The sequence below is a fragment of the Odocoileus virginianus genome, chromosome 6, assembly GCF_023699985.2.
Source record: "Odocoileus virginianus isolate 20LAN1187 ecotype Illinois chromosome 6, Ovbor_1.2, whole genome shotgun sequence".
Lineage (NCBI taxonomy): Eukaryota > Metazoa > Chordata > Mammalia > Artiodactyla > Cervidae > Odocoileus > Odocoileus virginianus.
Genome location: NC_069679.1, coordinates 80,772,702 through 80,844,790, shown reverse-complemented (window position 1 = coordinate 80,844,790; position 72,089 = coordinate 80,772,702).

Genomic DNA, 72,089 nt, shown 5'->3' with positions numbered 1-72,089 from the left:
ATGGGCAAATATTCAGTCTGGCATGTGTGTGTTAGTCCCCAGGTAGTGTGTGGCTCTCTGTAACACCATAGCCTGTTGCCCAGCAGGATCCTCTGTCCATGGATTCTCCAGGCAAGAATTCTGACATGGGTAGCCGTTCCCATCTCCAGGGGATCTTCCAAAACCCAGGGATCAAACCTGGATCTTTTGCATTGCAGGTGGACTCCTTACTGTCTGAGCTAACATATTCACCCAACAGATCATAAGATCATATGATCTTAATCACAACCTGTTAAGATCATAAAGTTCATCACTACAGTACAAAGACAGCAGGAATCATGTGAACAAACAACCAGCATAGGCAATAGAAGAGTACTGGTACTAAGTAACTAGGCGTATTATCTAACTCGTTAGTTGCTCAGTCGTGCCTGACTCTTCGTAACCCCAGGGACTATAGCCTGCCAGGCTCCTCTGTCCATGGGATTCCTTGGGCAAGAATACTAGAGCGGGTGGCCATCTTCTCCAGGGGATCTTTCTGACCCAGAAATTAAACCCAGGTCTCCTACATTTTAGGCAGATTCTTTACTGTCTGAGCTGTGGGAGAAGCCAAATGGGCATATTATTAGGCTCTTAGTCTAACTCAAATCTCGGCATAGCAAATACACTATGATCATTTTCTAATTCTCATGCAAATTAAATACTAATGCTATTTAATAACACTATTGACAAAGATAACACTAATAATGCCACTTTGATTATCTTAGTCATACAACTTTACTCATAAAGTTAATTATTTTCTTAGGACAAATTCTTAGATATAGGCTTGCAAGATCAAAAGAAAAGCATTGTGTATCCTGAGCAATGTTGATACATATTTTAGATGGATTCCTATTTACCCCAATGTCTTGTAATAATAATTTCCTTTATTGCTTAACTCATTTTCCCACATTGTTGTTTAAAGTTGAAAATAACTTGACCCTTACTTTAACTTTTAGCTTCAAGTTTTAGGCATTAATGGCCAACTTGGATGCAGATATTCTTGATGTGCACTGTAAAGTTCTGATATCCATATCATTCTCATATTTATCCAGGTGAAATATCAATAATACAGGGTAGGATATAGTAGGTGTCTTGAGGGAGACATGATGATTTAAAGTGTCCACGTGCCTTTTCACATTTTTATGGAGATGTGGGAATGTAGGAAAGACTACAGTGTGGAATGAGAAAAGCTTAAATCCCATGGTAAATCTTGTCCCTTCCAGATGTTACCCACAGCCCCTCGCTGTGCTGAAACAGGGTTCATGAAATTCATTTGCTTTTCTTCCCCTTGCTTACCTCATCCTCTACAGGAGAAAACATATGAAGTCCAGATCATACAGCCTCCAGTGAAATATAACACACATTGGTGGTTTAAGAAAGTAGTGTGAGGTGGGCTTGGGCTGCTTTTAGTCTACTTATTTTAATGACAGATGCCTCAGTTACAGATTAGGGGATGGAGGGAGAAACATAAAATTTCTGAATAGACATACAGGTTTACTACTAATTACTGACAAAGGTATGAATATTGTATGTGGTTTTAATATCAGCAGTTAAAACAATTTTACCACACTAATTCTGGTTTTAAAATATTATTATAATTACCATTATTAGGTATCTACAATGGGAATAGAAAAAATGTTCCTAACTTAGGTCTATTTCATTAGATAGGCTTTTTCCCATAAGGTTTATGATTTGTTTGAAATTTTACATGGTTTAGTCTGAGTCTTGTTCATTTTCTCTGATAATTAACTACTGAACAGAGTGGCATCTCTTTATGATATTAGGAATCTTGTGGTTTAAAAGTTGCTAAGTAATTCTTGTTCATGGTACTTCAACAGAATGTCATGATCTTGGTTATGACTTGATTCCTCAGAGTTTGCTTGAGTTTGTCTGGAGCCTGTCTGAATTTTAGCAGCAAGGTAATTCAGTGGAAGACCAGTTATCAGCTACATAATATATGCACTGACTGCAGTCATAAAAAAATTAAAAGATGCTTGCTCCTTGTAAGAAAAGCTATGACAAAACCCAGAGAGTGTACGGAAAAGCAGACATCACCTTGCCAACAAAGGTCCATCTAGTCTAAGCTACGGCTTTTTCAGTGGTCATGTATGGGCGTGAGAGTTGGACCATATGAAGGCTGAGTGCTGAAGAATGGATGTTTTCAAACTGTGGTGCTGGAGAAGACTCTTGACAGTCCTTTGGACTGCAAGGAGGCCAAACCAGTCAATCCAGAAGACAGTCAACCCTGAATATTCATCGGAAAGACTGATACTGAAGCTCTAGTACTTTGGCCACCTGGTGTGAAGAACTGACTCACTGGAAAAGACCCTGATGCTGGGAAAGATTGAGGGCAGGAGGAGAAAGGGATGACAGAGGATGAGATGGTTGGATGGCCTCACCAACTCAATGGACATGATTTTGAGCAAACTCCAGGAGATGGTGAAAGACAGGAAAGCTGGGTGTGCTGCAGTCCATGGAGTCGCAAAGAGTTGGACACAACTGAGTTAACAAGAAGAGTGTTTATTGAATCTTTAAGAGAGAGAACTAGAGGCTTTGCTTAGATTTTTCTACTTCATGTAGTCTGTATGAAAGTTGAGTGTAAGTTCTGATGAGTGTACGTTAGGCAGGAAAGGAACAGCTCTCCATATTAACATTGCCAAGTAGGGGCATGATGAGTCTGGAGCTGGAGGAATGGGGTTGCTTTTCATGTGTGGGTTAATAAATGACTGTGGACACCATTTCCTGGTATACAGTTGTTATTCTCATGTATTTTTTTTTTCATCCTAACAAATATTTTTCAGTTGTTTAATTATACAGATACATACACATATACATTCACTCATCCTCTTGCTGTTCAGTACTTATTTGTTCATCACCGTCTTCTCTAATTCTTTTAGACAGGAAAGAAATAAAATTGAAAAAAAGGAATGAGCAATGTTGCTGCAGTTCTTGTCACAGACACGACATTAGTTCTCTAGAATTTCTCCCACTCCTGGCACCCTGTACACTTCTGTTATGTAGACTAATGATACCACATTTTGTTTACTTCTTTATCTATTTGTCATTTAAAAATAAGAGATTTTTGAAAGCTGGGTTGGCTATATATTTGATCTCCATAAGCATCATGTCTGATACACATTACACATTCAATACAAGTCTGATAGAATTATATAAAATTAATATTTTGAGGGTATATGAATGGCTTCATTTCTCAGTCCTTGTTCAGAAATGAGGGTTGTGTCATTCCTGAATGATTTATTTAACATAATATGGAGAGGCAAGGATGACTTAATTATATTCCATTTGGCTTATTCAGGATAGGGAGCTTTGACTCAGTTGTCTGACATAAGATAAGGAAGAAGTGGACACAAATGATGTCACTACACTAATTGATTTTGTAAAGAAAGACATGCTCAGCCTAATTTCTTTTGTTAGATTCTTTGCAAAGGCCAGTACAACAGAAATTTAAGATAAACCCAGAGATTGGACATGACACATGATATTATGGGTGAAGTTGTTTATCCATTTTAAGATGTGGGTACTGAGACAAATATTCAAGCTGTGTGCTTTATGGAAAGTTCCCTGGAAAAGCACTATATCGCTGTGTGTGTTATGGAGGACTATCAATCTCACTCAACATGATGCATTTGCTAATGTACCAAAAATATCATTAAAAGGTAGAAATCCTTTCAGTGATTATAGCTGTGAACCCAACCTGAAGATAATTTTATGATAATTGCTAAGGTATTTAGAAAAGTGACTTAATTGACATTTACAGCATAATGACTAATAAACAGAGCCTAACCAAGGAAATGAATGAGTATAAATATATATGTCTGGGTATCTATGTTGACATCAATTTCTGCCATTAACAGACTATAATCTTGGATAAGACATTAGCCAATCATTTCTTTCTGCTTTCTCTATCTGTAAAATAGAAGTTGACTTAGAGAGCTTCCATGAATGGTTTTATGGAGAACACAGTTACTATAATGGAGAAGGAAATGGCAACCCACTACAATACTCTTGCCTGGAAAATCCCATGGATGGAGGAGCCTGGTAGGCTACAGTCCATGGGGTAGTGAAGAGTCAGACACGACTGAACGACTTCACTTTCACTTTTCACTTTCATGCATTGGAGAAGGAAATGGCAACCCACTCCAGTGTTCTTGCCTGGAGAATCCCAGGGACGGGGGAGCCTGGTGGGCTGCTGTCTGTCGGGTCACACAGAGTTGGACACGACTGAAGTGACTTAGCAGCAGTAGCAGCAGCAACAGAAAGGTAAGATACTTTCTTGTTAGATGTGCCCAGTATATTAATAACCTATATCAATATGTTAAGGGTAAAATTAGATGAGATTATTTATTGAATTTATTAAGAAGTAAATTATTGTAGCTTAATTGTATGAGTTTTTCTTCACCTTGAAATATTTTCAAAACACTCAAATAGATCTCAATTATTTTATTATAATCTGCAGGCAAATGTCTCTGCTTTCCAGTCATATTATGAACCATAGGAAATGCAAGGGGCCAGAGTGGGTAATTTGGGACAAGGGAGATGTCTGAGAAGACCTGAATATGCTGACAGGTGGTTTATGATTTAAGAAGGTACAGTTTTATCTAATCTAAAACTTGAAGTGTCCTTCTTCATGCACACACAACAATAAACAATAGCTGAACAATGGAATTTAATGCTGACTGCCTAGTTAAAATGTTAAGAAAGGTCCTCCTTAAATTTTGTTCTTAATAAAAATATAAATAATGGCTTTACTTTTATGCCCTGACTTTAGTGCAGGGGAATATTTTGCCACAAACATATTTCAATGACATTTCATTCTTACTGATTTCATAGTGGATGCAGAGGATGATGGACTAAAAGAGAAGACAAAGAGTAAATATTTAAACCCAGGGAAAACAATGGCCATGGTGTGACCTTGAATATAAAAGCTACTGTCTAAGGAAGCCATGATTCATTCTCAAATTATGATGTTTCATTTACAAGTATAAAATAGATTAAAATTAGTTGTCACAGAAAAGTTTTACATTAGACACTGAAGAAAATTGTACAGTAAGGCAATATTCCACTGAAGATGAAGAATCATTACTAATAATTAATATGTATTGAATGCCAACAAAATTCATGGTGTTAGACCCCAAGTCAGAGGGGAACAAACTAACTCTGGCCAAATTTACATTTAGGAGAAATATTTAGTTCATGATCTTTGAATTAATTACTATCCTCTCTAGAGTTTGAAGAAGGATCTAGATAAATTACACTTCTTCTCAGTTCTGACTCTACCAACCTTTTTTTTTTTTTCTATGATTGGTGATATTAGCCTCTGGTGAACTATTTTCATTCCAAGTGAGTAAGCTCTTTCTAATACAATTCCCCTTGCTTGTAGAGCAATTCTTCAAGCATTCTCTGATTCTACAGAATGTTTTTAAGGAGGTTGTTCAACCAAAGCCATTTTTCTCCCTGAATGTTGACTGATAGGGTCTCAAGAGTTATGCAGTATTAAGGTCACATTAGGAACTTAAGAGAAATCATAGATAATTCTGTAACAACAGTGAAAATTATGATCTTATTGTTCTTTAATGGGAGCATGTCCACTTGCCCTTTCTCGCCATTCAGAGGTGGGCTTTCCCAGATCTAGTTTCATTAATCCATCCCACCTCAACTTCATCTCAGATTACATTGCAAAACTTTGAGAACAATTAATTACTGTTTTAGGCTCAGTCATAAGAGAAATGAGAAATACTTAGTGACAAGTGTTTTTGAGTTGTTTGAATCTGGCAGATTAGTACTTTTCTGATGATTCAGAAAATTTACCTCTATGTCTTTACTTTAGGACATCGGCGATAAACTATTTCTGGGAGAAAGAAGGAGCTGGATCATCTTTGGGATTAACTGCTGCTTTCAACTGTGTTTTGGTTCAGACAGTTTACCTCTCTGATGAAATCAAATACAATTTATTCCTTCATAATTACAAATATGCCTGAAAAGGCATGAATTAAAAATGCAACTACTTCCCAGGAAGTAGACTCAAAAATAAGAAAATCAATTTTCCAGCTATCTAGTCTTATGGGAATGTCAACTAAGAAGATGGGAACTGTTATTAAACTTTAAACATTTTAGCACATTATGAGTTCTGAAGTATTACCTAAAGCAACTACTGTAGTAAGCAAGCAGCTAATGAAATCTACACTGATTAAGTAATTGTTTGGGTTCTTTGGACAGCCAACTGATAAGTAATTGTTTGGGTTCCTTGGAGAGCCAAGAGATTGTAGTTAATCTTTGGTCTTATGAGGCCTATTTATTTGTAAAGGAGAACAGAGCTTAGAGATATCTTTAAGGTACAGAATAAGCTAGGCCCACAAAAAATAACAGTTCTGAAATTGTTACTAGGTAAGATCAGCAAATATTTTAAATTAAATAACCCCTTCTTTTTTATAAACACCCATGGTAATTCAAGTTTTCCAAAACTAAAAGTCAATAGACATACCTAACTGTGGGTAAAAACAGTGTTGCCAAATTTAAGGTTTTAGCATAGTCAGTTTATTATACTTAGTAAATGTTCAATGTTAAGGTTTCTAAAACATTTTTAAATTTATAATAAATCACTATCAAGGTTAGACATTTTTATTTCCTTCTACTCTCTATGTATTATGCATCATAATATGTTATAATAGTGCACATAAAACTGTGTAGCCTTCTTTCTCACTTATAATATAATATTTTTATCCATTTCTGTGAAAATTATAAGCATAATTTTAATGGCTGCATAGTATTTCATGGTATGAATATGCTACAATTTACTTAAATTATTCCTCTGGAAATGAGCATTTATATTGGGTGTAAGTAGTTTTAATTTATTTTTGTACAGATCTTGAAAAAAATATGTTCCTAGGATTTTATTCTTAGAAATTGAATTATTGGAATAAAAGATATAAATATTTATGTTCTTTATTCAGTTCTCTTTATTCATAAAGAATATTTATTGCTTAACTTTAAGGCTATAACTAATTTACAAAAGTTTAGCAGCTGAATTACTATGGTGTCCTGTTTTCACCAGTTGGAGCTATTTTATAAATAGCTTGTAAAAATTAAATAAATTTAAATTAAAAATTAAATAAAAATTAAATAAATTTGTATAAATAGCTTGTAAAAAACTTGCAAAAATTTTATGTACAAGGTGTTTTCTGTATTGTTTGATTACTGTTAATGTTTTTAAACTTTTATGAATAAAACATTTTTAATACTATTAGAAAGTAGCAAATTAGTTCTTATTGCCACTTGGGTTCTATGGATTAAATTAATTTCATGCAATAAAACTTATCCTGAAACTGAAGCATTCATTGTATCTTTAGTGATTTATTTACTGGTTTCTAATTAACTCAAATTTGAGTATGACATAGTAAGTTTGTTATATATCTCTTCCTTTGGCACATGGGTTACCCTTCTAGAAATGATTACAGTACTGAGAAAATCTGAGAATGGGGAAACATTCAAGGCTAAATACAATCTGAAGCTCATTTCAAGCAAGTGTCTATCTTCTCCTTGAAAAACACATTTATAGAATATCTTAATGTCAGTGAATATCAGAATATTCTTTCTATTCATTTCTATATTTTAAAAAAATAATCAAACCATCCTAAATTGTAAAAGAGGCAGTAGCCACCTCCAATATAGAGATATTGATTATTTTTGGATAATTCCATTTTTAGGTGTATTATTTTATTTTGTGTATACAGAATTCTAAGGAGGTTTAAAGTGTGTGTATGCATGCTTCAGTCATGGCCAGCTCTTTGTGACCCTATGAACCAGAGCCTGCCTGGCTCCTCTGTCCACGAGATGCTCCAGGCAAGAATACTGGAGTGGGTTGCCATGACCTTCTGCAGGGGACCTTCTCGATCCAGGGATTGAGCCCACCTCTCTTATATCTCCTGCATTGGCAGGCAGGTTCTTTACCACTAGTGCTACCTGGGATGCCCAAGGAGGTCTAAACGAGTCTTCTACTATCCAGTGAACAACTAAAATTTAAAGCATTTCAGCTCAGTGGCCTGGATATTTGTGTAATATATATCATTTTAATCATGAATTACCTATAAATCTGCATAATTGGCATCTTATATTTTGGGGAACTATATTAAAATTTAGAAATATTTTAAAAACTAAATATTAAAACCAAGTCTACTCAGAGGGTTCTGCAAAAATGGCAGAACTGTGTGTGATCAGTTGCTTCAGTCATGTCTGGCTCTTTGTGACCTTGTGGACTGTAGTTCACCAGGCTTCTCTGTCCACGAAATTCTCCAGGCAAGAATACTGGAGTGGGTTGCCATGCGCACCTCCAGGGGATCTTCCCGACCCAGGGATAGAACACACATCCCCCGCATTGCAGGCAGATTCTTTAACCACTCACTGAGCAACCTGGGAAGTCTGAAATGGCAGAATAGGAAGCGCTAGACATTTATCTTCCTATGGAGTCAATGATTTTACTCACAGAACCTGATGTAACTGTTTCAGGAGCCTGAAATCTTTCTTGCAGATTTGGAAGACTTGCAGCTTCCAGGAGAAAGAACAAAATTATCAGTGTTTGCAAATAATATGATCTTTTGTGTAGAAAACCATAAAAATTCCATGCACACACAAAAAATCCAAACTGCTAGAACTAATAAACATATTCAACAAAGTAACCGATTACAAAGTTAACTAACAAAAGTTTTGACATTTCTAAGCACAATGTACAATCTGAAAAGAAAATTACAAAAATAACTTTATTTACAATAGTATTAATAGGAATAAAGTACTTAGAAATTAATTTAATCAAGGAGGTGAAAGATTTGTGCAATGAAATCTATAAAATAGTGCTTAAAGAAACATAGAAAAGCACATAAATAAATGAAAACGATTCCCATGTTCATGGATCGGAAGACTTAATATTATTCAAATGTCAATAATAATGATCTACAGATTCAGCACAATCTTCTTCAAAATTCCAATGATGTTTTTTTGTAGAAGTAGTAAAATGAGAAAGAACAAAACTCACAATCCTTGACTACAAAAGTTACTACAAATTTGCAGTAATCAAAACAACATGGTATTGGCATAAATGTAGGCATATATACCATTGGATAGAATTGAGAGTCCAGAAATAAACTTCACATGTGTGGCTAAATTTTTGCAAGAGTGTGAAAAATGTGTGAGGAAAAGACAGTGTTTTCAACACGTGGCACTGAGAAAACAGGATGTGCGTGCATGCTTAGTTGCTCAGCCATGTTTGATTCTTTGTGACCCCATGGACTCTGGGCCACCAGGAGCCTCCATCCATGCAATTTTTCAGTCAAAAATACTGGAGTGGGTTTCTGTTTCTTACTCCAGGGGAAAATAGGATATCCATATGCAAAAAGTGAAGTTGGACACTTATCTAACATTATATACAAAAATTAACTCAAAATAAATGAATGATCTAAATATAAGACACAATAATAGAACTCTTAGAAGAAAATATATACTAGCTTTATGACACTGGATTTGGTCATGATTTCTTGGATATGAGAGCAAAGGCACAGGTAAAAAGAAAAAATAGGCAAATTGACTTTATAAAAATTTTAAAAATCCTGCATTAATAGACACAGTCCACAGGGTGAGAAGGCAGTTCACAAGATGGAAGAAAATATTTGCAAATCCCATGATAAGAGATTAATATTCAGAATATACAGAGAAGTCTTAAAACTGAACGATATAAAACAACTGGATTTAAAAGTGGGCAAAGGGTTTTAATAGATATTTCTCCAAAGAAGATATGTGAATGGCTAATAAGCACATTAAAGATACTCAGCATCATTAATTATTAAGGAAATGCAAATCAGAACTACAATGAGATACTAACTCATACCTATTAGGATGGTTACTATTAAAAATTAAACAACCAGAAAATAGTAAGTGTCCCAGGGGATGTGGAGAAATTGGAACTCATGTACTGTTGGTGGATAGAACTGAAAAAGTGGTACAGCTGTTGTGGGAAACAGTGTAGATTCTCCTTAAAAATTTTTAATAGAATTACCATATGATTCAGAAATTCCATTCCTGGGTATACACCCAAAGGAAATAAGAAAAGGGTTTCCAAAAGATATTTGTACACCCATCTTCAAAGTAGCAATATTCACAATAGCTAAAACACATGAGCACACCATGTCTCCATCAACAAATGAATAAGTAAAAACAATGTGGCATATACATACACTGGAAGATTATTGATCCTTAAAAAGGAATGAAATTCCTCAATATGCTTTAATATGAATGTACCTTCAGGACACTATACTAGGTAAAATAAGCTAGTCATTAAATAAGACAATTATTGTATGATTTTACTTATATGAGTCTCTTAGAATAGTCAAAATTATTACGACAAAAATGTAATGATGGTTGCTAGAGGTTGGTGGGAGAGGGAGGGTGGAAATATGGAGCTATTGTTTAAGGGGCATTAAGTTTCAGTTTTACAAGATGAAAAGGGTTGGGGGATGAAGGGTGGTGATGATAGCATAATAATCTATTTAATATCACTGAATTGTACAGTTAAAATGGTTAAGACGGTAAATGTTATGTGTATTTTGTCACACAAAAAGTTAAAACAAAGAGCAAAAACAGGTGTACTTCTATACCTTCATACTTTCAGTTTATACCACTTTACTACTTTCTATAACTTTATGAAACTTTCAGTAGCTTTCTAAAATTTATAAGCACTGGATTTTCTTTGATCTGAAAGATAGATAAAAACACATTATATCAAAATTTTAGTTTCCACTACTGTTAAAAGTGCACTGCAGGGATCTATGAAAACACTGTCTACTAAATAGATATATGTTGATGTTTCATACGTAATTGCTTCCATGGGGACACTAAATATATTCCATAGATTGCAAGACAATCATAAGTCAGAAGAGACACTGAGTGTCTAAATAATATAAATGCTTGTCTTGGGTTGTGGGGGAAAACACTAGAACCATTCTTACCATTATTTCAACAGCCACTGTTTTTGTCTGAGAGGCAAATCATTGGAGCAACAGATGAATGTCATGTTTTGTTTTGTTTCAGAATCCTTGTGCCTTGTCCAGGTAAAACCACATAACTATACATCTTGGTTTTTAGTTCTGGGTTCTTATAATCCTGGAATTGCAGTGACCTTGCAAGGCAGTTAAAAAGTCCCACAGAAACACCTGTACCCTTAGAATTAGTTCATTTGGGGTTATCTTAGTTTTAGCTTTTGGGAGTGTATATGAGAAAAAGTACTTCTTATCATATGGCCAAAGATTTTGATTAAATTCTTATCCACAATTCCAGATATATAGCTAAACAGAGAAAAGCAGCTTCTAGTATTTAGGAACTTAAAACTAGAAAAAAAAAAAAGGAATTGTGTTGATAAAAAGAATAAAATATAATCAACATTTTTCAGGTAATGTTTTCTGCAGACATTCAAATAAGGATGAAGAGTTATATATGACATAGTATTAAGAAAAAAATGGTAAAGCAAACTGGAGTTTTTATCCTCAACTTGGCTAGTAAAACTGAAATATGAAATGATATTAGATCATTAATTAAAGGACTTTTATTCCAGATTATCTCATCTAAATTTTTACAAGTCATATTACTTATTTGTATCTCAGCAATACCATCTATGAAATGTGAAAAGAAACCAGATCATATGCTAATTTTATTTTCTAATTTGACTTTGACTCTAAGATTTTATATTCACAGTTTGTCTCCATCTTACCTAATTCAGAAAAGACTGGCAAAATAAACAGCAGTCACATTTTTAAGGTAGGGTTGAAGAAAGTCAAAGTACAGAAAATAAGACAAAATCAGAGGTCACGTTAATGCAGGGTTCCTTCATCTTCCCATTGTGCCTGTGTGAGTAATTTACAACCTCAGCACAGTTACAACAGACAGTAACTGCATCGAAGCACAACTAATCATTCTGATTGCAGAGTGACTTAAAAATTACTTTGAGGAACCATTTTAATGTTACTCTCGAATCCTTACATTCATTTTGGCTGCTTATGTGTTTGGTTTTTTGCTAGGACAGATTGCACTGTAGGCCTCAATTCTTCAGTCCTCCATGTAAGATTAACCTTTGCCCTGTGATTTTGCAGTCCCTCCTCTTTCTCCCCAAGTACAGACTCAGTCATGTGACTTATTCTGGCCAACCGAATGTTAGCAGACGTGATGTGACTAGATAAGGCACTTTCCATGTGCAATTGGCCAATACATGGGCATGCCTGGAGTAGCCTGCTAGGCTCAGAGGGAGGGTAAGGGATGTGTGAAGCCAACCTGCCCAGCTGTTCCCCAGCTAGAAGAGACCACCACATGCTGAATCCTGCAGATGCAGGAGAAATCGATTTCCACTGTTATATATTACCGAGATTTCCAGTGCTTGGTTACGCAGCATTAGCATCCTAATACACCTACTAGAGCATTTTTAATTTTCATGGCTTGCTCTGTTCTGTGGCTCAGACTCACAGAGTCACGTCAGTCATGCCTGAGTGCATTGGGTTTCCAGAGGGCCAAGCAAACACACTCTGTTTTCTGAGTGAGCTTAATTGTGAAGGACCATAGGCATGAGAACACTTCTTACTATTCTTTGTTTTTATTCCCATTATTCTTCCTGGAATTTATGACCCATTGGACTTCAGTCCTATCACTGTAGTCAGCTGTGAATGTTGACTTCTTAATAGTAATGCTTTAAGTAAGAAAGCTATTAAATATATGATCTTCTGGATCTCTTAGAGCAAGATCCCCAGTCCCTTGGCCTTGCACTGGTAGCATCAGTGGCTGGTTGGGAACTGGGCCACACAGCAGGAGGTGTGCCGTGGGGTTGGCAAGCAAAGCAAGTGAAGCTTCTTCAGCTACTGCTGCTCCCCATGGCTCTCATTACCACCTAACCATCACCACACTTACCACTACCCCCCATCACCCCTGCAGTCCGGGAAAAATTGTATTCCATAAAACTGATCTCTGGTGCCAAACAGGTTGGGGACTGCTGTCTTAGAGTCACGGGAAGTAAACAAATGAGAGTTAAGGTCCTGTTTTTGATGCATCAGCCTTAGAGAAAAGAAGGCAGAGAGAAGTTGGTCCTTCCTGACAAATATTAAACAAGTGTCTGATTACAAGCCACAGCCCCTACTACTTTCTGAAATAGGGTTAGATGGTGAACTACTGTAGCAGAATTGGAGTAAAGAAGTAATGAATATGGCCTGTTTGGCACTAATCATGTTCATCCTACCCAGAAGCTGAGGGTATGTTGACCAGGGGCCCAGGAGTGAGGGAACATGGTTAACAAACATGAGAGGACTGTTAAACCATTTATGACATAAGCCTTGAGAACCATGAGTAGTAGATGATTTTGTTTTCTGACAATGGGGGCCAGGTGGGAATCACATTTTTTTCAGGATTTTAAAATCAAGAATTGTACTGTGTAAAAAATCTAACAACTTGAAAGGATTTGTGCTCTTTTCAATGTTATTAGACTGTATTGATTCCGGGCTTCCCAGGTGATGCTGTAATAAAGACCGCGTGCCTATGCAGGAGGCATAAGAGACACAGGTTCGACCCCTGGGTTGGGAAGATCCCCTGGGGTAGGAAATGGCAACCAGCTCCAGTATTCTTGCTAGGAAAATTCCAATGACAGAGGAGCCTGGTGGGCTACAGTCCATGAGATCACAAAGAGTCGGACACGATTGAGCAAGTGAGCACACATACATGAACACAGTGTTGTTACTCTAGGCCTATAAAAGTGTCACATGATAAACTGTAATCTAGATTTGAGGCATTTTCTTTTATTAATCGGCCAAATATTTGGTTAACATTTATTTAATAGATATAAGGAAGTATCATGACATTCACATTAGAGAGGCTACAATTCAAATCCCAGATCTGTAATTTTCTCTATTGAGTACTCTGGGTCTATTACTTAACCTCTAAATCATTAGCTTTATCAACTGTAAAATATTTTCTGATGCCATCTACCTCACAGAATCGTAGGATATGTATGGAGGCTTTGGAAAGAACTTAGGACATTGGGCTTCCCTGGTAGCTCAGCCAGTAAAGAATCCACCTGCAATGCAAGAGACTCTGGTTCAATTCCTGGGTTAGGAAGTTCCCCTTGAGAAGGGAGTTGCTACCCCCTCCAGTATTCTGGCCTGAAGAATTCCATGGACAGAGGGGTCTGGTGGACTACAGTCCATGAGGTCCAAAGAGTCAGACATGACTGATCGACTTTCACTTTCTACTTTTTTTTCTTAGGACATTGTATCACGCTACTAGAATTTTCTTAAGTTAAAATAATTAATCTTCTAGAATAAAAACCTTACTTAAAATCTAAGATGGGCTTTAAAAAAGAGACTTCAAAACATGAGAATTTATGTTTTACCCTTTATAGATTATTAAGTTTCTTGTCAAAATGAAATCATGAGTTATAAAAGCTTAAGACGGTAAGAATAAACAATTGTATCAATAATTGGAAAAAAAAAGTTCTCTTAATTCAGTATGTTAAAAGATAAATCCAAGCACATTAAAAGTGGTGAGTTTGAGCAAAAATTTATTCTATTTGGGCAGCACCAAAATAGAAGAGGTCAGGAACACTCTACTAACAGGGAAGACAGAGGAAGCAAAGTAAGAAATAATTTGATTGGTTGAAGTGGCTGCCTTATTTGAAAAAGCTTAATTTGCTGTGATTGGCTGTCCTTAGGTTTCAATTTCTTAAACCTTGAGGCACTTATAGGCTTAATTTTGGTTTGTTGTATAGATGTCAATGCATGAGAACCACCTCAGTCTAACAGTCTCCTTGTTTAATCAACAAGTGTATCTTTTTCCTTTAACTTTAAAGGACATATTTTTCCTTCTATGGCATTAATTTTATTCACATTATTTTCCTATTGAGTTTAGCTATTTTTTTTCCTTAGACTCTTCAGGAAGTAGATTTTTGGCCAGGAAGAAAGCATGTTCTTTGGCAGATTCCATATTTCTACCACTATAAGCTAGTATTAATGAAAACGTCTTTTTTTTTTTTAATATTTAGTTTGGTATTATTTTAGTTCAACAGCATTCGTATTCTGGAGATGTATACCATGCTAATCTCAGAGAATAATATAATTGTTATCTCTTCTAGTGACTACAAGATAATTAATATCTAGTGATAGATACATTCAAAATTGCATTAATTATATTATTAACGCTTTAATTAGGCTCCAATATACTTTCTCATTTACAAAACAAACTGAAAGGATTCCCCAGCTATCTTTTACTTCCCAGGAAGATTTATCAAATGCTATAAAAGCTATGAATTGGAATTCACTTGAGCTTTGTTTTTCTTAGCTACTTTCTCCTGTCCTTACACCACCAATAAAATCTTAATAACAAAATAATCGCACACATTATTTCCAGTTATCTCTCTTTCATTTTCTAGTCTCATATTGAGTCCAGTATGCACACCAAGGAATTAAAAGTGTGGAGTTAGCTATCACCTTCCCTCAGATCTCTTAGAAAAAAAATGCAACTCTCTTCAAAAGAGTTTTCTTTTGATATTGTAGTAATCAAGACCAAATTACTGTGGCATTGCTATTTGTGTCACTTGGGGAAGAAAAAAAGCAGAAATACTCTCTGCTAGTCAGATTTCCATGACTTCCTTTAGAAGGAAGAGAATCATTTCTTTTTAAATGAAGTGAGCATTAGCTAAAGGGATTATGATAACAGCTAGGCACACAGATGGCTTCCTTGCATATATTTACCTGATGTAACAGAGATGAAAAACACAAGTGGAGTCCTGGACTCCACCCTCCCATTAATGCACTTTGAGGCTTTGGTTGGAAAATGGCAGGTTGACCAGAAAAAAAAAAAAGAAAATATATTTATTGTATAATTTTTTTATAATGATCATATAGAAAAATATCGATGCTGTGAAAGTGGCACTGGGTCTGAAGACCTATTACGGCTATCAGCACAGTTCTGTCAGTCTGGGGGTCAGGAAGGAAACACTTCTGGCTTAAAGGTCCTCATCTGTAAAACGAAAAACTTCAAGGTGACCCTAAGATTTCTTCCACACCTAAAGTTATAGATTTGTATAATCACAAAGACATGGGTTTTTGTCATACAATTTTAACTTGGTGTGCAAAAGAGGTCTTCTTTCAAGAGATGAAGATGATTCCACTTACAAGAAAGGTCTTCCTTTTCATTATTTTTCTCATCTTTTCCTCTTCATTTCTGAAAGGATAAGCTCTGTGAGATAGATGATATGCTGAACTGATTAAGAAATCAAATTCTGCCGTCAAATTGCTATTGCACATCCAGGCTTTCCCATACATTGCCATGGATTTTAGATGTGAAGCTCAATTTCTGAATTTTTGTCAACAGAAATGAAGATAAGCAGAGAGTCTACCGTCTTGGGTCTCTCGGCATTTTGCTTGTATCAGTACACACCACTTGGCACATAGTAAGTGTTTCATAGATACTAATGTTGGTTTAAGGACTAACGGCATGGAATCCTCCTTTATTTTTTTATCTTCTAGTTTATTTGTTAAAGGCTGTTTCCCCCTAAGTTATGTGTGGCTGCCCTGGGTCTTCACTGCTGCTCACAGGCTTTCTCGAGCTGTGGCAAGCAGGGAGTAGACTTCACCGCGGTGCAGGGGTCTCACCGCAGTGGCTTCCCTTGTTGAAGAGCACAGGCCCTAGGCACACAGGCTTCAGCAGTTGCAGCACCCAGCCTCAGCCGTCATGGTACACAGGCTTAGCTGCCCCTTGGCATGTTGGAATCTTCCCAGACCAGGGATTGAACCCATGTCTCCTGCACTGCAGGCAAATTCTCAATCACTGGACCACTAAAGAAGTCCGTGGACTCCTCTTTTAGACAGTCTTTTCTAAGCACTCAAATACAATTTTGGGCAACCATTCTTAATGTATCAAATCACTTTAGCCTAAGCCACCCATCACTGTATAAATAGAATTGCCCTTTTCTGCATCTATGAGGACTTGGCCTCAGGACAGGTTAAAACGTACAGAATTTTTTGTTGGGTTGATGTCTGTCACTTACTTCTCTACCTTCACAGATGTTAGGGGGAAATTCTGGAGGCTGGAGTTTATTGTGCTTTCCCTCTATTTTTAAAAATCACCTCTTAAAAATATCTATTAAAACTGATTTTGTAAGCATAGTGAAAATTGCACAATATCATTTGTCATGAAGGGATTACAAATTAAAGCAACAATGAGATGCCACAGTATACCTATCAGAATAGCTAAAATTAAAAAAAAAAAAAGAAAATGAAAGGAGCAATAGCAACTCTCATTCATTGCTGGTAGGAATTCAAAATAACACAGCCCTTTTGGAAGTGTTTGCTAGAGTTTTACACACCTGAATATAATCTTATCATATGACCCAGTAACTGTGCTCCTGGGTATTTATTCAATTCAGTTGAAAATTACATTTACACAAAAATCTGCTGTTGAATGTTTACAGGAAGTTTATTTATAATCACATAAAACTGGAAACAACCAAAATATCTTTCAGTCATTAAATGAATAGACTATGGTAAATCCATGCAATGAAATAGTATCAGTGTTGAAGGGACATGATTTATCAAGCCACAAATAGGCAAGAAGGAAATTTAAATGCCTATTTCTAAGGGAACAAAAAACGCTGCATACTATGTGATTTCAATTATTTGACATTCCAGAAATGCAAAACTATTAAGAGGGTAAAATGATTTTTGGTTGCCAGGGTTTGGGGAAAGGGTAGACACTAGTAGGTGAAACACAGGGGATTTGGGGGGCAGTAAAACGATGATACCAGGTTGTTGGACACATGACATTGTGAATTTATCAAAACTCTCAGAACTTTAAAGCAGTATTTCAGACGCATGAGCCAACCTCAGCAAGGGCAGCGTAGGGGAAGGCGCTGACCCAAGGAACTTCACCGGCAGCTTCTTGGCAACTAAGCTGGTATGCCACCACTGAGCCTGTGCGCTGCAACTGCTGAAGCTTGTGAACCTAGAGTCTGCTGCCAGAAACTAGAAATGGGTAAAGTCCGCCAGACTAAAGGCCTAAAGTCAAAGGGAGCCGCACATAACCACATAACCACATAACCACTGTATCTGAGGGAGTGGTACTGGTTAACAATTCTAAAATTTTTATATATGTATACATATATACATATTTACATATTGAAAAATATAGGTAAATAAATGGCAGATGGTGAGAACCAGCTGTCCTACCATGGGAACAGGAATTTATAGTTAAGCAAAAGAAGGAGGGTCTAGCATCATCTATGCAATAAGAGATCAGAGTTGCAGACTTCTTATGAAGTTTAATTTAATGTAGATGCATGTGGTTACATTTAGAAATATCAATATAAAATGGGAAGAAATCCTCTGCATTATCTTTTCATTTTTTTTGGTAGCTCAAAAACTTAAAAATGTAAAACTAATTAAAGAAAAATTCTCCTTTTCATATTGCCTCCATATTTCTCCCAAATTTATTCCTCCCTTCTTCTCCTCCTTTTATCTTACAACTACAGGGAAACACTTGGCTTATGTCAGTCAACAGAAATAAAATCAACCTCAGAAATGCTATATATTTTACTTATTGACTTCTTGTCTATAAATTCCATTGGAAAAGAGGATTTGTCTGTTTTGCTCAGTACTGATCCTCTAGAGACTTGAATGTTATCAGCTCAACAATGGATAATATTTTAATGGAAGAACATCCCTAAATAATGCATGATGAATATTTAATGGGATATAATTATGTTATAAAAATACTCATTGTTTGAAATTCAAATTTAACTAAGCAGCCTGATTTTTTTTTTTTTTTTGGCGTGATTGGTTATTTTATTGCTGTTTTTGCCAAATCCATTACCCCTACATATAACTTACACAACTTTGGAGACCATCTTAGTTCTTTGAGTTGTTAGTTAATATAACCAATGAATGAATATTGATTGAGTAACTTAAGAACAAGAGAAATTTCTTTCCCACAGTTCTGGATACTGCAAGTCTAAAATCAAGTTGCCAGCATCAGTGCCTCTGGTGAGGAGCTGCTTCCTTGCCAATCCCCTCTCTCTGTGTTCTCACATGGTGAAACAGGCTGAGGATCTCTCTGGAGCCTCTTTTATAAAGGTACTAATCCCATTTACAAGGTTCTACCTTCAAGAGATTCTACCCTCGTGACTTAAGCATCTCTCAAAGATCCCACCTCTTACTACCGTTATCATTGAGGGTTCAGATTTCATCACATGAATTTTGGCGAGGACCCAAACATCCAGATCTTAGCAGGGACCCACATTATAACAAACGTGAAATTACAAATCTAAACATTTTTATACAGCCCAGGAATGACCCATGCAAATGAGTATATCAAAATTTAAGCTTAGTTAGCTTCATGGAATATCTGCCTGTCTACAGGAAAACACTGCCTTTCTCTAATCCAGATGGAGTTTGTAAAATGCATATCACAACAATTTCACCACTCCTTCCTGCTGCCATTGATAAAAATTTCTAAGGAGCCTCAGCACATCAACTCTTTAGGAGCCTTTGTTTTGACACATAGTAAATTAAGTTCAGCTGCTCTCACCGTGTGGTCTATTATCTCTTGAAGATCACTTAACTCCAGTACATTAATGGAAACTATGAGCCATACCATTAGGAGGGCAAGCCTCCTTAAAGGTCAATTAGTCTCTAGAGAATGGGGCCAAATTGTGATCTAATTGGCACAAAATGAGTTTTCAAATACTGGTGACTCTCAACAAAAAGTTGATAGAGCATTTCAAAAGAAATATTCTATAAAGAGATACAGCAACAAACACCAGCTTTGCAAAAGACTCACTGTCAAAGGTGAAACCTCCATCTTCCTAGAAACAGCAGCCCACACTGCCTCCCAAGAGAGGTGTCAGAAGCAGAGGATGGGAAGCAAAGCTCAGGAACAGAGGAACACATGTATAGGACACAAACCCTGGGGAGCAGAGAAGACGCCTTCCTAGCCAGCTTCTAAAGACCTGGGGGTCTCCTCCTCCTCTTGGCATTAAACCCTCCTCTTTGGGCCAGTTTCTCTCTAGTGTCAAATATTCCTTTTCTGACTACCATACAGTTTACAGCTGGGAGACTTGCCAAGTGACCTAAGTATACATGATGTGTGAATCAAGATTGCTTGAACAATGAAAGATTACTCTGTGTGTGTGTGTGTGTGTGTGTGTGTGTGTGTGTGTGTGGTTAAGAACTGCTTCAAATCTTGGAAACTATTAGAGCTCAAAAGAAAGGAAGAAAAAAAAAAAAAGAAAGGAAAGACAGAAGTAACCATGTTTCCATCTTAGGCGTTCTCACGGTTCCCAGTTTTGAGTTCACAAGCAACTAATGACTTGAAAGGTGAAGTTCATGGTATAAAGTAAAACTTTGTATTTCCTCCTGACGCATTCTTTCCCTTCATTCTCCATCCTTTTCTCCTCCTCAGTCTTCTTTTTACAATTGACTTTGAGGGGATGACCTGAAGCCTTAGCAATAAAAACCTAAATCAATCAGTTAAAAGTGCTTTCTTTCTACACAGAATGTCAGACTGGTTCACAGAAACCAAAAATGAGTAGTGGTTTGGAAGCTGTTACTGAAAAGAGGTATCTGTTGGGTGGAGGCGGGGCGTCCGGCTGCTCGCCGCTCAAAAGCCAACAAGCAGGCCATGTTGGTGGAAAGAAAAGTTTGCTTTATTTCAGATGCTAGCATCTGATAGGGAGGATGGTGGATATCTGTCCAAAGGCCAGCTCCCCGCCCCAAACTTGACCAGCAGGGGTTGAGAGCTTTTATAGACAGAATCGGGTTGGGGTGGGGGTGGTTATATGAAGAAACAGCACAGTCATCCCTAACAGTGCTATTCAATTGGTCTTCAGTGGTCTGACTAGCATAATCTTGATTGTTTTCAGTTCAGTTCAGTTCAGTCGCTCAGTCATGTCCGACTCTTTGTGACCCCATGAACTGTAGCACGCCAGGCCTCCCTGTCCATCACCAACTCCCAGAGCTTGCACAAACTCATGTCCGTTGAGTTGGTGATGCCATCCAACTATCTCATCCTCTGTTGTCCCCTTCTCCTCGTGTCTTCAATCTTTCTCAGCATCAGGGTCTTTTCAAATGGGTCAGCTCTTCGCATCAGATGGCCAAAGTATTGGAGTTTAAGCTTCAACATCAGTCCTTCCAATGAACACCCAGGACTGATCTCCTTTAGGATGGACTGGTTGGATCTGTTTGCAGTCCAAGGGACTCTCGACTCATCTCCAACACCACAGTTCAAAAGCAGCAACTCTTCAGCACTCAGTTTTCCTAATAGTCCAAAATCTCACATCCATACATGACTCCTGGAAAAATGATAGCCTTGACTAGATGGAACTTTGTTGACAAAGTAACGACTATGCTTTTAATATGCTGTCTAGGTTGGTCATAACTTTCCTTCCAAGGAGTAAGCATCTTTTAATTTCATGGCTGCAATCACTATCTTCAGTGATTTTGGAGCCCAGAAAAATAAAGTCAGCCACTGTTTCCTCTGTTTCCCCATCTATTTGCCATGAAGTGATGGGACCAGATGCCATGATCTTAGTTTTCTGAATGTTGAGCTTTAAGCCAAACTTTCACTCTCCTCTTTCACTTTCATCAAGAGGCTCTTTAATTCTGCCATAAGGGTGGTGTAATCTGCATATCTGAGGTTATTGATATTTCTCCTGGCAATCTTGATTCCAGCTTGTGCTTCCTCCAGTCCAGCATTTCTCATGATGTACTCTGCATGTAAGTTAAATAAGCAGGGTGACAATATATATGACATACTCCTTTTCCTATTTGGAACCAGTCTGTTGTTCCATATCCAGTTCTAACTGTTGCTTCCTGACCTGCATACAGGTTTCTCAAGAGGCAGGTCAGGTGGTCTGGTATTCCCATCTCTTTCAGAATTTTCCACAGTTTACTGTGATCCACACAATCAAAGGCTTTGGCATAGTCAATAAAGCAGAAATACATGTTTTTCTGGAAGTCTCTTTCTTTTTCGATGATCCAGTGGATATTGGCAATTTGATCTCTTGTTCCTCTGCCTTTTCTAAAACCAGCTTGAACATCTGGAATTTCACATATTACTGAAGCCTGGCTTGGAAAAATTTGAGCATTATTTTACTAGCATGTGAGATGAGCACAACTGTGCAGTGGTTTGAACATTCTTTTCATTGTCTTTCTTTGGGATTGGAATGAAAACTGACCTTTTCTAGTCCTGTGGCCACTGCTGAGTTTTCCAAATTTGCTGGCATATTGAGTGCAGCACTTTCACAACATCATCTTTCAGGATTTGAAATAGCTCAACTGGAGTTCCATCACCTCCACTAGCTTTGTTTGTAGTGATGCTTCCCAAGGCCCACTTGACTTCACATTCCAGGATGTCTGGCTCTAGGTGAGTGATCACACCATCGTGATTATCTGGGTCATGAAGATCTTTTTTGTACAACTTTTCTGTGTATTCTTGCCACCTCTTCTTAATATCTTCTGCTTCTGTCTGATCCATACCATTCTGTCCTTTATGGAGCCCCTCTTTGCATGAAATTTTCCCTTGGTATCTCTAATTTTCTCGAAGAGATCTCTAGTCTTTCCTATTCTATTGTTTTCCACTATTTCTTTGCATTGGTCACTGAAGAAGACTTTTTTATCTCTCCTTGCTGTTCTTTGGAACTTTGCATTCAAATGGGAATATCTTTCCTTTTCTCCTTTTCTTTTTGCTTCTTTTATTTTCTCAGCCATTTGTAAGGCCTTCTCAGACAGCCATTTTGCTTTTTGCATTTCTTTTTCTTGGGGTTGGTCTTGATTTGTTTCCTGTACAGTGTCACGAACCTCTGTCCATGGTTCTTCAGGCACTCCATCTATTAGATCTAGCCCCTTAAATCTATTTCTCACTTTCACTGTATAATCATAAGTGATTTGATATAGGTCATACCTGAATGGTCTAGTGGTTTTCCCCACTTGCCTCAATTTAAGTCTGAATTTGGCAATAAGGAGTTCATGATCTGAGCCACAGTCCGCTCCTGGTCTTGTTTTTGGTTGGTTTTGGTACAGTTAATTCTGAAGGCTGGGGTGCACTTGTTCCCATTTCTTTGTGGTCAATTCTCCCGATTATGGCAGCTCAAGCTCTGGGTATACTCTGGTCGTGATGTAGTTAATGTCTTCACCTGGTGTTTTGGTGTCTATAAGACAGCTCATACGATATGGCTCAGAAAATTATCTATAGCCCTTGAGAAAGAATGATAGGTCCTTGACTGTGTTAATGACTCCACTGGTGTAATTTAGTCTTCTTTGACTGTTTTTCTTTGTTTCATCATTTCTTTGATTAAACTTATTCTTTGACTAAAGCTTTCCACAGGCAAAAGGCAGGTAGAGAATGTGTTGGGGTGGGGGCAAGGACCATATGGTCCTGCTCCATTTCAAAGTCAATCCTATTTCAGTTATTTAAGATGTTTAAATAATCATATTGTGAATCATAAATCTTATTTTTTTTTTTTTTTTTACCATTACACTCTTTGCTTTTTGGCCTCCCTCTTTCTTTTACATTCTCTTTGTCTTTCCCTTCCACTATTATTATTTTGAAATTTTCCCTACGCCCAGGAAGCTATTTTTATCTTCCTATATTTTCTGTTTTAACTAACTAGGCTGACAGTAAAAAAGTTGAAGTTCATGGTCATGAAAAGTATTCCCATCTGTCTAAGATTTCTCACTCTTGGCTTATGGCTGGTTTCTCCAGAATCGGTACCAAAATCTGGGTCTGGGTGACATTTTGAGGCCAAAATTTCTCAAACTTTGCAAAAATTAAGAAAACTGGAATCTGGAGAGTTGAAACCAGATAAAGGAAAACAATGTGGACTAAGCCCACGGCGGGGAATTAGCAAGGTGGTGCCCCACACTCTCACGCCCTCTGGCCCCACGTGCCATAAAAACAATGGCTTTGCACGGCTGGGTAACAGCAGAGATCGCTAGGGCAGTGCACACGCGTGTCATAAGGTACTCGGCCACAGGCTACTTTTGTCCTGTAAGTGTATTCAAGCTTCACCCGGAAAAGCCCGGAAGGGTTGTGTGCACTTGTGTTGTGTCGTGTTACGTCTGCTGCTACGGCTGCTGTGCCAGGCAGGAGAGAAGACACGTGTCTGCCGTTCCTAGTGCTCCTTGCATTTTTTCCAGCCTCTTAGCTTGCTCCCTACTTGCCATGGGTTCAGGCAACAGTGCTCACAATGAGACACGCTAGGACAATTGGCGCTGTGAGCAGGATCAGCAATACAGCACAATACCCAAAAGGAAACGAGGCCTTTTAAGTTCTACACCCACAGAATTGTAAATATCTGACAGTATGTGTGTCTGATTCAGTATATGATCGTGTGAGGTCCTATGCATCCAAAGACAGAAGCAGCATCCACAGTTTCACCAGGCTTGGGTTAACTTTCCATTGACTGTGAGGTTGATACATTTAGTTCTTGTATCTTCAACATGCAAAATTGTACTTTGCTTTTCCCTATTCACCTAGCGTCATCCTTACTAACTGCACGAGCTTGACTACCTCTGTGCATCATTGCAATCTTAGTCCAGGCTTCTCATTTAAGATTATTCTCAAGGCAGCCAGGCTAATTACTGTGCACTTTAAGTGGCTGAGTTAAAATTAACTGCAGCCAAATATTTGCCAGCATTGAGTAAACAGAATCTTGCTCATTTATCCCCTTCACATATATACTTTTTTCCTCTCACCAATAAAAGGAAGCACAGTGTAGCTAAAAAAGAACTTCATGCATCTTGAAGCAGGGTGTGCTGGTTTTGAATATCCTTTCTACTATTATTCACTAAATGGATTTCTGATAATCCACCTATTTAATATTATCTATAATATTAGCTCCTGATATTATACATATTTTTTATATAATAGCCCCTGAGAAGTGTTTTAAAGATAAAAGTGCCCAATACTGAGTTGATGTTTAAAAATAGTGACTATAATTCATTTTAATTCATTCTCTCCTAATGGCCTCTCCTTTGTCACCTTCCTTTTAATCTGCTTTGATTTGTAGCATCCTTATTCCTTATTAGGAAGGGATTTCCTTTCTCAAAGGTTGGTTAAAGACATTAAGAAGGGGCTTCTCTGCCCGGTAACTCAGTGGTAAAGAATCATCTGCCTGCCATCACAGGAGACATGGGTTTGATCCCTAATCTGGGAAGATTCCACATGCTGTGGAGCAACTAAGCCCCAGTACCACAACTACCAAGCCTGCGCCCTGGAGCCCAGGAGCCACAACTACTGAACCCCACTTGCCTAGAGCCTGTGCTCTGTGATGGGAGAAACGACGCGCTGAGAAGCCTGCACACGACAACTGGACGGTAGCATCTGCTCACCACAACTAGAGAAAAGCCCATGCATCAAAAAAGACACAGCGCTTTCAAAAATACAATGAAATTTTAAAAATAAAGGCACCTAGAACAGAGCAGAGTCATGCAGCAACCCTATGCAGAGAGGGTTTTAGCGTGGTCTTTAGTCTCTCAGGCGCTGTCCCTGGCCAGGTGTCCCATTAGTTTTCATACCCCACTCTTTTCTAAAGCCTCTCACATACAGTCATCCCTCTGGGGAGCCACATCTGACAAGGTAGGAACTATGTTAATAAAGTTTAATTATTATCAGTGATGATGGTATTTAATAATTGTGTTCTCACTGGGAACACATTTCCTAGAAGAGACATCTTGCTTCATTGCGATATGTGAATGATGAGACTCATAAAATCTTACATGAGAAATTTTGAACTCAAGGATGGGACTCTTCCCAATAAATGTTTACTGCATTTATATACGTCCTGGGAACCTTCTGCTTGAATCAGTAGGCAGTGGATTTTGAGTTGTCTTTGGTCTTTAAGTTCACAAAAAAGTATAGTCAGTTCACACAGGGAGCCAGGGGTGGATCAGTGTGTGCAAAGAGTCAGGGAAATGGATTCATATACCCAGGAAGTAAAGTTGAAGAAGGATGTACTTGGATATAAACTGGTCTTAAATTTGAAAAAACAAAGAGTCTTCAGCCTTTGAACTTTTTCCAGATTAAATATCACTAATTTTTTCCCTCTTTATTAGAATGAATTTTAGCCGTGGACAGTTGTTCCAATTTAACATGAAGATGAAAAGTGAAAGTGTTAGTTGCTCAACGGTGTCCGACTCTTTGCGACCCCACTGACTGTAGCCCGCTAGGCTACTCTGTCCATGGGATTCTCCAGGCAAGAGCACTGGGGTAGATGAGCCATTCCCTTCTCCAGGGGATCTTCCCAACCCAGGGATTGAGCCTGGATCTCCCCCTTGCAGGCAGCTTCTTTACTGTTGAGCCACCACGGAGGCCCTGAAGGTGAAAAGGATAACAACTAAAGAGAATGCCATCAAACCAGATTTTGAAGAATTTAACCTTATTTCTCAGTAGCAACATTAATGCTTGGGCCTATCTTAGGAAGTAAGATTCAACATTATTTTTCCAGTTCTTTTAAGGATTACTTGTAACCATGATAATTCTGGAGTGTTCTGGGACTAATTCCAAGTGAAAGTTTGTATGGAATGCTTGTGTGAGTGCAATTTTTAATAATGCATATAAGAAATACTATGTCAAATTTGCCTTGAAACTTTCCCCATATTTATTGTTATCATTCTTGGTTTGGGAACTGCATTTTGTTGTAGAATGGAGACATGGGAAAGCACAATGCCAGAGTTTTAATTAAGATTAAATATGTGATGAGAAAAGCATCATAGATCATTACAGCTAGACTGATGATAGGAAAAAAAGTATCGCAACTTCAGGTATCATTACATGCTTCTTTTTTTTTTTTAAAATCTATTTCCTTCCCTTCAAACCAAGAAAAGAAATGAGCCTCAGTTGGCAGAATGACAGGTGGATGCTAATTATTTTCTGATCTTCAGTAATCAAGCTCTATCCTGCAGTGCCATGCTTAACAAGTGAATTATGCCTTTAAAAGCAGAAGAAAAAGTCTGGAAATCAAAGCCAGGTCACATTTCTAGGTAGACGATGACCTTCACTGCCAAGAAGGTCTTTGGGTGGTTGTAAATTTAATGTTTTTAAATGGCAACTTGTAACAACTGCTTAGTGAGAGTTGAACCACTCTCACTTTCTCCTTGTGCACAATTGTTTGCAGTTGGTTTGATAGAAGTACCCAAAGAGAATTTTCTCAAGAATGCCTTCCTTAGAAGTGTTTCAGAAGTCTTCTCTTCTTTAGGCAGTCAGATCATTATTTTAGACTGATATGCTTAATTTAATTTTTTTTCTTTAAAGAGAAGGCTTGAAAGGGACAGTGTTACAATTAGAAATGAATATTTAATAAATTTCAAAAAAAAGTGATTGCATGGGCAGCATTTTCTATTCATAATGCAATAAAATTAGAAGTATTAACAGAACTGGAAACAAAATAAAAAGAAAAAACAAAGTCCAAAATTTTATCATGTGTTAATTCAAAAATAGTATTTAATCTAAAGCATCAGGGTCACTGGGTTCAAATAAAAATTAAGACTGTAATTGCCTAATATGAAAAAAAGATAATAACTAAGACTTTTGAAATAAGATCATATGGGAAGAATAAACAAAAAGAAAATTCAAACTTTAAAGCATATATTAATAAGTTTGAAAGAATGCAAATAAATATGAGACTTCAAGCTTCACAAAACAATAAAAAGAAATTAAAGGAGCAAAAGAGAAATGAAAGTAAATAAAAAAGAAACAAAACTGAATAGAAAATAAAAATATTTAAAACTCACAAATATCCAAGGTCTGGTTCATGGATAGGAAAAACAGATGAATCCTTAGTAAATAATAAAGGAAATAAGGAAAGAAAGCTTGAATGTACAAAATAAGAAATTATAATATGTAATTACCAACGATGCAGCAGAAATTAAACACCTTTAGGGACAATTTTCTCAACTTTATATAAATCTGGATAAAATATATGATTTTCATGGAAATAGGAATTACCAAAATTTACCCTATGGGAGGTAAAAATTCTAAAGTAATCAATCATTACCAAAGAAGAAATAGAAAAGCAATAAAATGCCCATAATTCTTGAGTAAATTCTAAAAATTTTCATCACAAAGAATTTTTTTTTCTTTTTCTTTTCTTTGTATCTATATGAAATGATGGATGTTTACTAAACTTACTGGGGTAATCATTTCATAGAATACATATGTCAAATCATTACACTGTACACCTTGAACTTACATAATGCTTATTTCAATTATAGCTCAATAAAACTGGAAGGAAAAAATTTTTTAAGTTATTTCTTTAAATCACATTCAATATGCCTCCTAAGGTTCACTTAGTTAAGAAATGACATGTGTAATGATCCCCTGTGGGGTTTCCCCAGTGGGTCAGGTAAAGAATCTGCTGCCAATGCAGGAGATACAGGAGACATGGGTTCGATCCCTGAGTTGGGAAGATCCCCCGGGTAAGGAAATGGCGATTCACTACAGTATTCTTGCCTGGAAAAACCCAGGGACAGAGAAATCTGGTGTGTCCAAGGGTCCCAAAGAGTCAGATTCTACTGAGCACACGCTGGACTGGAATGATCCCCCCTAAGTCAATGGGTGTTATAATAAGAGATGCTAGACATTTAGGTTGTAGTGAATAGAGGGAAACTTTAAAAATCTGTGGTAAAACCGTCCATGGACTACTACGTAGCCTTTGAGTAGTATGCTGCTTATGTACTTAAAGGAACTAAAATTCAAACTGCACACTTTAGGACATGCTATCATATGTGTAAAGGATAAGAATATAAATGAATGTAGCTGTGCAAAAAATATATAAGATAAAAGGAACAAATATGCATAGAAAATTATGGAGAATAAGATGTTCTACAATAGCTTTAGATGAATTTTTTTAAAAATAGACAAAAGTGGTCCTTGGAGGAAAACTTGGATGAGGACTACTAGGAACAGCTACACTAGATAAGTTCAGGGCATGAATGTTATAGTCACAAAAAGAAATTTAGAAATGGAGGGTTCAGGAGTTCATTTTTGTAATTTTATGTGAGCTCTTAACTATATAAAATTTATGCTCCCCCAAATTATAGTAATAGTCCATACTCTTATTGCTAACCAAGATGTTAAATCAAAACAAAAATTATTTTAGTCTAAGTTTCAAATCAACTGTGATCTAGCTCAAACAAGTAAATCCTCATAAATCTCACATGTAACTTGTGAATTCTTTTGGAGGCTTGGAAAGACCTACTGGGGATTTTTTTTTTTTTTAATTAATATGAAGACAACAGATATCTGATACTCATGTGTAGTTCTCATATGCAAGAGACGTAAGAGAGGCAGTTTCGATCCTCGGGCTGGGAAGATCCCCTAGAGGAGAAAATGGCTAACCCACTCCAGGATTCTTGCCTGGAGCATCCCAGGACAGAGGAGCCTGGGGAACTACAGCCCATAGAGTTGCAAAGAGTCAGACACGACTGAAGCGACTTGGCATGCACACAGAGAAAGATGCAGTCCTTCTAATTAAAAAAAGAAAAACGACCATTTCAAGAAGCTGAAGAATTTCCCTCATACAGCTATGAGGAACACATTTAGTGTGAATCACTGCTGGGCAAGTAAACAGAAAGATAAAGCTCCCTTTAGCCTGGCAGACAGAGCCTTTGTCTTCTGTCCTCAGAGCATGGCTCCACCTGTTTTCCATCACACCCCTTCATCCTCCCCTCCTCCCCCTGTTCGTGACTTCCATAGAAGTTACGCTAAAATGTAGGGCCCCAGATCAGGGCACCTAGTTGTCAAAGCCAAGCTACACAATGTACTGAGGTAACTAGTTCTCCAAAGGTAACCTCTGTGCACATTTCTTCCCAAAGTTCATATTCTAGACCCCTTGCGCACTGAATCTGGACTGGGCCTGTAACTCACTTTGGTCAACTGAATATAGCAGAAGTGGACTTATTCCAGTTCCAGGCCTAAGCCTTTAAGAAAGTCTGGTAGCTCCTGCTCGTGTGCTTTTGGGATCCCTGAGGTGCCATGCAAAAGAGCTGATTACCCTGCTCTAGAGAACATGTAGGGATATGCACCACATGGCAGTGAAGAGACCCTTAGGCTCCATAGAGAGAGAGGCCCAACCTTCCCCCACCCCCACATATGCACCAGATGTGCCAGGTCATCTGGAGCACTTCAGCCCACTCAAGTCCAAAGAATGCTCCAGCTAAGCCTAGGCATGCTACAGAATCATGGAAGAAAACAAATAAACAAAATGCTATTACTTAAATTTTAAACTACTGAGTCTCAGTTTGGTTTGATAGAAATAGATTATTGAAACTCATTAACTGTGAAAACTTGGAAGTCACTTGATATTATTATCTCATTTTAAAATTGGGATTCTAATAATAACACTTAGTTCATTGGGTTGGTGTGAGTATTAAATGAGGAAGGCATGAAAAGCTCTTGGATCCACATTTAATGTATAATCTTCATAAAATATTTGTTATTGTTCCTTTATTGGCTTTTAATAGTTCTCCAAATTTTCCAGCCCATTTGAAAGCACTTGGTTGACTTGGCCTTATCTTCATTCTCTTGTTTTATGTAATGTTTAGATGACAAGAATACCTATGAAAGTCGGAATTTACATTCTGATTTAACCATTTACTATTGTGGGAAATTTCTTTGATCATTGTCTGCAGAATGGCCACATTAACACCTGTCTTTGATTACATGTAGGAGGTTTGAAAATGCTAATATATGTGAGGAATTAACAATTTAAGAACACAGCAGTTATTAAATGGGCACAAACACTAGTTTTTGAACAAACGGCATCTCTTCTGTGAAGTCTTCACGTGTTCCTACATGCAGGATCCTTTCCTTCTAACGCTGTGATCCCAAAGTAATCTGTGAAACGCCTCATGATATCTACAAGAACTTCATGTTTTCATCTGTTGGTATAAGTGTCTCTTCAAATGAACTGTGAATTTCTCAAGGACAGAGTCATAACTTATTCTCTCTGCATAATGTGCTCATGTTATAGAATATTCCAGTAATTGATGCCTGCTTTTTTTTTTTTTTTGGCTGCCTGGGATGTGATACTCTTCTGCCCCTGGGAAATCAACCACTGTATAAATATTGGTGGAAGGCAAAAACTCACTTCTCATTTTAAAAACAATAAATGCAATAAATTCCCACCACTCAGTCGTCTCCTCCTGGCAGCGAGGGGATGAACATGATTTCACCAGCCACCATGCCTAGAATAACCCAGGGAGCCCATACAGAGAATCAGATGAAGTTGAACTGAGATCCTTGACCCGTAGGCACGGCCAAGCTTCCAGCAAAAAGAGGCACCACTTTGCAAACCACATGAGTGAGCTCTATTGAAAGTGCATTGCCTAACCACATGGAACAGAGTGAAGCATTCCCCCAGTAAGCCCTGCCCAAATTGCAGAATCCAAAGCTAAACAAATGACCATAGGTTTAAGTCGCAAGTTTTGAGACTCTGTCTTACAGCTATAGATAACCAGCTACACGGAACAACAACAAAATAGTTAACCAAAGCAGTATCCTGGATAGTGACCTTCTTTGTATGTGTATGTGTGTGCATGTTTGTATGTTTTAAATACATCTATATATGCTCACAGTGTAACTTTGGGGAATAATGTATGCCTCCAGAGGGTTGGTTCCAACTTAAGGAATCTGAGACAACTGTTGTCATGGTCTACGGATGGTTCTGAACTACACAGCATATTAACAGGTTCTGGTATAGAAGATACAAGGGCCAAGAAGGAAATAAAATGTGTTCAAGAACTTGTGCTTTAGAGTTACTGGCATTACTGACCCAATGGACATGAGTTTGAGCAAACTCTGAGAGATAGTGAAAGACAGGGACGCCTGGCGTGCTGCAGTCCAAGGGTAGCAAAGACTTAGTGACTGAATAATATCCACAATTTTGACCCTGGAGTAAGTGAACCAAAGAAGAATAGAAAATTCATTTCAGGGCAGGCAACAGGGTGACTCAGGCAGACAGTCCAGAGTCCGCAGTGTGATGGTGAGGGTCATGGGCGTCCTGCAGCAATAACAATTCAGTTCAGTTCAGTTCAGTCACTCAGACGTCACTCACCCTTATCTTATCTTCACAACCTGATTCTCCAGGCTTCCCTTAGTGTCTTTGAGACTTTTGTTATTCTCTTCTAAATTCTTTTTTTTTTTTTTTCTTAACCTCCTGGAAGTAACTTCTACTATTTGTAGCCAAGAACCCTGACTAGTACATACTCTTGAGAAGAAAATCCTTGAAAGACTGGCAATAATAAGAACCTGTAAAGGAGAAAGTTAGCAACATTTTGGCTAATGAAAAAAATTGAGAGAGGAGGACAATAGAGAAAGTAGTCACAATAGGAAGATGAACTAACAGACAAGATCGTAGAAAAGCAAGGCTATTTATATGGTTGTCATATTCTTAGAATGTGAATAACAGAGGAAATAACAGCAAAGGTACCAGAAAGGCAGTCATTGCAAAGAAGTAAAGGCTTCTAGTTAAGACATTTTCTCATCTTCAAACATATCAAAGGAGGCCAGGATCATGTCTATAGCAGAACTAGAGAAACTCATGGGCCAGATCCTCAGGTGGATGTCTTATTAGCATTTACATTATTTAGCTGTACTAAAAGATTAAATACTTGACCAAATCTGGCATCTATGACCAAATCTGGCATCTATTTACCAAAATGCCTTTATATCAACTGCACAATGGAAAGGTGATACAAGAAACTGATCAATGTACACTTCATCATTAAGTGTGTTTATTTCTTTTCTGCTATTGTTCTGGAATACACACGAGAGAAATGGAAATAATCAGCTGCTGGGGAAGTTTTGGTTTGGTAGAGTCAAAACCATAGCACAGTGAAATTTTTAGGTATATTTTAAGAGGAAGGTGTCTGGATAAGATTTTTTTTTTTTTTTCTGGATAAGATTTGATAACAGAAGTGAAAAAGAATCCTTCCTATAACGACTTGAGATTTTTTTCAAAGTGAAGGGTTCACATCCACTGAGAAGGGAGAAGGATGTATATCAAGAAAACTGAGCTCGCAAAGATCTTTGTTTTCTTCCTAATGACTCAGCAACCCTGGGGGAGTGTGGGTGGGAAGGAGATGAGAGAAGATGTACAGAGCCACGCAGATCAGGTTTTCTTCATCTCGGTGAGGACATTCTTCCCTTGCATAGGTCAGTGACATAATACTGTGTCTCCTCTGAATTCCTGGATCCTACGTCATGCTAACATAGACTACAGCACACAATATTATGGCCATTTGTTTATATTTTATATCCCCAATTAAACTTAAGAAGAGAGATTTGGATTAAAATGCTTTTATCACTCAAAAGTAGAGGTATAAAAAAATAACACAGTAAAGGTGTTATTTAATTAATTGATAAATTTTTGCCTAGAGTAAAAAAAAAAAAAATGCTTTAAAAGTCAATTTAAATACTCACCTCTCAGAGTCTAAAAATGCTTTCAAAGTGATAGGTAATTTGGGGAAGAAGAATGATATCTAAAGAAAATTGTCCCTTTACTTGCAACACCCCAACATTTCTGTAAAGTGGTTTAACTTTATTTATAGAATGCCAGTTAACAGGAGGAGCTATCCACCCACATGGTCTGTCCTTAATTTAATAAATGCAGCATTTGGCCAAATTTGTTTCTCCCTCCTATAAAGCAGTTGTTGTCTATATTGGTTATGATGAACTGCTTAATACCAATATTGCACAGTATAAAAAAGGTAAAACATTAAATAAAGCAACCTTGAGCCTAGGACTTTCAACCTTAGTATTCCAGAGCCAAGTGCATTAATTTGAACACAGTAGGCACTTAATAAATATAATTATTAGCTTGATTTATAACAAATATTATTTGAGACACTGAGTGTAAACATGATTTCTAAAAATAAAAAAAGAATGTATAAACAAACTAGAAAGAAAAAAAATAAATTACTTAATTCATTTTAAATGATGCCATTTTCCCAAACACTATTATAACTCAATATTATTAATGAATGGTTTTCTGCTTTAATCAATTTTAGTCACTGAGAATGTTCTCCTGGCAACAGAATGTCTCCAACCTATTCTTAATTTGATCCTTGTCTGTTCTGTCCTGATGTGAAAGGCAGATGGAGATTTTGCAGGCCCCTGGGCTCTCTACCATTCCAGCTATACAAATGCTAATCATGTCCACAGTTTAAAAATGCACTAGGGCATCACCACTCCTTCATTTTTTGGAGGTCAAACTAAGTCCTTTACAGCATGTTTCAGATTAAGAAGAGTGACTTCTTTTTCCACGATTTCTTCATGTTAAATGATCCAGACATCATCTAGCTTCAAGGACCGATTATTTCTCAGCAATATAAATGAGAAGTGTGTTGCCTGAAGCAATTGGATACTGGTGGTGAGTGGCTCTCTAAAGTGTCACTCAACTCTCCATCAGGAAACCTTTTGTGACCAGGCTGAAATGAATGCTGATTTCCTTACAAAGGAGGAGATCTGATAGCAGGCACTGCATGGAAGACATCATGGACTCTTTTCCCAGATATACAGTGAGGGACATCCCCTGACCCGCTGAGAGCCAGTGGAGAACGTGCAGGAAGAAGGCATGGAAACTTATTGACAAGGAGTTCCTAATCCAAGTAGAAATACAAAGAGTAGGCCTGTCCTGCCCTCTGCCTCCCCCACCTCCTCCTGCAGCCAAAGTGTCCTTTTAGCCTCTTGTTGCTGTTGTGTTAGTTGCTCGGTCATGTCCAACTCTTTGTGACCCCAGGAACTGTAGCCCACCAGGCTCCTCTGTCCATGGAATTTTCCAGGCAAGAGTCCTGGAGTGGGGTTCCATTTCCGTCTCCATTCAGCCCTCTTCAGTTCAGTTCCGTCGCTCAGTAGTGTTTGACTCTTTGTGACCCAATGAACCGCAGCATGCTGGGCTGATGCCCTGTCCATCAACAACTCCCAGAATTTACTCAAACTCATGTCCATTGAGTCGGTGATGCCATCCAGTCATCTCATCCTCTGTCATCCCCTTCTCCTCCTGCCCCCAATCCCTCCCAGCATCAGGGTCTTTTCCAATGAGTCAACTCTTTGCATCAGGTGGCCAAAGGATTGGAATTTCAGCTTCAACATCAGTCCTTCCAATGAACACCCAGGACTGATCTCCTTTAGGATGGATTGGTTGGATCTCCTTGCAGTCCAAAGGACTCTCAAGAGACTTCTCCAACACCACAGTTCAAAAGCATCAATTCTTCTGTGCTCAGCTTTCTTCACAGTCCAACTCTCACATCGATACATGACCACTGGAAAAACCAGAGCCTTGACTAGACAGACCTTTGTTGGCAAAGTAATATCTCTGATTTTTAATATGCTATCTAGGTTGGTCATCACTTTCCTTCCAAGGAGTAAGTGTCTTTTAATTTCATGGCTGCAATCACCATCTGCAGTGATTTTGGAGCCCCCCAAAAATAAAGTCTGACACTGTTTCCACTGTTTCCCCATCTATTTGCCATGAAGTGATGGACTGGGTACCATGATCTTAGTTTTCTGAATTTTGAACTTTAATGCCAACTTTTTCACTCTCCTCTTTCACTTTCATCAAGAGGCTTTTTAGATCCTCTTCACTTTCTGCCATAAGGGTGGTTTCATCTGTATATCTGAGGTTATTGATATATTTCTCCTCAGCCCTCTTACTGGGCTTTATCTCTGCCTTTTATCATAGATGACTTGGGTCAAGATGTGTCCCCGCAAAAGACATGTTGGAAGTCAAATCCCCAGTATCACCGAATGTGATTTTTGAAGGGGGATGGAAAAGGGTCTTTACAGAAGCAATCAAGTTAAATGAGGTCATTAAAGTGGGCCCTTGTGCAAAATAGCTGGTGGCCTTATGAAAAACAGCAATTTGGACCCAGAGATAGACACATACAGAGCGAAGACGATGTGATGACAAAGGCAGGGATTAGAATAATGCAGCTTCTAGCCAAGGAATGGCAAGGATTGATGGCCACCACCAGAAGCTAGAAAGAGGAAAAGAAGGATTCTATGGAACTTTCTGACCTCCATCTTTTGGGTTTCTAGCCTCCAGAACTGTGAGGAGATAAATTTAGGTTGTTTTAAACTCAATTAATGGTAATTTATGATGGCATCCCTACCAAACTGTGCTTTCCAACTGGCACAGTGATAAAGAACCTGCCTGCCAATGCAGGAGACGTGGGTTTGATCCCTGGGTCAGGAAGATCCCCTGGAGAAGGAAACGGCAACCTATTCCTGCCTGGAGAATTCCATGGACAGAGGAGCCTCACGGAGTCAGAAACAGTTGGACACAGTTAGCGATTCAGCACCCCACCCTACCAAACTAAAATGGAATGCTGTGTTCTGATTCAGTGCTGTCTCTATACAGTGATAGTTGGTGAGATATACAGACAGGTGAGGGTCCACAAGTTGTCAAAGCTGAAGCACCATTTTTACAAATATCTGCACACAACATTCTTGCCCTTGATACATAGCTCTTCAGTTTTGTTTTTCAATGGTCTCTATGACCAGCTTTGTGGACCAAAGATTATTTTTTGCCTTATTGTAATTTATCAAGACTGTGGAAACACTTGTATTATCATATTACTATATTTGGTTTCTGATATCAGGAACTATTCTTGACTTCGAGGGGTTGGTTGAATATATGATACTGAGTCTGTGTTGCTGTGGACATTCCTCACAGATAATATTCCTCACAGATAATATTACGTCGATTTGTGCAAGTCATTTCTGTTCTATCACTTTAGAAGAAAACATACAACAAAGTGTCAAGTAAGCTATCCATGTTTGTTTCATAAAGAGAGGCGAGTGAGTATGGAACATTAAATATTGTATTCCAAAAATATTAGCAGTGTGGAAGAAACCTATAATGGACAGGCTTCTAAAAGTGGTGGGTGGAGGTAGAGAAATTTTAGTTTTTTTTTTTTTTTTTTTTTTTTTTGGTAACAACAAGGAGGAATGGCCTGACAGTGAACTAATGGTGCCATTTTTTAGATTAAAAATTAAAGATTTATCTATTGAAATTTTACCATTTTCTCCTAATTACTTTCTTTTGGCCTTGTTTCCTTATCATAGTCAGAGATTAAATTAATTTAAAGTTTGTGTTTATTGTTCTTCCCAGACATAAAGTGTTCTCCCTGGATATCTAGACATTATTTTTTCAAAACTTTCATAATAAAAACCAGAAACCTGTGCAAGGTGCAGACAGAGCCACATGGTAGTTACCAAACTGTGCTTTGGAGATAAAGGGAATAGTTACATGCCTCGGTTTTATCATCTGTAATGGTATATTAATATTCACTTTATATATATTTTAATAAGAAGTAAATCATATAATAATCCTGTAATAATAATCATATGGTGTAATAGGTTGAAGCTCTTGTTCTTATTTTCTTTTTAATTTCCTTCCCCCCACCCCAAAAGTCATTTGTTGTTCTTCAAAAGAGAAGAGCATGTTTTCAAAGTTTTGGTGTGAAGCTCATCCAGGGGATACTCTACATTCCTAAAGAGATCAATTAGATTAAAGAAAAACTTTTTTACTAGACTTTTGGTTGCATCTGATATAACTCCTCAATTCATCTTTAACAGATGCTGTCTGGATGACTTTCATGAATAAGATCGACTATGGATAAGATGAAACTGCGTTTTTAATGATATCTAACAGTGTGGATCCCTGAAAGCTTTCTCACCATATAATCCCTCTTTCCTCTTCCCGTGAAAGCCCTCATTACATCATGCTGAATCACTCTTTGAATAGTTTCAAATCAAACACACTCAGTTTACAAGTCAAATGATTTCCCCACATGCCAGAGGCATAAACATTGGCTTTAAATTAAAAAAAAAAAAAGTTGTTATTATTCCATCTTTGAAAATCAATGTGTTTAGTATTAGGAATTAGTTTTTTTCTTTCCCTCAGTACCAAAGAATCTTGTCAAAGCTCCTCTGACATGGTTTTGATATTGTACAAAGCCAAGGGGAATCAGTTCACAGCCCTGCAGCTATTTGGCTCTGCTTGGATACCTGGGGAAAAACCAGTGCTGTGTTGGTACAACAGTCAGAGAGCTCTCACAGGCAAAACCTGGGGAAACAGTCTCAAGCTGTTACTAGGTCAAATAGGAGTTCCCTCTTGCTCCTCAGCACACGCAGATGAAGATTTGTCAACGATTCCATAACTTGCAAAAGAAAGAATTTGTCACACCCCTAGGTTTAGTGAGGAGCAGCGGTTTGCACACTGGCTATTTGGGCAAAACACCAGGGGCTTCAGGCAGCCATCCTTCAGACGGTGAAACCGCAGAAAGAAGAGTCAAATGCCAGCCTGTCAACCTCCTTGAAGAAGATGGATGGAACTATCAATAAGCCAGTAAGGCGAAGGCAGACTGATGCCAGGCAGCGGTGCCTGTGACGAGGAGCTGGCTGGAAGAATGACAAGGCAGAAGTCAATAAGGCAGCTTATTACAGCCCAAGCTGATAAGTGACATCATTGTCAATAAGTGGAGACTGAGCCACGTGGGGGAATTCATGTCCCTTCAATCAGGCAAGTCAGTCTGGGGAGCAGACGCAGCTGCGTCTCTTCCTGGGAACGGCAAACGCTCATTCGCCACTCTCTACAGCGACCGTGGTTCAGAGACGAGTGATGGAGGAGGGATACCTGGACCAGAGATTTCTCAACTCTGTGCTGCAAGGCAGGTTTGGGAGGGGGGTGTGTCAGGGGCAGCTTTAACTTCACACCCTATCACTCTCTCTAGCTTATCATCACGGCAATGCTATTGCACTTTTTGAAGACTATATTTCAAAAATTTTTTTACCAAAGAGCCCAAATTGGGTTAAAATGCAGTTATACTGCAGTTCTATTATAACTTACATGTGCTTGTCAGAACGTATTAGTCTATCAATAAATATCCAATGATTCCTCATTGTCAAGATGTGCGAAATTATTTCACACATGATTGTATATGAATGCCTTTCTGTGTCCTATAGAATAAAGTGAAATCAGAAATAATTGGGAAAACTTTCATGTAGGCTGTGGAAAGTCAAGATGACTCTCATGTAGCATGTTATTTATTTGAGATCTCAACAGTTCTAATTTACATGTCAAAAGGATACAATTTCAAATATTTTCAACCAACACATTTCTCCAGAGATGTATATTTATTTTTAAATATGGCCTTTCTGTTTATTATATGGGTGCATATACTGCAGAGATAATCTAGGGATGGAACACATGTTAACATAGTTATTTTATACCATTATGATTAAAAATTTTATTTATAAAAGAGGTGGCTTACTCAGATTTATTGATATAATGATAAGCCCTTCATTCCAAAGTCAGAAGATTCAGATAAATGTGCTTTTTTTTTTTTTTGCTTTGTTTAGAGAAGTTTGTTTTAAGTTCTGTAACTGCATTGAATCTTTCTCAGCTTATTTCACTCACCTATCACAAGGGAAGTGTAAAAATCTCAGGAGATTCAATATCTCTCATCCTAAGATTACTAACCTTTGTAACCATGAATTAATAAGAAAGTAGGGTTTGATTAGCATAGAGTTGCCAAATATAATATAGGACTCATAGTTCATTTTGAATTTCATATTAACAACAAATAACTTTGCAATTTAAGTATATCCAACATAATGTGTAGGGGCTTCCCAGGTGGCGCTAGTAGTAAAGAACCTGCCTGCCAATGCAGGAGACTTAAGAGATGTGGGTTTGATCCCTGGGTGGGGAAGATCCCCCAGAGAAGCATATGGCAACCCACTCCAGTATTCTTGCCTAGAGAATCCCATGGACAGGAGCCTGGCAGGCTATGTTCCATAGGGTCGCTAAGAGTTGGACACGACTGAAGTGACTTAATATGCATGCACATAATATTTAGGACATACACTAGAACATTGAGCTTTTCAGGTGGCACAATGGTAAAGAATCCACCTGCCCGTTAAGAGACATAAGAGACGAGGGTTTGATCCCTGAATCAGGAAGATCCCCTGGAGGAGGAAATGGCAATCCACTTCAGTATGCTTGCCTGGGAAATCCCATGGACAGACGAGCCTGGAGGGCTACAGTCTGTGGGGTCACAAAAAGTCAGATCTGACTGAGCACAAAAACTCATACTAAAACATTATCTATTGTTTAGCTGAAATTCAAATATAGGGTGTTCTGAATTTTTATTTGCTAAACCTGACAGCCCTAAAGCTAGCTTTTGGATATTTCCATGCCAAGCTGGGACAGAGACTTGATTGCTCTGCTTTGGGCTTCCTACACCTGTACTTGTCATTCACAGACCACTTTAGAATTCTCTAACTCCCAGCCCTCCTGACCCACTGCAGATAGGCACTTTCTGCAGCTTCAATTGCCTCCGTCAATCTTGCTTCTGTCCAGATTTAATTTAAGCCTGAGGCTACACTGCAGCATTTGTTCAATTGTTCTCCTTCCCCTGTATAAGTCATTCTTGGCACAATGCTCAGTGGAATTCCAGGTAAAGTTATGTACGAATATAACCCCGGATTAGGTCAGTGACCCTCAGAACTAGTTATTTCCTCATTTTCTTTCTGCTCTGAATCAGCTGCAATGTGAAAACAATATTAAAATCCTGAGCATCATGTAAGACCAGCCCAGCAATAAAAGGAAAACCTCCATCTAATAATCTATCCCATTACAATAATGGGATGAGATCATCCAAACTGTAACTTTTAATGGGGATGTTTCAGCACTCAGCAGCTAAAACCCCCATTGCATAACATCTGCCAGAATCCAGTGTTATTTTCTACCTATGATTCAATTCACTTTTCCCTTTTGCCTTGTTACTTTGATCTTCCACAGCCTAACCAAGCACCCAGAGCTGATGGAAATCCAAATTGTACTCGAAAACACAAGGCAATCCTGAAGCTCATGCTGTCAATACTAAGGGCAGTTTATGTCTTAAAGTTCCTCACAGAGTCCTTGCTTATTGTCTGACTCTTGCTGCTGTGGTTCAGTCGCTAAGTAGGGTCTGACTCTGAGACCCCATGGACTTCTCTGCCCAACACTGTCTCCCCGAGTTTGCTCAAACTCATGTCCATTGAGTCGGTGATGCCATCCAACCATCTCATCCTCTGCTGCCCCCTTCTCCTCCTGCCCTCAATCTTTCCCTGCATCAGGGTCTTTTCCAATGACTCAGTTCTTCACATCAGGTGGCCAAAGTATTAGAGCTTCAGCTTCAGCAACCGTCCTTCCAATGAATATTCAGGGTTGATTTCCTTTAAGATTGATTGGATTGATCTTATAGTCCAAGGGACTCTCAAGAGTCTTCTCCAGCACCACCATTTGAAACATCCATTCTTCAGTGCTCAGCCTTCTTTTTGGTCCAGCTCTAGCATCCTCACAGGAGTACTAGGAAAACCATAGCTTTGACTAAATGGACTTTTGTCAGCAAAGTCATATCTCTTCTTTTTAACATGCTGTGTAGGTTTGTCATAGCTTTTCTTCCAAGGAGCAAATGTCTTTTAATTTCATGGCTGCAGTCACACTCCACAGTAGTTTTGGAGCCCAAAATAATATAAAATCTATCACTGTTCCATTTTTTTTTCCCCATCTATTTTCCATGAAGTGATAGGACTGGATGCCGTAATCTTCATTTTTCAAATGTTGACTTTTAAGCTGGCTTCTTCACTCTCCTCTTTTACCTTTATCAAGATACTCTTTAGTTCCTCTTCACTTTCTGCCATTAGAGTGGTGTCATTGGCATTTCTGAGGTTATTGACATTTCTCCCAGAAATCTTGATTCCAGCTTGTGTTTCATCCATCCCTGCATTTCACATGATGTTCTCTGAATAGAAGTTAAATAAGCAGGGTGAAAATGTACAGTTTTGATGTATTCCTTTCCCAACTTTGAACTCCTTCATTATTCCATGTCTTGTTCTAACTGTTGCTTCTTGTCCTGCATACAGGTTTCTTGGTATTTCCACCTCTTTAAGAATTTTCCACATTTTTGTGATCTACACAGTCAAAACCTCTAGCATATTCAATAAGGCAGATGTTTTCTCTGGAATTCTCTTGCTTTTTCTATGATCTGGCAGATGTTGGCAATTTGACCTATGACTCCTCAGCTTTTTTAAAATCTCGTTTGTACATCTGGAAGTTCCTGGTTCATGTACTGCTGAAGCTTAGCTTGAAGGATTTTGAGCATTATTTTGCTAGCATGTGAAATGAGTGCAATTGTACAGTAGTTTGAACATTATTAGGCAATGCCTTTCTTTGGGACTGGAATAAAATCTGACCTTTTCCCGTCCTGTGTGGAGATGACAAATAGATTCAAGGGATTAGATCTGTAGACAGCATGCCTGAAGAACTACAGGTAGAGATTCATAATTTTGTAGAGCAGTTAGTGACCAAAATCTTCCCAAAGAAAAAGAAATGTAAGACGTCAAAGTGGTTGTCTGACTCTGCCTTCAAGTGAAGTCTGGAGTCATGGTGTCACATGCCTGTTGCTCTGACCAATTAAGAGGTAGGTAGCAGGATGTGCTAGCACAATTGTTTATTATTTAGGAGGAGGTAAGTTCAGTGATTTTCATAAACAGCTTTCTAACTTAAGCTTGAAAACTGGTCCGATTCAATTGTTTAAATTGTTTCCTCTATTAAATCCTCATAAATTTTTTACTGGCTTGTATCATTTATGGTTTAAGTTTTGTTTTTTGGTTTTTTTTTTTTGAGTGAGCCTTGGGAATGAATGTGGTCATCATATTTTATAATACTCCAGTCATTAGTCGTTTGGATCTATTCCTCTTCCAAAACAAAATATCCTCTGCATTTTTATTTCCCTCTTTAAAAAACATAATTTTTTTTCAAAAAAACAAGGATAGTAGTTTGTTTCTGTTTCCCAAATTGATGTAACTGATGAACTGATGAATATGTTTCTAAGAACTCAAGTCACTAAAGTAGTGTGGGTAATACTTTCAATATTTCAAAGTATTACAAAAAAAACAAAAATTGAACCCAATATAAAATTGTCTAGAAAAAAATCTTAACTTTTGACTAGAATATTATCAACTGAAAACCACTGCTATCTACTAAGTATTTTATATATGCTACATGGCTATACTAATAAATGCCTACTGCTTTCCTAAATGCCTAAAGCTTTCCAAAATATATGAATAAAACAAATAAAAAATTGCATCTTTGTCTCAAATTCTATACCAAAATCAATTTAGATTCTATAAAGGCTAGAAGAAGCTGTATGTGAATCTTATATTATGATGAGGATATAAAATGCCTTCTATGTGTGACATCAAAATAGATACAACACAAGAATCATCACTAGATTGACTATATTTAAAAATTATTTGACAAGATAGCTCAGTTAAAAGGCAGTCAGAGCTAAATAAAAACAATAAAAAAGTTAAGATAATACAACCAGAATAATTTTTATGAATCAAAAAAGATGGTATCTAGGAAACTCACAAAAATGCAAAATCTATTAGGCAGTGTCTAAAAATGTAACTTATTAGTATCTGAAAGCACAAAAACAAACAAACAAAAAATATTCTTCTCCTGTTACCAGCAATTTTGCCTAGTGATTTTTTGAGAGCAGGAGAAGGGGAACTCTCCATACTGGTTGTAAGATGTTATTTTAGTGGGAAATACAGCAAAAAGCATCACTGTTTTTTAAAGAATGACCAAAACTTTGTCACAGTTGCTTCACTTTGGAAAAAAATATTTAAGCAAATAAACAAGGTGATTGAATACAGAGATTGCCTATCACAAATGTGTATATAATGATATTCATAACAGCATTTTTATGACAAGGAAAAAAATGAAAAAAAGTACAAATGTGAATGCCTAATAATAGGGCAAGATATAAACCATACAAAGATTAATGTCTTTATTGATATCATGCATAAGTTTTATAAAATTTATACATATATACTCATGTACTCAAAAAGCAGAGACATTTCTTTACCAACAAAGGTCCATATAGTCGAAGCTATGTTTTTTCCAGTAGTCATATATGGATGTGAGAGTGGTACCATAAAGAAGGCTGAGCGCCTGAACATTCACTGGAGGGATAAATGCTTTTGACGGTGTGGATCACAACTGTGGAAAATTCCTGAAGAGATGGGAATACCAGACCACCTAACTCGTCTCTGAGAAACCTGTATGCAGAAGCCCCAATACTTTGGCTACTGGAAGCAAGGAGCCAACTCACTGGAAAAGACCCTGAAGCTGGGAATGATTGAGGGCAAAAGGTGGCAGAGGATGAGATGGTTAGATAGCATCACCAACTCAATGGGCATGAGGTCTGAGCAAATTCCAGGAGATACTGAAGGACAGAGGAGCCTGGCATGCTGCAGTCCATGGGGTCACAAAGAGTCAGATATGACTTAGCTACCGAACAACAAGCTCTTCTGGAGCACTGTGCAGTGCACGTGGACAGCAGCGGTACCCATCTATTTCTGACCAGAGGACCAGGGATGCAAATCTCTTCCTTTTCTTTTCACTTTCTGGATTCTTTTCTCTTTTCATTTCCTTTTTCGTTTCTCCTTCCTTACAGTTCTGATTTTATTTTGTAATGATATTTTATGTTAAATCTGCTTTCTCTTCTGGTCTTACCCTAAGGGTATCCTCAGTTGCAGAACTGCATTTGCAGGGCCAATAGCTGTGGTGTACACACAAAAAAGCCAGAAAGCAAAACAAAACAAAACATCTTGCTGTACAGAGAATTTGAAAAAAAAAAAAAAAAGATCCCCAGTAGAACAAAGAGAACATGGGGATTGCATTATCTTTTCTTTCTCTTCCCACTGTGTTGTCTAGATAACTGTTCCAGTCATGAGGACTTTGAAACATTGCTTAGGAATAAAATCTGAGAAAAATAAATAATAAAACCTTGCCATTATAAGACTGGGGAGAGTTAAACCAGGAGGATGGAGACTGTGGATCAAATCCTAAAGAAACTCCTGGAAAAGGGATTCCTTGATATTATATATGAGGCAACCTTAGCCTTAGGCCTATGCCAGAGATATATACATGAGAAAGACTGAAAGAGGCAGGGCAGTGGCTTCGGAAATTGAAGTAACATTGAAATAACCACCTACAAAGACAAAACAGGGATTTTGATCAAAATCAGACTTGCTTGATAGGCTACTAAAATTGAAATAAATAAACACTACAAAAGTTTGAGAAAAGATCTAAATGAAAAATTAAACATATCTAGGGTACAAACAAAATTGTTAAATATACAAAGAGAAAGAAAAATGTGACAAATTCTCAAAAAGAGAAATAATTAACAGATGCTAAGCCAATTCTGAGATTACCCAGATATTGAAATTATTAGTCAAAGGCTTAATCGTGGCTGTAATAACCATGATCCACGAAGTAAAGATGAACATTCTTGAAATAAGTGAAAATATATTTTTTGGCAGAGAACTAAAACCATTAAAAAAAACCAGTTAGATGTGTTAGAAAGAATTAAATATTTGAACTAAACAAAACAACTGCAACATCTCCGCAAGAATGGTCTCAATAGCAGAATACAGAAAACAGAGAAAAGAGAAAAAAATAAGATTTTTTTTTTAAATAATAGACTCTAAAAGACTTATGGGACACTACCAAATGGTGTACTGTTTATATCATGAAGTCCAAGGGAAAGAAAAAAAATGGTTCAGAAAAAAATTTGGACAGAATAATGACCTTGTGCTGGGAGCAGGGGGTGGTGCAAGACAGAAAGGCACATAGTTAAGGAGTTCAAGAGAAATCATTCATTTTTGCTATAACTTTAAGCTAAAAGTAAAAGATAAAAATCTTTATAGAGCCAGAAAAAGATAGTGTTTTATATATTTATATATACATATATATCAGAGAAGACAATGGCACCCCACTCCAGTACTCTTGCCTGGAAAACTCCCATGGATGGAGGAGCCTGGTAGGCTGCAGTCCATGGGGTCGCTAAGAGTCGGACATGACTGAAAGACTTCACTTTCACTTTCCACTTTCATGCATTGGAGAAGGAAATGGCAGCCCGCTCCAGTGTTCTTGCCTGGAGAATCCCAGGGCGGGGGAGCCTGGTGGGTGGCCGTCTATGGGGTTGCACAGAGTCGGACACGACTGAACAGACGCAGCAGCAGCATATATATAAAACAACAATTTAAATGGCTACAGATTTCTTATCAGAAAACCTGGAGGCTAGAAGACAGTGGAAGAACATCTTTTGAAGTGCTTAAAAAGATAAAACTAGAGTCCACTCCAAAGTGTATATTCAGTGAAAATATCTGTCAGGAGTGACAACAAAAAACAGGCATTCTCAAGTGAAGAAAATCTAAGAAAAAAGAAAAAAATAAAAAACCAAAGCAGTATCAGCAAACATTTTTAAAAGATATATTGAAAGTGATTCCTCAGGTTGAAGAGAAATTTTACCGGAGAAAAACATAGAAGTTAAGAAAAAAAGAATAGTAACACAAGTGGTAAATATCTAAGTAAATATGACAGATTATTTTTCTCCTCTCAAGATCTTTAAAGCGCAACATATTTTAGATGACTTTTCAATGTATGAATGTGCACTATGCAACTATAGCTTAAATGTTTTTTACTTGAAATGATCAAATCTTAACTCTAAATGAACTGTGAAGGATCAGATATGTATGTAGTAATTTTAGCTACATAGTAATGTACATAGCAACTTCTTAAAATAATACAAATAAATCAATGTAAAAATTAATAGAGAAATAAAATGTGGTGGAAGAAAATTTTACATATTGAGATATAGGGAAATCATTCTGACTTACACATAATTTAACTTAAACATGAAAGTGAAAGTCATTCAGTTGTGTCTAACTCTGTGATGCCATAATTCTCCAGGCCAGGGTACTGGAGTGGGTGGCCATTCCCTTCTCCAGGGGATTTTCCCAACCCAGGGATTGAACCCAGGTTTCCCACACTGCAGGCAGATTCTTTATCAACTGAGCTATCAGGGAAGCCCAATTTTGTGCTAGCTAAAACAGCCTGTCTGTAGCCAATCAGACATGCATTGCACACGTGCTTTAACCATTAAAGAAAAGAATGCATTTACAAATCAAAATGGTGTAATTGTGGTATAGGCATCCAAAATGGAGCCACATAGTCATTGTGAACATGATTTCAGACATGTTCTGGCATCACTGAGAACTTGAATTTTCTGAACCCCATCAGATTGAAGGACATCATCAATTGCTCTCAAAACAGGACCAGCTGGCTACAGGTACAACTTTATGGTCTCAAATTCTCCCCTTGTAACTAGTAACCATTTCAAACCTCAACAGACATTAGTTAATAAACACCATTATTTCTTGCCAACTTCAATTATAATTTTTGCCAGAAAACTTACATAATTTTGCTGTTTTTGCCTTTAAGCTTCCCTCATTTTGTAGTCCAGTGGACCACCGTTCAAGTGCTTCTTGAAACTGTGTTACCTGGGCTATAGTCCTCAGTTTGTTCACTGATTATTCCTTCAACAAATGTATTACTAAAAATGTATTCAAATCACCTGAAAGAATGCTGGCTAGAAGAAAAAAGAGAGTAAAGAAAAAAATAGACCAAATTATAAATTGGTTTATTAACATATCCCAAAATATTAAGATTACATGAAATGTGAATGCAATAAATATGCCAATTATTGGGATTGTCAGATTGGATTTTTAAAAAGAAGGTAAGACTATGCACTGTCTAAAATAAACATGTTTACTAAAAATTACATAAATAATTTAAAGGGTAAAATATATATATATAATATAAACACAAATGTTTAAAAACCTACTACTGCTGTATTATTAATAATATCAGACAAAGTAGACTTTAGAAGAAAAAACATTTAGTTCAGTTCAGTTCAGTCACTCAGTTGTGTCCGACTCTTTGCGACCCCATGAACCGCAGCATGCCAGGCCTCCCTGTCCATCACCAACTCCCAGAGCTTGCACAAACTCATGTCCATTGAGTCAATGATGCCATCTAACCATCTCATACTCTGTCATCCCCTTCTCCTCCTGCCCTCAATCTTTCCTAGCATCAGGGTCTTTTCAAATGAGTCAGCTCTTTCCATCGGGGGCCAAAATATTGGAGTTTCAGCTTCAACATCAGTCCTTCCAATGTACACCCAGGACTGATTTTCTTTACAATGGACTGGTTGGATCTCCTTGCAGTCCATGGGACTCTCAAGAGTCTTCTCCAACACCACAGTTCAAAAGCATCAATTCTTCAGCACTCAGCTTTCTTTATAGTCCAACTCTCATATCCATACATGACTACTGGAAAAACCATAGCTTTACCCAAGATAAAAGAAGGGTGACGAAAGATCAATTCACCAAGAAAACATAGTAAATTCATAAAATGCAAATGAATCTAACTATATATAAATATGTGTATATCTATAAGTTTTGAAACAAAACATATAATTTGAAGGAGAAAAGGACAAATTCACAGTTATTTATGGATCCTTGAATATTCTTTTCTAGGTAACTGGTAGAAGAGAAAATGATAAAATTTGAAAAATATAGATGATCTAAGCAACACTATTCTCCTATTTGTCCTGACTTATTTATTGAACACTGCAATAAACAACTGTAGAATACACACTCATTTAAAGTGTGCATGTGTTCTTACTAAGAGAGATCACAATCTTTTATGTGTCTTTATAAATATAATGGAATATAAGCCATAAAAGTGTATTCTTTAACCATAACAAAATTACATGAGACTAGCAAGATCATAGAGAACTCTCCAACCACTTGGGAAGTAAAACAAATAAAACACTTTTAAATTGTACGTCGATACAAAGAGAAACTCTCAGGATATTTTAGAAATATTTTGAACCGAATAAAAAGAATAACAATATGAATAACAACATGCCAAAATTTGATGCAGTTAAAAAGGGCTTGAATAAAATTCATAGCATCGAAGGTTTACATTAGAAAAGAAGATAAATGTTTTTCAAGTCAATAATCTATGCTTATATCATAAGAAACTTGAAAAGCAAAGCACATTATACCCAAAACAATCAAAAATGAATTACTGAGATAAAAATGAAATTTAAAAAAAAAGTCTCTGAAGCAAAATCTCTGAGACCAATAGCTAATTTTCTGAAAGTTAAATAAATTGATTAACCTTTAGCAAGATACAATTTACCAATATCAGGATTGAAAGTGGAAAATCACTATAGAATCTACAAATACTAAAAAGATAATGAAAAAACTAAGAGCATGTCTCTGCTCACAAATTATACAACATAGATAAAGTGAATCAAGTCATTGCAAAAAACACACTATCAATATTCAACAAGAAGAAAGATACTTTGAATTATTTTATTTATTAAATAAGGTGAATTCATACTTCAAAGAAAACTCAAGGTCAGTATAACTTTATTTGTCAATTCTAGTCATTTAAAAAATAATGTCAAGTCTACTCAATCTTTTTCAGAAAATAGAAGATCATGGTACTCTTCCCAACTCATTTTCTGAGGCCAATATTACCTTGATATCAAAACCAAAGAAAGACATAATGCTAGTTAAAGCATACCTTTTATGAAGAGAAAAGGAAATACCCTCAGTAAACACAGCAGTCTTTTTAAAAAATACATCTTGAGCAAACTGTGTTTATACTGGAATACAAGGCTAATTTACCATTCAATATCAATCAATGTAATTCACACCAAACTGAAAAAGAAAATAAGATCAATTCAATAGATAGAAAAAAATCATTTGCCAAAATCAATACACATTCAATAAAAAACACTTGGCAGTTAGGAATGGAAGGAAACATTATTAAGCTTGTAAAGACTACAGAGGATGAGATGGTTGGATGGTATCACTGATTCAATGGACATGAGTTTGAGCAAACTCTGGAAGATGGTGATGGACAGGGAAGCCTGGCATGCCTCAGTCCATGGGGTCACAAAGAGTCAGACACGACTGAGCGATTGTGCTGAACTGAAGGACAACCTACAGGGAGCCTAAGTAACAGTAGATGAAATGGTGAAAGCGTATATTTCCCTGAAGTTTAGTCACAAGGCAAGTGTCTCACACTCACCACTCTTCACCACGTTATGCAGGAACTCCTACCCAGTTCAACAAGGCAAGATAAATACAAACATTCTGATATGAAGGGAAGAAATGAAATCGACTCTACTTGCAGACAATATAGCTGTTTACATAGAGTAATCTGAAAAGAAAATGTACAAGAAATTTCTGGAACTTATAAGCAAGTTTAGCAAGAGCAAAAGATATATGGTCAATATATAAAAATCAATTGCCTATATAAAACACATTTCAGGGCATCTTGTAGACACTAGTTGTTAAGTATATATCTGTGGCTTAAAGAAAGGTTAAATAGACATTTAATTTAACCTCAGTGAAGAAGAACTAAAGAGCTTCTTGATGAAAGTCAAAGAGGAGAGTGAAAAAGTTGGCTTAAAGCTCAACATTCAGAAAACTAAGATCGTGGCATCTGGTCCTGTCACTTCATGGAAAATAAATGGGGAAATAGTAGCTGACTTTATTTTGGGGGGCTCCAAAATCACTGCAGATGGTAATTGTAGCCATGAAATTAAAAGATGCTTACTCCTTGGAAGGAAAGTTATGACCAACCTAGAGTGCATATTAAAAAGCAGAAACATTACTTTGTCAACAAAGGTCCAGACGTCTAGTCAAGGCTATAGTTTTTCCAGTAGTCATGTATGGATGTGAGAGTTGGACCATAAAGAAAGCTGAGTGCTAAAGAATTGATGCTTTTGAACTGTGGTGTTGGAGAAGACTCTTGAAAGTCCCTTGGACTGCAAGGAGATCCAACCAGTCCATCCTAAAGGAAATCAGTCCTGGGTGTTCATTGGAAGGACTGATGTTGAAGCTGAAATTCCAATACTTTGGCCACCTGATGGGAAGAGCTGACTCATTTGAAAAGACCCTGATGCTGGGAAAGATTGAGGGCAGGAGGAGAAGGCGACGACAGAGGATGAGATGGCTGGATGGCATCACCGACTCAATAGACATGAGTTTGTGCAAGCTCTGGGAGTTGGTGATGGACAGGGAGGCCTGGCGTGCTGCAGTTCATAGGGTCACAAAAATTTGGATACAACTGAGCGACTGAACTGAACTGAGCTGAAGTATTAGTATCCAACATTGTTGTTGCTGTTGTTTAGTTCCTAAGTTGTGTCTAACTTTTTTGCAACCCCACAGACTGTAGCATGTCAACCTCCTCTGTTCATGGCATTTCCCTAGCAAGAATGCTGGAATGGGATGCCATTTCCTTCTCCATGGATCTTCCCAGCCCAAGTATTGAGCCCATGTCTCCTGCATTGGCAAGGGGATTCTTTACCACTGAACCACCTGGGAAGCCCTAAGCATCAGTATCTAACACCTAAAAAGATTATGAGATATTATGATTGTAAGGCATGATTTTACAAGGTGGCTCAGATGGTAAAGTGTCTGCCTGCAATGTGGGAGACCCAGGTTCAATCCATGGGTTGAGAAGATCCCCTGGAGGAAGAAATGGCAACCCATGCCAGTACTCTTGCCTGGAAAATTCTACAGATGGAGGAGCCTGGTAGGCTATAGTCAATGGGGTTGCAAAGAGTTGGACATGACTGAGTGACTTCATTTTTCAAAAATAGATGTGTTACAGAAAATTATATTTATTTCTGAAGAAAGGAATGGTTGGTAATTTTTTTACCTTATACCTCTTACCTTTTTTTAATATATGCTGAAGAGATTAAAAACTATTAAAATCAATATATGAAGTCTGTTTTCTAATAAAATGTTTTGAAAACTATTTTTCTAACCCCATATTCTTGGGGAATGCTTGAGAAAAATAATGCGCAAAATCCATGATGATAGTAGATCTGTTCAATAAATTTTACCGATTGTCAAATCCGTTCCATGAAACATCTTGGGAAACTGTGTACTTGAAATTGTGATTCAAGGAAGACTAGCTCAAGGAAGATCAGGGCATAAATCTTAGCCACAAGGATTTTGAAGACCTGTGGGTTGATGAACAAATGCGAACACTTATTTGTCAGTTTGTATTAAGAAAAATTTGAAACCCTAGTTGCTGATTGATAGACTCAGCATATGACAAACTTGGTCAAAAGTTATAGTGGAAAAAAAAAGTTATAGTGGAAAATAAGAAGTCTTTTCTTGAAACTGTAGTTTGATGCATGAGTGCTCATCCATCCCAGGAATCCAAGAGTGTAAAAAAAAAGCATTTCATAAAGAGAAGGAAGAAAATCTTTTTCCAGCTAATCTAAAGCTCTCACTTCAAGTTCAAGGCAATTGCAATTTGATTTAGAACTAAAGATACTTAGTTTTGTAAGTTGATCCACTCATTCCTGATTGAATTAGTCATTAAGAGGGAAAAGAAACTTGACTAAAATCAAATCTTTGTACAAGAAAAAAACTAAGAACAAAAGACAAACAGGGAAAAAATAAAAATAAAAAAGTGCCTTCCTCTCTAACTCCTACCATCCAAAATAGTCAAATAGATAAAAGCAAGATCATATTCCTTGGGACCAGCAAAAAAAGATTAAAAAATTATGTGTAATTTCAGAAAAGGAACTAAAATCATTTTGAAGATTCCAAGGGCAGATGTGTTTTATAATCTATAATTCTAAGGTTATCAACATCCATTAGACCAGCTATATTTTCATTCTGCATCTTTTTGAATTGTTTTTATTCAATTTGCTTCTTCAGTTCTTTTTTTTTTTCTTTTGTTTTTACTTCCACTATGCTTACTTCATGTGTCTTTGTTATTATGTGAGGATTGGGAGAGTAAAGATACCTTTAATTGAAAAAAGAAAATATTTCTTTCTATATCTGCTTATATTTTAAAATTAAGTTAAAATATGAAACTTTATTTTAAATCCTAACAAATAACATCTTGTTACAATGCTAGAACAGTTAGAAATAACAGCAACAATAAAAACTTTGTACAATAAGTTTCTGAAGCCTCAGCAAATGGTTTTATTCCTTAAAGGAATGTGTCAAGTTAGCCAAATTCTATGCAAGAAACAAACTTAGATTTAATATTTGTCAAACATCCATATGACTTGAAGTCCTCTCAGAAGAGCATAATTAACAGATATCCATAAAGTTGTAATTTAATCAAATATTAGTTGATAGTGAAGCCCAAGATAGTGAGGTCATGTTCAATTTTTTTATGTTTCTCAAGGCTATGTACTAATACAATGCTGGACATTTAGGACTTAAATATCTTAATGGATTTATTTTATAATATTCCACATGGCAGCTTAAACTCATGACAGGTCCTTGGAATTTGTGGTTTTAACACAAGATTTTGACTACCTTGGCATGCACACAAGTATCCCTGGGGTTTAGTAGCATGTACTTCTAAAACACGGTTTACTTATTTATTTCTGACTGTGTTGGATCCTCACTGCTTCCCGTGAGCTGTCTGTAGCTGTGGCAAGTAGGGGGCTACTCTTCCTGCCACGTGTGGACTTCAGTAGTTGATGCGTGCGGGCTCAGAAGTTGGACCACACAAGTTCAGCAGCTGCGGCCCTCGGGCTTAGTTGCCCTGAGGCGTGTGGCATCCTCCTGGATGGGGGTCAAACCTGTGTCTCCTGCGTTGGCAGGTGGATTCTGATCCACTGCACCACCAGGGAAGTCCTGCTAGCATGCGCTTTTGTGCATCAATTTCTGGACTCATCTGCTAATGGGTGGGAAGCCATCGCCAAGGAACTGTGCGGTGTCCAGGATGACTCAGCATAATATGCTCATCCATTTTAGGTGAAGACAACTTTGACTGATGTGTTACAGCTAATAAATGGCTAATAAATCCTAGCCCAGGTAGCCCATCTCCAAGCCTTGCACAAGCAACCCCTGCTCCATTGTGTCTCAGGCTCTTGCCCTGGGCGTGTTTCCTCTGTCCCCTTTGCCGAAGGCCGTGTGCACCTTTCAGCAGCAGAAGCAGTGTGTGCAATGGAATCCTGATCCGTGTAGGCAGCAAGCCCTCAGCTTCATCTCTTTCCAGCTGAGCGCCCTGAAGGAGTAATCTGACCTCTCTGAGCGCTGTGTGTGTTTCTATACTTGCAAAGTTTCAGGGGATAGTAGTAATCCTTGCTATCCTGCTTCACCAGGTAGATGCTTGCATCAGCGGATGTAATTCAGCCTCCTATCTCTGGGGTAAAGAACAGGGCCTGACACATTGTAGACGCTTCACAGATGTCAGCTTCAGTGCTTTCTTGTCCTCCTCCAGAAGCTGGAATGTGGAGAGAATGGTCTGAACAGGTAACTACTTGAACACAGTCAGTGAGATCAACAGGGTCAAGAGCCATCTCGTTCTTTCACTCTCACATTCTGTCTCTTCTGCCTGCAATGATTCTGCTACGCTCCCGCGCTAGGTACTGCGAACCTTCACACTGTGGAGTGTCTCCAGGGTAAGCCCTGTCTGGATGATGTCCAGGAGTGTTATGCCCTCTGGATTTCAGCTGGGCTTGGTCAGTGAAGAACAGCCCAGAAAATTAGAGGACGGACACTGAGGAGCGAGGAGAGGAGAAAGGTTGATTCTTTCTTCTCTCCCCTGCTGCATCGGCACAGTACCACACCCATGCACATGAACTGTGGGGCTCTGTCTCCAGAAAAAGGCACCCTTCATAAAGGACTCCCACCTTGTCATGCATGGAGCTCACTCACACTAAAGTCCTGCAATATCATATTATTCCTGTGACTTCTCTACACCATACCCACATTTTGTAAGTAACTTTTCATTAAACCAACCTTAAATAATCCTATTTTGTGGATGCCCTCCATTTCCTTTTGGACCCCGACCAATGCACCCACACTGCCCTCCCACATTGTCTAATCCTGCTCACTTTTTGGTTCTTGCTATAAATGTCTCCTTCCGTTAGCAATCTTCTTAACCCTAAGGAACAGCTAAGTTAGGTGTTCTATTATCTTTTTTTTCTCTTCTGAAGCACAGATAACCTTATACAAGATATCATGCTCCACTGTTCAGTTTTGGATACACACACTTAACACAGGGCAAGGCACGCAGGGAGACGTCATGGCACCTGGAGGCCCAGCCACTCAGATTCAAACCTCAGCCCTGCAGTGTCACTGCTGTGTGAACATGAGGTATACCATTTAATATCACTTAGCCTCAATATTCGGAGAAGGAAATGGCACCCCACTCCAGTACTCTTGCCTGGAAAATCCCATGGAAGGAGGAGCCTGGTGGGCTGCAGTCCATGGGGCCGAGGAGAGTCGGACACGACTGAGCGACTTCACTTTCACTTTTCACTTTCACGCATGGGAGAAGGCAATGGCAACCCACTCCAGTGTTCTTGCCTGGAGAATCCCAGGGACGGGGGAGCCTGGTGGGCTTCTGTCTGTGGGGTCACACAGAGTCGGACACCACTGAAGCGACTTAGCAGCAGCCTTAATATTAGCATGTTTAACATGATAATTATTTACTCCGTAATGAAATATACAGGTACCACAAACCAATATCCAGCAATTTTTAAATATACTGCCTGATAATTAATAAACGCTTAAGAAATTTCGGTAGTGCTTTTGCTGTTATTGCTATCTAGTGCTGCTTATTACTATCCAGGGCTTCCCCGGTGGCTCAGACAGGAAAGAATCTGCCTGCAGTGTGGGAGACTTGGGCCTGATCCCTGGCTTGGGAAGATCCCCTGGAGGAGGGCAAGGCAACCCGCTCTGGTATTCTTGTCTAGAGAATCCCATGGACAGAGGAGACTGGCAGGCTATAGTCCATGGGTCGCAAAGAGTTGGATATGCCTGAGTGAGTATACACAGTGCTTCATAAATAATTGCGAAGTAAATACAAAAAGAATATGTTTATTTAGCTTTATGATTATACAAAAAGGAATCCACTCTATAAAAGGCATAAAGCAACAAGTTATTTTGTTATAATCTCCACTTGTTCAAGATAAGTTACATTTTTACGTCACCTAAGGTGTTTATTTTACAAAGAGACCAATCTTGTGATTTATTGAACACATAATTATAAAAATATAATCCTTTTTATGCTTTTTATTTCCCATGATTTCAGAAGGATGTGAAATAGTTTCCACATTCATTCTGGGAAGTAGTTTTCAAACAAACTTAGATTCAAGCAGTTTGTTTCCCATAAGATTCAGTAAGTTGAGTAATGTGTGTGTCTTTGAGTACTATATTATTTAAAAGGAACACTTTTTTCCCACGGGGAAAACCAGACCCTAAAGACTAACAAATTCAATTAGTTGGCTTCTGGCATCAGAAAATTTAACCAAGTACACCTGAGCCTTCAAGGACCTCTATTAGGAGAAATAAATACCCTGCAGAAATGCAGTAGCCAATTTAGAGGCAAGAACTAATGGAGAATAAATATTGGGTAGAGATTCTGCAGGGGAAGTGTAGGGAGGCTCAATGCAATTGTCCTTCTCAAATTTTCCTAGTGTCGTGACCCCAGGGTAAAAGTCTCCTAGCCACCTTCTGCACCTTCTCTTAATCCAGGTGATTAGTTTATCTCAGGTCATTTGAGCTGATTTTTCAAGTCCATTGTAAAAGAAAAGAATCAAATTACTTCCCCGTAGCTCAGATGGAGAACCCCCGGATTAGAGAAGCCAACAGCATGCAATTTTCTGGGAGGGAAGGACCATATTTGGAAAGGAAAATGAAGGAAAAAGGAGCCAACTAATGCCCACATAGCATGTCTACTAAAAGGAGTTTGACCTATAGACAAAGGGTTTGGTCATGATTTGAGCTTCATCTATTTATTCCAACAGCTAGCTCAAGAGAAAGTTTTTAAAAATCTGCAGCATGATTATTATGTTTAATCTTGACAGCTAAAAGCTTATTTGGTCCTCAGTAGAAAACGAACTTCATTATCAATCACTGTAACTATTAGCTGCAACCTAAGTCCTTCTCTAATTAATTAGTCTTGAAATATTAAATACAATCAACTCTCTTTGGAATTGTTTCCCATGGGAATAAAAGCCTGCAGATTTATCCACGTCAAGTGCAGAGAGAGACATTTGGAATCTTCGCTATTTCGACAAAAATTGTCAAATGACAATAATCTTGAACGATATCACAGTCGTTTCTCATCCTGTAGGGTCAAAGTTACAGGCAAGCTATGAAAAGTTTAAAATTATCTTTAAGATTTTCTTCCAACAGCTCAAAGGCAAGTAATAAGATCGGTCTTGGTGACAAAGCAAAAACACAGTTTCATCCAACACTTGCTTCAGTCCTGTTTAACCCATGATATTAAACGTAAGATTGCTCCAAACTTGAGTAGTGTAACATAATAACCCTTCATTAGATCCTGGAAATACAGCTGGGGTTCCCATCAGAGTGGGTCAGCTGGATCATAAAAGACACTGATGAATGTGTCAGTCCAGTGAAATTGCTAAGTTGAGTTCTAACTCTTTCTTCCACTCAAGCCCTCTTTTAGTATTAAGGTCACTGGGTAGTTCTATCTTTGGATGAGAACTACCAGATTTGTTTCATCTGCTCACTGCTCCCCACACCCTAAGAAAGATTTTGGCCTTACAATTTGTGTTAACGTTGTCTGTCATTTTTGGTTTACATTCTGTTGAAATTGGACTTAAATCTCAATTACTTTATGAGAGCACTATGTTTTTGATAACTAAAATGAAATGAATACATCTAAGATAAGAAATCATCAGAAGGCTGGCTTGGTAATTTTAAACTGATTTAAGGAAGTTTATAGAGAAAATGCAAACATATCACACACAGACTTGCATGCGTTCACACACGTGTGCACACGCAAACAGCCCATGTGCTTATTGGTTACTCTATATTTGGTCTGATCTTCAATAAAATGAGAAACGAATCTTCTCTTCATACTTCACTATCACAAGTTTTTGTTGTTATAGTGACAAAGATCATAGCTTAAAGTGATTAATTCCTCTCCAAATTCTAGCATGGAGAAATGTAACTTCAATAACTTAAGTACCTCTCAATATGTTTTATTAGGTTGACTTCTGGGGTTATTTCTGGACAGTTTAAAGACATGTGTCATTTCTGCTATCCTCTGGGAAGAGATATTAATTTTTTGTTCTGAACTTTAACATATGATGTTTACAATGATTTTTGAGGGCAGACCTTTGGTTTATTGGTACTCTTTAATAATTTGTATTTGATTTCAAGTTGTCTACTCGAATTCATTTTTTCATAATTCTGATTTATTTTATATTTTCATTATGATATTTTCATTATGATTTTCATTATGATTGAATCCATTTCATGATTTTTGAGTTAAGAAATACAGATAGCTTTATTCAGAAAGGAAAATATGATAAAATCAATTAAATTTTCATATTGTTTCCATTACTGTAATGCATAGTTACCAACTCCCCTTGAGAAAGCCTATATATTGTTGAATGTGTTTGGATTAAAGTAACAGTATATTTTAGCAATGTACACATATTCTAAATTACATATGGACAGGATAGACAGGAAGGAAACACATAAGAGAGGGCTATTCACTCAAGAGTAACACCACTGGACTCTGGCTAATTATATCCTTCATAGGAGCTCATGTAAATACATATATTTATTCTTCCCTAAAGTCCAGAGGATGGCTTATAGTGTCACAATTTCATGGAGTTCAGACACTTTATGGAGAAGGCAATGGCACCCCACTCCAGTATCCTTGCCTGGAAAATCCCATGGACGGAGGAGCCTGGTAGGCTGCGGTCCATGGGGTCGCACAGAGTTGGACACAACTGAAGCAACTTAGCAGCAGCAGCAGACACTTTATAACTACATTCTGTTATATATAATGAACAAATATCTATAAATAAATTAATTCTAATTGAGGAAACAAAAAAGTAAATTTTTAGTTCAAAAATGTATAGCCAACTAGTAGCAGATTGATATTAGGCTTCTTATAATTGAAACTAAATTTCTGACAAATATTGCTAAATTGTGTTTTTATGTATTGATTTCTTTTTTTTTTTTTTTTTTACTCTATGGAGGCAAGAATCAAAAAATAAATAAAAAAGAAATGTGTCTTCATACTTTCTAAATGCCCCCACAAAATCCACTTTTGTGTTTTTTTATGTAGTTTTTCTACAGTCCCTAACCTTTTAATAGGTGTGAATGATGACCTTAGTAGGCTAAAGACTCTGCACTCTACCAATGTATTGAAATATTTCCATTCTTCTGTTAATATTTCAAAAATAGCAACAAGTAGGAGTATTTTCATATTTACCAAAGTAAATATTTGAAAATCATTGTGGATTCTTAAGTATTAAGGGAGTATTATCCTTTGGGTAAAGTGCTATATAGAACAGCATCAACAGCTGACAAAATCAGCTTCCTTTTCAAAAATTTTCTGTGCTAATTAAAATTAACAGAAAAAACTAAATTATCTGATATATTCAGTTCAGTCCAGTCATGTCAGACTCTTCGTGACCCCATGGATCACAGCACATCAGGCCTCCCTGTCCATCACCAACTCCCGGAGTTTACTCAAGCTCATCTCCATTGAGTCAGTGATGCCATCCAACCATCTCATCTTCTGTCGTCCCCTTCTCCTCCTCCCCTCAGTCTTTCCCAGCATCAGGGTCTTTTCAAGTGAGTCAGCTCTTTGCATCAGGTGGTCAAAGTATTGGAGTTTCAGCTTCAACATCAGTCCTTCCAATGAATATTCAGGACTGATTTCCTTTAGGATGGACTGGTTGGATCTCCTTGCAGTCCAATGGACTCTCAAGAGTCCTCTCCAACACCACAGTTCAAAAGCATCAATTCTTCCATGCTCAGCTTTCTTTATAGTCCAGCTCTTACACCCACACCTGATATATTAGATAATTTGATAAATTTTGAAGAGTTGAAGATCATCAACTTATGTGGAGGTAGATGTATTTTAATCATGCATCAAATTATGACTTTCTTTTAATGTATTGAATGGCCTATAAACTTCCTCTCTGCAAAGTACTATTAGATTGTAGGTGAAAGATACCAGATTAAGGATGGTAACTCATTTGAGCTGAAAGACTGATCTAATCTATTCTATACTTAACTACCAATTGCAGAACAAACAGGAATTGTATTAAATTTGGACATTGTGACCCAGCTCCATGAAATGAGTTTGTAGAATGTTTACCATAATTATTTGTAGATTAGGCTCTAAGTAGTTAATTGAGTTACACAAATAAGAACACAATTTTTCAACTAAGACATAGAATTACACTTCTTGGGGCTTCTTAAGTCTATACTTAGGATTTTACAAGAGTAGCAAGTAGATTCAAAAAAAAGCCAAGATATTACTTTCAAGTGAATTGCCTTCTAATTTTTTGTAATATATGTGCAATATAGCTGAAACATCCGTACAAATATTCCCAAAATACATGCTAAAGCACATGGTAAGTACATTATCCTCCCTCAAGTGACAGATCTTTAATTGATAGAAAACATTTCACAAATTTTTACAAGTTGAACATATTTATCTACTGAAAAAATGCAATAGAGATTTGAATATTACATTATACTCCCTTCTTCCCTTCTCTGCACCCTCTAGACAAAGATATATATTTTATATGTATTATATGTATGTGCAAATTTATGCATGATGGGTCTGACTTCTTTGGTTAATATGTTCAAATTCTACAAGACTTTCATTTAAACATTAAAATAACATTCAACAGAGACCCATGGCATCCATCCACAGCATCCCTTTATAAGAAAGTGTTTCTCTGGTGGAAAAATAAGTGATTGATCTGGGATTTTAACTTTATTAAAAACTTTACTCCTAGATTTCTGCTGAAAATTAGTCATGTCTAGGTTTCTATTTTATGTCTCCTTCTTAATACAGATCATCATGAATTAGACGTTAGCAAAAGCCTTAGCTTTTATACTTTTTTCCTAATTCTCAGCATAAAGTACTTTGCTAAATTCTGCCTTTGCCTTTTTGTTTGTTTGGTAGCTCTCACAAACTATGTTCTGAACTTTATGTAATCTTTCCATGTCGGTCTAAATGTCTTTATTTCATCTGGACTTACTTTTATCATTAGATTTTCATCAGTCCATAACATATAATACTTTTTAAATTTTGTTAAACATTGGATTTATCCTGTAGCTTTCTCAAACAATTTAAACTTCACACTCTTATTCAAATAGAATAACTCACCCCACAGTGACATTCTAAATTATTAATCCTTTTTTTGTTTTTCTTTCTTGAATGTTTATAGAATGTTAAATAAGGTAGACAAACACTCTCAGTTAAAAGAAAGAAAATACTGTGAAGAAAAATCGTTTAATATACAAAGATTTAAAAAGCAGTACTTTTTAAAGCATAATGCTGAATATAATGGCTACAGTCCACGTGGATGCAAGGAGTCAAACATGACTGAGCACACTCGCACATCGAATATAATTAGGAAAAAAACAAACAGTCAGTAGCCAGAAGGAAAAAACAAAAGGATGAGGACTGGATGGCAAGAAATAATCATGTAGCTTTTAGAGAAAAAAAAGAGAAATGATCAGGTATTCTAAGTTGCAAATATTGTCTCTTTTCTAAAGGGCAATAGCCTGCGAGATGTGTAATTAGGATAATGTAACCTTATAAATGGGCTTCTCCAGTCGCTCAGCAATAAGAATCTGCCTGCAATGCAGGAGCCGCAGGAGACATGGTTTGATCCCTGGGTCATGAAGATCCTCTGGTCCGGAGGGCATGCAACCCACTCCAGTATTCTTGCCTGAAGAATCCCATGGACAGAGGAGCTTGGCAGGCTGTAGTCCGTGGGATGGCAAAGAGTCAGACATGACTGAAAAAACTTAGCACACAAGCATGCACACACAGTCCATATAAACACCCTGGTATACTTTAATAAGAAGCATCTTGGATGAAGAAAAGGTTATCACACTTCATAAGTTGGAAAATTGGGCTGAGACCAACTTTTGGGGATCTTTCAAGTTTTCTTTATAGAAATGCTCCTAGTTGAGGGTTAATCTTGCCTGGCACTTCTGTGTTTAGTTTCTAAGATTAATCTGCACTACTAGAGCCATATTCTGGACAACAATGGCAGAAGTAAAACTGCTAGAGATGTTTGAAAAACTAAGATCTTGGCATATGGTCCCATCACGTTATGGCAAATGGAAAAGTGTTGGATGTGACAAGAGATGATAGTTTCACAGAAAGACAAGCCAAACAATAAAATGAGTGGAGGATATATTTATATTATTTTATTTTCAGAAAAATAAAGTTGAAAGAAAGGTGTTGAAACTTACACAGATTCTGTAACAGAAGACCTTATTCTTGAAAACAAGGAGTAGCAGTTTGAGAATCTTCCCATGAATTTTAGGGACAATGGAAACAGAACCTTTGGAGGACCATGACAAAGAATGTGATTTTGTTGTCATGGTTGGGCTCCATGTTCATTTCTTCAGCTCAGAAAGTTATTTTCTTTATTCCTGTAATTTGCATGTAGAAGTAAAGCAGAACATTTTCTTTTTTTCTTTTTCCATTTATTTTTCTTAGGTGGAGGCTAATTACTTTACAATATTGTAGTGGTTTTTGTCATATATTGACATGAATCAGCCATGGATTTACATGTGTTCCCCATCCCGATCCCCCCTCCCGCCTCCCTCTCCATCCCATCCCTCTGGGTCTTCCCAGTGCACCAGCCCTGAGCACTTGTCTCGTGCATCCAACCTGGGCTGGTGATCTGTTTCACCCTTGATAATATACATGTTTCCAAATGTGAAAGAGACATGTGGACTTTGGAAATCAGACCAAGTCAGTCTATTTGTCCACCTGCAATCACCAAACAGCAACTGACCTTTAAACGTGTAGCTTTGATTTGAACTATGGACACTGGGTAGGGGCTTTTGATATCCATGTTAATCCTATTTTCTCATAAACCTCTATGTTTCCTGCATTAGATTTTTTTTAGAAACCTAGTATGATCCCATAGTGTCTCTGCTAGCAATCTTGCACTTCATTTTATATGTGAAAAGACCTTGCTAATAAATAATAATTATGAAATGCCCTTCTACAAAAAAGATCAGCTCCCTAGAGGAAATAATTTCACATGCTGGCCAGGAGGTGGTTATATTTCATTCCTAGCATTATGATTTTTTTTCAAAATATCTGGTGTGTTTCGTGTTCTTTTGTTCAAGAAGGTGGATTGAAAGCATAATCTGTGGTTGGAAATCCTTTACAATCAAGGAAGACAGAAAACAATTTAGCTGTTACAATTTTTGCACAAACTGAAATGTGCAAATGAATTGCTTTAAAATGAATACAACTGCAGTGTGATTCTTTGAAGTAATTTTAGGTGAAGAGTGAAAAGGAAAGATAATTAGCCAAACATTTTACAATAGATGGCTAGAGGAAAAAACACACACACACACACACAAAGAGATAAACGTGACTTAAGTAAACATAGTTCTATCTCTCTTGATTATCTTTTCATCTCATAATCTAAATGATACGTTCTGGTGTCTTCCCTTACATGTTTCAGGTGTATATTACTACAATGAACACTTAGTACTTTTGCTGTGGTCATATTTTAAACAGCAAAAGAAGATATATGATAAAGCAAAGAGAAACAATAATGAGTTCTGTTTTTAGCTGAAACATTTTCCAGAATCCAAATTTAATAATGGTGAACACACAATGGAAAGCAAATGATTGACTATTGGGTTTAAAAAAGAATTGATTATGGAAATTTTGATTTTGATTAATTAGGTGCTAATGATCACCCCCTCCTAATGTGTCTCTTCTACTGAAATAAAAATGGAAGAACACCTATGTTGACCTAACAGGTACTCATCAAATACTCTTGTATGGTGTTTATGGGTGTTTCTTAACCCTATTGTATTAATAGACTATGTATTGCTATTGACAAACCATTTTAAAAACTTGTGCTTAAAACAATTAACATTTGTTTTTACTCACATGTCTTTGGATAAACAAGACAATTATGCTGATCTGAGTCAGCCTTGGCTATTCTTGACTGGATGTCTTCATATGTTTGAGGGTCAGCTTGGCTGGCACCAACTGAACAAAAAGCCTTGCTAACATATCTGGGAATTTATTGTCAGAAAAAAACGATTGGGTGAATAGGCAGGATGTTTCTCATTGTACTGTTTTAGCCCTAATTTGTTTAGGCTTGGATCCAGGAGAGGAAAAGAGTAGAAACATGTAACCATTTGAAACGTAGGCTTGGAATGGCCAAAATGTCACATCTGCTTTAAGCTAGCACCCAGAGGTGAAGCGTTAAGACTGAATTTTTATATATGCAATGCGAATTTGTAAATAAGTGTTTGGTGAATATAAGGAAATATTGATATATTATTAAAAAGTAGGCTTATCTGCTCTTAGGGAGGCATTATGTAACCATAATTATTTGTCCTATATGGACTTGGCCAGATTACTAGAACCAGATGGGATTTGTGGTAACTGGCAGATAAAGCCGTTTGAATCAGCACTGCTGGAATTACCGCTTCTGGTTAAAAGCTACACAGAAATTCTGACCAATTATAAAACGGTCCTTTGACACTTTCATAAATGAGTGAGCATTATTTGAAATATTTTTGCAATATCTCTTTAGAAGGTTTTAATCTTTGCCAAATATGCCCTAGCTGTTCCATTTGGATGCTGTATCTAACCTTGTTCACATCCTTATTCAATTTAAAATTTGTTGTACACCATTATGATATAAGAATCTCAGTTCAGATATTTCTCAAGATAATTAATTGCACAGAAAAATATCTGGAAATATCTACATAAAATCACCATATCAAAAATATAACTTAATGTATATAGTTTCCATTAGAAGTTTCATAGGTTATATAGAGCCTTGCCCCTAATTTCATGTTCACCTGGAGTCTTATAATGTAGCGTTATTTGGAAATATATAAGCAGTTCTTTTGTCCTTTTCCTGTTTGCCTAAACTGTTCCTCTTAAATGTTAAGCATAAAAATGAGATCGCTAGGTAACATTTAACCTGACTCTTGACTTCTGCTCTACTGAATGTACACCATGCCTTGCCTTACCTACTGATTCCTTTTATAGATTAAAAGGAGTATAAATGACTATTTATATTTATATTTATTTCATTTTCTTGGGATCCAAAGTCAATGTGGATGATTACTGAAACCATAAAATTAAACATTGCTTTCTCCTTGGAGGGAAAGCTATGACAAACCTAGACAGCGTATTCAAAAGCAGAGACGTCATTTTGCTGACAAAGGTCTGTAGAGTCAAAGCTATGGTTTTTTCCAGGAGTCATGTACAATGTACAGATCTGAGAACTGGACCACAAACAAGGCTAAATTTAAACTATGGGGTTGGAGATTTTTGAGAGTCCCTTGGACAGCAAGGAGGTCAAACAAGTCCATCCTAAAGGAAATCAACCCTGAATATTCATTGGAAGGACTGGTGCTAAAGCTGAAGCTCCAATACTTTGGCCACCTGATGTGAACAGCTGACTCATTGGAAAAGACCCTGATGCTGGGACACGTTGAGGGCATGAGGAGAAGGGGGCAACAGAGGATGACATGGTTGCATGACATCACTGATCAAAGAACATGAGTTTGAGCAACCTTTGAGAGATAGTGAAGGACAGGGAAGCCTGGCATGCTGCAGTTCATGGAATCACAAAGAGTTGGACACAACTTAGTGACTGAACAACAACAACAAATGAAGAATTTAGTAGTTGAAGAATGAACTGATTCTCTACCCCCAACCTCCCCCTTAGCAAACTGCCGGCAGACCATGTGGGCAAAATAGCCTGCAAATGAAGATCAGGAGAAATCAGCAGATCTGATGATGAATCTGACCTCCTATTTTAATGGTTAACTCAGATTATTTCCCCTTTCTCCCTTTAAAAACTTTCATGGCTGAACAGAACCTTTAGACTTGGTTTTGGGACATGAGTCCAACTTTTTCCCAGATTGCCAGATTTTCTGATTAAAACAACTTCCCTTTTTATCAACACTTGTCATGAGTATTGGTGTTTGAATGGTGAGCAGCAATACTCAAACAGCAAAACCTGAGTTCAATAACAAATATAATCTTTATAGATATAATTCGTTCATTTAAGATAAGGTAATACCTAGTGTCTTCAGGCACGCTAGAGCATTGAGAGAGAGATCATGGCCCAGCTGACACCTCTCCTGATTCCAGATTCCTAGCCTCCAGAACTACAAATAAATTTATATTGCTTATGTCCCCCAGTTTGTGGTAATTTGTTATGGCAGCCCTAGTAAACTAATACAAGAAGAGCTAGAGTAACTAATAAATAGGCTACCTTCTTTTCCTTTAGCTTTATATCTCAGGTCTTCAAGGAATATGTGCATGTTTAATTGAGGTATAATTTACAAACAGTAAGTTACCCTTTTAAGAATACAATTCTGTGAGTTATGCCCTACAGTTATGTACTCACCAGCACAGTTTCATCATCCAAGATTATTTTATTACCCCCCTCTGTAGTCATTCTCTCCAGTTATCACCAAGCCCCGGCAATCAGTGACCTATTTTCTGCCCTTCACTTTTGCCTATATCAGATAGACAGAATCCTACAGTGTGTATGACTCTGGCTTCTTTTAATCATACACTGCCTTTGAAATTCATCCATGTTATTGTATATATCAGTATGAGATAATTGGCTTCTGTCCTCAGTTCCTGGCACAAAGAGAGCTCCTGAAACCCTTGTGATTTCCTAAAAAAATAAGAGCACTAGGAGACTCTCTGGTTCTAATATTTGCCTTTGACTCCATCCCTGAAAAGGAATGAATTACTGATTATTAGACAATCTACACAGTCTTCTGCACTGCATGTTTTCTTTTCTGTGTGCATAGTACACTTCATTTCTAACACTTCCGGACACAATATGTGCACTTGGTATGCACCATGCCAAGCAATCCTCTGTGACATCAGCCGATTTGCCTATGAAAGTCGCTCAGTCATGTCTGACTCTTTGCGACCCCATGGACTATACAGTCCATGGAATTCTCCAGGCCAGAATACTAGAGTGCGTAGCCTTTCCCTTCTCCAGGGGATCGTCCCAACCCAGGAATCGAACCAGGGTCTCCTGCATTGCAGGCAGATTCTTTACCAACTGAGGTACCAGGGAAGCCTGATTGTCCTGTGTGTTAGCCCAATTCTAGTCCTATTCACCCAGAGACAGTGTAGATCCCACAGGTTAAGGGCTCAGTCCCTCAAGACTTCTTCCTTTCTACTTCAGATGCAGTTGAAAATAGTAGGTCCCCAGATTACCCAGAGTTTCTGATTGATTTGGCTACAAATCAGAAGTTCCCAGAACACCAACCCCTCCCCAGATTTCATATACTTGCTGAAGTGGCTCAAAGAACTTGGGGAAATACATACTCTTACCAGTTTATTGAATCGTATGATCAAAGATACATATGAGGAGCCAGATGAAGAAATGTGGAGAGCAATGTCTGGGAGTGACTATTGGAACAATGACTACTGGAAAAACCAAAGACTTGACTAGATGGACCTTTGTTGGCAAAGTAATGTGTAGGCATGATTCCTCGTGTAGGCATGCTTAATGATTAGCTACAGTCACAGCCCCTCTCCTCTCTCTGGAGGAATGTTTCTATCTCAGTTTTACAAATATTCTTTTTTTTTTAATTTATTTTTATTAGTTGGAGGCTAATTACTTTACAATATTGTAGTGGGTTTTGTCATACATTGACATGAATCAGCCATGGATTTACATGTGTTCCCCATCCCGATCCCCCCTCCCACCTCCCTCTCCACCCGATCCCTCTGGGTCTTCCCAGTGCACCAGTCCCAAGCACTTGTCTCATGCATCCCACCTGGGCTGGTGCTCTGTTTCACTATAGATAATATACATGCTGTTCTCTCGAAACATCCCACCCTCGCCTTCTCCCACAGAGTCCAAAAGTCTGTTCTGTACATATGTGTCTCTTTTTCTGTTCTGCATATAGGGTTATCATTACCATATTCTTTCATCTGTTAGTTCAAGTCAGATTTAGACACATGTATCATTTCCAGTCTCTTGAATAGGAGTCAGTTAAGCATAGTGATTTCAGCATGACATCAGATTTCAACTAGACAGAATTGACTTGTGTTACTTTCTTCAAGTTGATGATATGTGACCTCAAGCAAGATACTTAATTTTACTAAGGCTTTGGTTCTTTTACATAGAAATTATACTTTTTTAATGGAGGTGTTGTAAAAGTTACATTGTTTGATAATCTGTTTAAGAAGTGGACCAAAAACTTTGACACCTCACCAAGGAATGTATATAGATGAAAAATAACATGAAAATATATTCCACATTATCAGAGAAATGCAAGTTGAAACAATAATGGGATACCACTTCGGAAGATAGTTTGGTGGTTTCTTACAAAGGTAAACATGCTCTTACAATACAACCACCACACGCCTGCATGCTTAGTTGCTCAGTTTTGTCCAACTCTCTGCAACCCCTTGGGCTGTAGCCTGCCTGGCTCCTCTGTCCATGGGATTCTCTAGGCAAGAATACTGGAGTGGGTTGCCATGCCCTCCTCCAGGGATCTTCCCCACCCAGGGATCAAACCTGCTCCTGCATTGCAGGTGGATTCTTTAGTCAGTGAGCCATCAGGGAAGCCATACTCTTTCATATATACCCAAAGAAGCTGAAAACTAATGTCCACAAAGAAAAAACCTCGTACATGTGTGTTTATATCATCTTTATTCATAATGGCCAAAACCTGGAATCAACCAAGATGTTCTTCAGTAGGTGAATGTATCAATAAACTATACTACCCCCAGACAAGGGAATATTACCCAGCACTAGAAAGAAATGAGCTATCAAGCCATGAAAAGCCATGCAAGAAACTTACATGCATTTTACTAAGTGAAAGGAACCAATCTGAAGAAGGTGCATACTGTACAATTCCAGCTGTCTGACATCTTTGGAAAAGCCAAAACTTTCAGCATTTGGTGGAAAGCTGGAGTCTATGGCATCACCGATTTTTCTCATGGGGCTGTAAATGTATTTTGGTTGTTTGTTTCTGAGACAGGATGAAAATCAGTGGTTGGCAGGGGTTGGCAGGAGAAGGATGAGGGATGAATTGGTGAAGCGCAGAGGATCTTTTAGGGCAGTGACAATACTCTGTATGATGTTATACTAATGGATATATGCCATCTTACCTTTGTCTTAACCCACAGAATGTACAACTCCAAGAGTGAACTCTAAGGTAAACCGTGGACTTTGATTATCATGTGTCAACGCAGGTTTATTAATTGTAACAAATGTACCACTGTGGTAGGAGATGCTAATGATGGGAGAGGTTATGTTGAGCAGGGGCAGAGGGGCAATGGGAAATCGCTGCACCTTCCCCTTTTTCTATGAAACTAACAATCTTAAAAAATAAAGTCAATTAAAAATTCATTATCTGCTTTATGTACTGAGCCTTTAAATTATGCAAAGCTAAATTGAACTTTTAAAAGCCATTTACTGTGGTCCGCTTTAAGGAAGGTACCATTCACTAAAAGCATGGTAGTTCTGAAATGAAAACAGTGCAATCTTTGCCTTACAAAATCTAACAGTTGGTTAAAGAATTTTGGAATTAAAAGAAAATTTCAACCTGCCCTAAAGTTTCTGTAACCACTGTGATAAAACCAGGCATTCGTGAAGGTTTAATGAGAGACTATGTAATAGATAGAGGTGTTAAATCTATTTACGAGAAGTGCAATCTCCATTTTCTGCGATCTAAAACATAAAATGTAATGAATTCACAAGCTTTGAAATTCTATATCCTTTGATTTCAAATTCTGGACACTATGAATTAATTTCTTTGCATTGAATAATACTTTTACTCACTCAGTCGTTTCCTCTCTCTTTCTTCATCTGTAAAGCAAATAGTTCATCATGCAAGCTAAAAATTAATTTTATTTTCTGAATTTATCCAGCTACCCAAAGTCACGTACAGTGGAGAATGAGGCTGAAGAACCTAGTTTGGCAAACACTTTATTTTTAAAGCTGAAGTTAACCATGCTGAACATTTAAGGAATTTCAGGTGATCTGGTCAAATGGAACTGGTAAGTAGGAGCTCAGGGGATGTTCAAAGATTTGCAAAGTGTTTTTGAAAAGAAAAAACTCTCTTAATCTTCAATTTTATTTCATTTACTCCTCAACTTTACCCTGCTGAGTTATTCACAGGCTTCTTGACAAAGCCTCCCGGTAGGAGTTTATTTTGTCAATTAATGAATAAGCATTTTGTGAAAAGCTGAGTCTATGGCATCATTGATTTTTTTCATGGGATTGTAAATGTGTTTCTGTTGTTTATTTCTGGGGGTAGAGCAGGATGCTTAAAATATACCCATTCTCTTTTGTCATTTTTTAATCTCTTGGGGTATATTCTTTAAATTAGATCTAAATACACAAATTTAAGACATACAAGTACTAAATGAGGAACATTGCCTTGACCAATATGCACCTTGAAATTCTACATTTACTACTAGGCTTTGGGACAATCCTATAGAGCCAACTCATTGGAAAAGACCCTCACGCTGGGAAGGATTGAAGGCAGAAGGAGAGATGGGTGAAAGAGGATGACACGATTGGGTGGCATCATCGACTCAATGGACATGAGTTTGAGCAAACTTCTGGAGATAGTGAAGAACGGGAGAGCATGGCATGCTGCAGTCCATGGGGGTCACGAAGTCAGACACAATTTAGCGACTGAAGAACAAGAAGCTTATTCTGTCAACAGTTGTTAGTAAGGGGGTTTTGATGTAAGGTGGTTAAGATGCAAATTTGGAGTTTAAGAATGGCCATAGGAGTGAGGCTATTCTTTACATAAATACATCCATTAATTCACTTATCTGTGGTACATAAAGAATAGTATAAAGTTACAAAAATGATCACAGCTCAAGGGATAGTTTGGAGAGCATTAAAGTATGCCTTTGCCATCAAAACTCTACCTTTAACAATGAAAAAAAAAGTAATTTAATGTCATATATGGTTTGTAAAAATAGGATAAAATTAAGTAAGATGAAATAGAAATTGCTTTTGGAGCCCCAGTTTTTAATAGGTGTTCCTATTCAAAAAGTCTGAGCATCTCCCATAGGAAATGATAGGCATGTCATAAAAGAGATTTAAAATCTTTCCACAGTGTTCATCTCTAGAATAATTGTTGCTTTGACAACCACGTCTTTTCAAGATAACACCCACTCTAAATAATTGTCATGAATTTTCTCTACCCTAATGAAAATTTATTCAAAACAACTATTTTAAGGTTTGTGAAATGCCTCTACTTCTTTCTTTTGTATATCCAAGAAGCACTTTGTCTTCAGACTCCATTACTTAAGAATGATTAAAATGCCTAATAAAAATATATACAAATCCAGGAAAATTTGCTTTTATGGAGTTCGTTTAGAAAGCATTTTTTGAGTTATATTGTCCCTCTTTTCCTAGTTGTTCAGTGGTATTCAATTTCTTCCATTTCTCACCAGATATTTTTGTTGCATCTTTTTATCTTAGATTCATCGTACTTTATGAAGTACTTTATAGTATACACACACACACACACACACACACACACACACACACACACACACATATATGTGTGTGTGTGTGTGCTTTTTAAAAAAGTTATATTTTTAATAGCTATATCAAGTAAATAGCATAGAAAGTACTTCTCAATATTTTCTGGATTGTTTTATAATAATAATATATTAATATATTAATTAATTGTTTCATATGAATTAATATTGAGACCCAATATTTTCTGGATTATTTAGATCCAATATTTTCTGGATTATTTAACAGGTTCCAGAAGATAAAAACTGTTTAATAGGCAAATGGTGTATTGAAACAATCTTTTCTTAGTAAGCAACATAATGATTTATAGGAGGCTGAGTCCCACAATTTCTTTTTACACATGATCTTCCTACAAGACATTTACCAATGTCTGAGAGTCCATGATAAGGAGTCTGCCTAATTTTTTTTTAATGTTCCTTTTAGGCCAGACCTTGAATACTATGTGAATATCATCATAGTGTTAATAATAACACTCAAAAACCCTTTGGAAGCCAGGGT